Here is a 72,089-nt window from a genome sequence, read left to right as displayed (position 1 = left end):
ATTGAATGATATAAATATAAAAACAGACTTGAACATTTTTTCAGAAAATAATAGTATATTGATTACAGTTGTCTGATTCTTGAAATGCTTGATTCTCAGACAGATTAGATAGATTATATTAGTAGACTTGACTAATTACAATTTTTGATTTGCCTAAATATTTCCTTTAAATATGTCTGATGTGTAGAGAATCAGGCAAGTCCACTGTATGTGATGAATAAATTGCATGTTTCTCTGCAGATTGGACAAGCCCACATTAATATATTTAGGCCATTCAGCAAATTAAGGAAGCAGTGTGTTACTAGCACAGCATGACCAGGATAGAGGGTGATTTAAATAAGTAGTCCACTAATTTACCAATCTGGGTGTGGATCAGTGTACCTGAAAAAAGTATTTAGTGCAGAAGGTAGGGAAAGACCCCTACAAAAGCAGGTACCTTGTTTGACCCAAGTAGTATGACTAAAATCAAAATTCTTTATTAAGGATGTAAAACAAATGACAATTTATGGAAAAAACACCAAAGCAAATGAGTAATATCTCCACCCAACACTGTAAATATATGACAACGTTGTTGGTGGCTAAAAACCTAGACCCAGACATGGCTGTTATAAATAAAATGATCAGCAGAGAGTTCAAGGCTTGTTAAGCTACTACCCTGCTCAAAAGAAAGAACATTACTAATATAGCACTACCCCCACAGGAGCCGCTGAACTTTGGGTCCCCCTAAGCTTTGCACAACCAGGCAACATGCATTTTCTTGCATCCGAGGTTCCTCTTTCCAGCTCCTAGCCTGCCTGTAGGTAGACCCCCCCCCCCCAGGCTCCACACCAGCAACACTTCCTCATTCCATTTTCCATCTGTCTATCCTGGTGGGCAGGCTGTCTCATACTTATGGGCTGATCCAACCACCCTACCAGGCCTCCTGCCTGGGATTGTTCAGACTCCCATAAACATGCAGACCAGCCCCTCCTCACCCTCTGCCTACTGGCTTCCAGAAACGAATCCCAGTTCTCTAGAGAAGGGGGAGGTACCAGAGGACTGACCTGTAGAGCCCTCCAACTCTAACCTAAAGTAACCTTGCTGATTTACTCCCTTGCTGACTCACACCCAGACGTCCAGTAAGCCTCTAACTATACACAAAAAAAAAATATCTACACTGGAGGACATAGGCTAAGCAAGAAGCAATGTGGCTATGCATAGATTGGGGAGTAGAAAGGAGCAAATAACTAGGGATGACCACTCTCATTGCAATAAAGTGGCAGTGGTACACAGCACCAGTAAGCAAAATATGACTAAGCCACAAATAACTTTAGGGTTAGATGCAAACAATAATACAGTTAGTCTGAGCCGGAAAGCAAGACAAGAAGATTAGTGGTGGCAGTAAACTGAGCTAAAAAAATAACAAGAGGGCACAAGTTCAATTAGGGTATTTACAAAACCTTCAGAGAAAGGTAGATAGACAATTACAGTAGAAGAAGCCAAGCAAGCATAGGATTAGCTCAGCCTTGAGTCCACAGGAGTAGTGCAGATTGATCCCACAAGGTTACTAAAGTTCAACCTGAGTACAAGCAATTCTTTTCTTGTTGGTCCTGGCAAGAGCAGAAATAATGACAGCAGTATTGAGGGATATAATGATAAAGACTTTGCAAGCTGGATCACCCGTGGATTATAATGCAAGGTCATGGAGAAAATGCAGATCTATAGAGTGAACAGGTCAGCTAACCCCTGGTTATACACGTATCCTTCTATCCATGAGGGAGAAACCAGGATCGCCACATTGCAGGTCCATGGAGAAAGCACATGGTCAGTGTATCTGACAGCTTAGCCTATGCATGCTAAGCAGCACATCTCTGCACACACTTACAATATGCTATGGCTATAGCACTCCAACTCGCAATAGAATGACAGTCACAGTGTGGCACATGAGAAAAGGGGTTAACAACTTACGTTACCTCCAAACAAACTGTCAGGAATGGACTTGCCAGTAATGGTGGGACTCACCTACCTTGTGGGCTGCAGTACCAGGGCTGGCCAGCGGGTGCTCTCAGCAATCAGAAACTCAACCCTGCAGCCAGCCAAACACCTGAAGCTGATTATGCAGGTGTATTTAAGGGATGGCCAGACCTGCAGTCTGTGCCTTGGTGTGTGTTTTTCCTGGGCCCCTGTATCTTGTTACCTGCATTCCTGTTCCTGTTCCTGTCCCTGTCCCTGTCTGACTGATTCGTTGCCGACCCTGCCTGATCCGGACCTCTGCTGACTTCTCCTGTTTGATCCCTGGCTTGTGACTCCGACCATTCTCTGCCTGACCCCCTGTACCTACCTGCCCGTTAGTTGCTGTACCCGGCTCGTGACCTGACTACTCTCTGCCTGCTCCTGCTGTTCCTACCTGTCCGATTGTTATTGACCCGGCCTGCCTGACGACGCTTGCATTGTATGTATTGTTATCTGTGGGTGGTTTGGTTTGGTTTGTTTGCACTGTGTTATGTTTTAGTATTGCACTATTGTTAGTGTTAATAAATTATATTGTTTATAACATATCTGAAGCCTGCGTTTCCCTGCGTCAGTTCACATACCTCTGGTCATACCCTGGAGCCCTGACACAGATTCCAAGTTAGACTACTAGTGTTCTCTGCAGTTCGGTATGTAGGTCCGCACATGCATGGTAAGGTTCACCTGCAAAGGGGCTCAGTCAGCGGATCCAGCAGTCAGGCAGCATGTCCACAGCTCTATAGCGGAAAAGCTACAGTCAACGCATTTCACCCACTGTATGTGACCTCAGGCTTCCAAAACTTATTTGTGGCTTAGCCATATTTTGCTTACCGATGCTGTATATCACTGCCACTTTATTGAGAGAAGACACCACCAGTTATTTGCTCATTTCTACTCCCCAATCTATGCATAACTATAACATTGCTTCTTACCTAGTAATGTTCTTTTTTTGATCAGGGAAGTAACTTAATGATCCTTGAACTATCTTTGGAACTTTATTTATAACAGTCATGTCTGGTTCTAGGCTCCAGGTTTTTAACCACTGACAACATTGTCTTATTTTCATAGCATTGGGTGGAGGTATTACTAATTTGATTTGGTGTTTTTTCCATGAATTGTTATCTATTTAATGTCCTTAATAAAGATTTTTTAATTTGGTCATACTTCTTGAGTCACACAAGGTGCCTGCTTTTGCAGGGGTCTTTCCCTACCTTCTGCATTCTTTGCATTCCTTCACACATTTTCCTTGCATTACAATTTATTCACTCATTCCTAGTGGCTACCTGCTGGTTGTAAGACTAAATAATATAATGCTGGGACTTGCAATTCCATACCCGACCTGCCTTCTTTTGCTGTTTTGTTTTTGGCCTTGGATGCAGAGAAGGCTTTTGACAATGTTACCTGGACCTGGCTCAAAATGTTGATGATGCGGATGGTCTTCACTGGTACCTTTTAAAATTTTATATCGGCCATATACTTATTACCAGTGGCCCAGATCTATACTTCCAGTTTTCTTTCCACACCATTTCCTCTGCAGAATTGGACATGCTAAAGTTGTCTCCTCTGCCATTCAATACTTCCACTGAGCCCCATCCAGGTCATATTACGTCCCCTATTCTTTATACAGGTCTATATAAAGAATCACTTGATTTTAAATCAGCAATGTTTACAGATGATATTGTCTTACTCTTATCGGACTCTAAAATCCAGGTTCTGAAAATATTAAATCACATGAAATACTATGTAAAAAAATGTATATGCAAAAAAAAAATCCAGCCGGGAGGCAAGAAGGGTTATAGTTCAGGGAGTACCACCTGTCTGTCTAAAGCATGAGTGTCAAACTGGCAGCCCTCCAGCTGTTGCCAAACTAGTCCCATGAGGCATTGCAAGATTGACAGTTACAAGCATGACTCCCAAAGGCAGAGACATGATGGGACTTGTAGTTTCGCAACCACTAGAGGGCCGCCAGTTTGACACCCCTGGTCTAAAGTGACATTTAAGGCACATGCGCGGCCGGCTCCATTGATGGCCGCTCTTCACTAGAGCTCCGCCGCTCCTCCAGCCTTCACTCCTACAACACACCGACTCACGGGCTGAAAACCCACTCACCAGCCTGCACTCTCCTCCTGCTACCTCTGGTGCTATGACACGCCACCGGAAAACACACGGGCACTCTCAGAAGTTAACAATCTTCTTCCCGGCCTGCACATCCAGCAGCCAAGATGGCGCTGGCTGCATGACAGATGATCCCTCACTGAAGAGAGAGGAACAGCCTGCATACAATCCAGACCCCAGACTCAGAAGACCACTGTATGAAGGAGACCCGGGTGAGTCCTCTCCCACCCTGTCTCCATCCACTAGTAGCCCTGCAAAGTCAAAGCCCCGCATTGAAAACAATGACAACTCTGATGAATATTCTTCCTTTTCACCAATAATGCCTATCTCAGCACCTCAGTCCACTATTGAATCTCTTCCTGCCTCTGACCAACCGATTTCAGAACTTACTAAGAAAAATATGCTTCTTTATTTGAGACAATCTATGCACAATGATTTAACAACAGTCCTATCCCAAATTTCCAACATGGTTCAAGAGCATGATCAACGCATACGCAATATCGAAAACAAGATGAGCGAAATGTTCACAGTCCATAATGATATTGCAGACACACATGCAGATCATGAAACCGAATTGGAGCAATAGAAGTACAAATTAGCAGACTTAGAAGATCAGTCTAGGAGGAATAACATTAAATTTCGTGGCATACCTGAATCTATCGCCACAGGCGCAATAGTGCTCTACTTACAACGACTAATGAAACACCTCCTTCCTTCACTTACAGAGCTAGAATTGGCTATAGACTGTGATCACAGAATTCCTAAACCTACATTTCTACCAGCTTCTGTCTCCAGAGACATACTGGCACATATACACTTCTATCACGTGAAAGAAACACAACCGCACTTCCTTTGTCCCATGCTAACATCAAGCTATTAGCGAACCTATCAAAAACAACACTTTTCAACAGAAAAAAACTGATCTCCATAACAAAAGCATTACGGAACCATGGCATTGGATATCAGTGGGGATTCCCCACCAAACTCTTTATCAAACGGCAAGGAAGAATGTTCACAAGCAGAAGCCTTGAAGCAGGCCTAGAACTCCTGAAGGAATGGGACATACTACCAGCAGACAACCATCCTCCCAATCCTAATAGACCCCAACGCATGGAAGCGGAATGGTCCTGATGGGAGTTTCACTAACTCCATAAATAATCTCTGGTTCATGCCTATCTTTCTCCTACCTTAACATTGAAGGTTGGATCTTTGGCCTTTGCGAAGAAATCTGGAATTCCAGTGTCCTCGACAGCATGACAAACTCCCTGAGTCATGCTTGTTTGATTGTCCTCACTTAAAAGTAGCATCTAATGCTACCCATGTTGCTGTTTTTTCTACAGGCTCTTTTTACGTTCTTCCTCCCCCAGTTCTACCTATTTGCTCTACCAGTCTACACTACTCCAATACCAACCACGACTCCTGTGGCAATCATCCCAACAACATCTGATTCTGCATGACTTCACCGATCCTTCTGAGACTACATACATTTTCAAGCAAGAACAAATTAATCCTATCTATGGAAAAAACTGTCTAACCCTGCACTCTATAACCCAAACTAAACGTAACTATGGTGATTAAAATAGCATCACTCAATGTCAGTGACCTTAACTCCCCATACAGAAGGTCACTACTCACTACAAGCGGACATTCTTTTCATGCAAGAAACGCATTTTGCCATATCCAAAACTTCTCACTTTACAATTAAGCAATTTCCGTCATTATTCTTAGCATCGAACTCTAAGAAGAATAATGGAGTTCTTACAGCTATAAGGAGCACGCTTAACTTTCAGCTCATTTCTGAATCAGCGGATCCTCAAGGCCGTTTCCACATCCTTAAATGCAAGATCAATGATAATCTATACACCCTGATCAATGTATATTGTCCAAACTCTAACAAAATCCAATTCTACAAGAAACTCAACAAATTACTTTCCTCTCAAAAGCAAGGCCACTTAATCCTAGGAGGAGACTTCAACGCCGTAGGAAACATCCAACTTGACTCATCATCTGGCAAACACCCGTCTAACCAATCCCTGAACCACTTTCTTCACACCAGCGACCTTTACGACATCTGGAGATGTCAACACAGAGCAGAAAAAGACTACTCTTACTATTTTCTAGCACAAATTTCAAACTCCAGAATCGACCTATTCCTCACAGATAAGTGGACGCTACAACACATCATATCATCCACAATCGGAACAATAACCTGGTCAGACCACGCCCCAATCAGAATCGCCATAGACAACCAGAAACAGACACGACTCGCTCGAATATGGAGACTGAACTCAACAATACTAAAAGATCCTAAACATAGAGACACTATTCTAGAAGCACATAAGATATATTTTGATACAAACGACACAACCAACATCTCTACCACCACATTATGGTCCACCTACAAGGTATTTATGAGAGGAGTTCTTATTAAATTGAACTCCCACATTAATAGACAGAGGAGACATCAAATCAAACAGCTCCTTACTTCTATTAATCTCAAAGAAGAATTAAACAAAAAAAAAACCAAACCCCTAAAACTCTACATCCTGAACAGCAGTTAGGAACAAATTACGCTCCCCACTACTATATAAATATGAACTCAACCTTACCAAAATGAAAGCTAAATACTATTCATTAGGTAACAAAGCTGGATCACTATTAGCTAGAACAGTTCCACAATGCCTTAAAACTAAAATTACCTAGGTTCATCACCCAATCCCTAATGCTATTAATACAAATCCACTAGATATAGCGAATGCCTTTGCTGACTTCTACCAATCCCTATACAACCTCAAAGAGACCGCAAATACCATCCAACCGTCTCCCTCCTCCATAAAACAATTCTTACAATCAATAAAATTACCACAACTTGATCCGTCTCAACTCCAAACCCTCTCTGAACCAATCTCGACTATAGAGATCGAAACAACTATTAAAACTCACCCTCTGAACAAATCCCCTGGAGGAGACAGATACACAAACGAATACTGCAAACAATTTGCCCCTATACTATCTCCCAACCTAACCAATCTCTTTAACCATGCTGCATCCTCAGGTACCCTACCCACAGAAATGCTACAGTCCATTATAACGACCATTCCAAAACCCAGCAAAGACCCTCACTGTTCAAAACTACAGACCCATATCCCTCATCAATACTGATGTGAAATTATTTTCAAAATTTCTAGCACACAGACTACTCTCATTTCTTCCCAACTTGATCCACCCGGACCAAGTAGGTTTTATACCAGGCTACCAGGCTCCAGACGCAACCAGGAGAATAATCTCCCTTCTGCACCATCTTGAATTCACCAAACCACCTTCTCTGCTCCTATCTCTGGACGCAGAAAAATTGTTTGACCGCATTCATTGGGGCTTCATGCACTCTGTCCTAAACAAATTGGGAATCACAGGCTGGATACAATCAGCCATTTTGTGCTTATACTCATCTCCTTCAGGTAGTGTACTTACAGATGGGACACTATCCAAACCATTCAACATAACAAATGGCACTAGACAAGGCTGTCCCTTATCCCCCCTTGTCTTTCCTCTTCTCATTGAACCTTTAGCAACTAAACTTAGAACAGAACCCCTATTCTCTGGTATAACCCAGCATAACAATGAACATAAAATCAGCCTATTCGCAGACGACATCATACTAATGGTAACCACACAATCGCGCCCCATAATTCGTAAAACCCTCCAGTCATACACTGAAGTCTCCTACTATAAACTGCATGAGTTCAAATCTCTGATTTTAAATCTACACACACCCACCAAAATCCAGCACAAACTCTCAAAACAACTTCCATTTTTATGGAAACACCAATTGATCCCATATATAGGGATTAATCTAACACCTACGTTGGACCAATTATATGCCTTCAACCACAAAATGCTCCTCTAAACCCTTCCAAAAGACCTTCTATACCTCAAAACCTTGGGCCTATCTAAATTAGGCTGGGTCGCAGTCCTCAAAATGTTTACATTACACAAAGTGCTATACATCTTCAGAACCCTTCCCATACCAGTCCCCTCAAACTTCTAAAATACAGAAATGTTTTGCTCAATTTGTTTGGGACTCCAAAAGGCCCAGATGCTCCTCTAACCTACTAATACAGCTTACCACACCTCAGATCATACTACATAGCTACTTTGATAGATCAGATGTATTTCTGGTGGCACCCAACCCAGGAGGAAATATGGTCTATGATAGTCTAGTCTGCTGCACCCGCTGAAAATACAAAACCTCCTTTTTCTACAATTCACACACAGAACTTCTTACCCCATAAAACATCCATGCATTAAAGCCTCCTTAGAGGCTTGGCAAGATCTCCTGAAAAACGAACCTACAAACCCTAAACAACTCTCCCCTCCTATAAATACTCTACACTCACTAATGCCTTTACTAGATTTAACGCAATTGGAAAAATGCGGAATCCTAACCCTAACAGATCTCTTTACAAATGACACACTGACTTCCTTTTTTTATATTCTCCAAAACCAATTATCCATACCCATCACAGAAAGCTTTACACACAAGAGGATCACACACTGTATACAACACTATCACTTAACCCCAACGACTCCTTTCCCGCTCAGTGCTCATCAATTCTTTAACAACTCTAAATACCCAGGTAAAGGTATCTCCATTTTCTACACATACCTAACTAATATGAGGTTTAGTATACAATCATCCTCTATACTCAATTGGGAAAGACTCCTATCCAAATCTATTACCGAACAAACATGGCAAAGACGTATTCTCTCACTTACAAATCTTCACAATGCAATACACATTGGGAATCATATCTAAAAAATTCTCCACCAATGGTACTTAACCCCCACTAGACTAACATTATTGTACCCTACCCACTCCACACTTTGTTGGCGGCAATGTGGAGATCCAGGACCCTTGCTCCACATAATGTGGTCCTGCAAATCCATTAGATCCTTTCGGAACAGAGTTTTCCACCTTATCTCAGTAGTAGCTGGGAGACAAATTAATCCTAACCCTACTAAGTGTAGCACTACTACACTTAGAAGTGGAAAAATTCTCCCATGAGTTACGCACCATAATAATCCACATACTGTATGCAGCTAAAAACAATATCACCAAATTATGGAACTCTACAACTACACATCTCTTACTATGTTGATTAATGATTTAAACTTCCAATGCAAAATGGAAAAAAGATTCGCCCTCAACAATTCCTCCTACCCCAAATTTAAATATATATGGTCAATGTGGCTACGCAATCCAAATTGCACAGTCCAATGCTGATAGGTGATAGCCCATAATTACAAAATGCAGTTCATTAACATCCTGACTGGTATGTAGCCCACTCCTTCTAATGTTCAACCTGTTTAGATTACTAGACCTTAACTCATCTCCACTCTGTTTCCCCCTTCCCCCATTCCCCTTCTCCCTACTCCCCCAAGGTTCTACATCATACTTCATAGTAGATTATCAGTGTTAGGTTTGATATTCACATACAACTAAACAATGTACACATGATGTATTGTAATTCAACAACCTGTATTGTATTGATCATACTGTATGAATGTAAACCGAGTTGTCTTACTCATTGTTCCCTGCTTACAAATTAAATTAAAAATATTTAAATATAAAGTGACATTTAAGAGAGTATTCAATTCAAAGCAAAACATCTTCAGCTGTTTGCAAAACTGATGTCATATTATTATCCAGCTGTGCAGTATTAAAAGGGGGTGATATGTAAAGGTTTACAATGTGAAATGTGTGTAAGAGAATCATGTAACTTCCTAATGGATCTGTTTTTACCCAATTCACACGTACACTCGGGAATATTCTTTATGATAAAGAGACACCTGTAGAGTGATAGGCATAAGCAATATTAGATCAAGTGGGGATCATGATCCTGGATCCCCACACGTTTAATAAAATGGTGTATGGTTTATACCTAATGATATAATAAAAATCAGAAATATTTTAGTAGTATTGAAGCCATTTTTTTTTTCAAACCAACTTGTCATTAATTATTCTCTTAGTCCAGTAAAGTGAACAAGTTCCCTAATACACATTTTAAACACAGGTACTTTTTTGTCACTTTATCTCTTCCAGCTTCCTGTGCAATGCTTTCCTGCTTTCTTGAACTTTCTGTCAGTGAACACACCTAACATCATAACTATTGTCCATATTAGATTCTTCAGGATTAAATGCTCCATCATACTTAGTATGAGTGCAGATCAACACTCACTGATACAATTTGCTGATGTAAAGACACTGCCTGTGTTGACATGCACAGGCAGCCCACAAGACAATATAGGGAGGGCATACCTTAGCTCCTCCTTGTTGTTCCAGTGACAGTGCTGCCTCAAGAGTCTCTATCAAATATTTTCTTTAAAGGAGGAACAGAGGCATGTCTTTTTCAGGTTTGCTGTCCTGGCTGGTTGCCTGTGTAAGGTGGCACAGGCATAGCATCAACGTCATACCGCAGTTAGTTGCCGAGGTGGCACATGTAAGGGTGACTCTGGAGAGGCTCCATAGGAAGCAAAAGAATGAATGTACCCTAACATAGAAAGTGGGGCCTGTGCTGAGTATACCATCTGGGACAGGAGCAAAGCAAAATTCTAGAACACAAGAAACAGCATAGAATGTAAGTGCAGACATCAGTAAGCACAAGTTGTAAATTGTACAACATATCAAGTATAAGTGCAATGCTATACAATACCAAGTTATAATGCAACCATTCATTCATGTCATTCCATTCCACAGAAAATTGAAAAGGTAGGGAATTCCAAATAATCAACCGTGTGTTGTGGGATCCTGCTACCCTAAACTCTTATTTGGACATGGTTTCATAAAAGTATCAGAATTAATCAGGATATCTTTAAAAAGTAAGTGTAAAAATAAACATGGTCTTACAGGAAAGTTATGGGAAGTCAAGTGATGTTGTTTATGATGAGAAGAGACAGTTAGCCTGTAAGTCCAATGCCTAAAAAAAGGGGATGGATAACCTGTAAGTTTTGGTTCTAAAAAAAAAGGGAACGGTTACCTTTACGTCCAGGGACCTAAGCAGGAGTGCTTCGCACAGGAAAATGAAAAGTATAAAGAACATATCACATCTTATCAAAGCCCTCATCATTGCAGTCTTGGGGAGAGCATATAGAGCAACAGGTGCATACACACACACACACACTGGTATTGTGTATGCCCCAGAGAGATAAGAGGTGTTGGGAATCTCCAGTATTAGCAAAGAGGAAAATAAATGTTTGCAAAGGTTTGGGTGTTATTTCCCAGGCTGTATGAGTCAGCCTTTGCAAGCAATTAGGTAAAGCTTCCACGTAAAATTCAGTGAAAAGTTCAGTTACGGTCAGAGGATTATGAAGGTCTCTATATGAATCAGGATATCTTGTAAAAGGAAGTAAAACATACAAGCATACAAGTTATCACATAGGAAATTTGGGGGAAGTCTGATTGTAGGCAGGTGTAGGTTGACCTCCCTACACAGGTGGCGCTGTTGCAACCACCATGCAGGGAAAATGGAGCACAAAGGACACTCCTTTAGGCCTCCATATGTGTAATTGGGTGGGCTGCTGTCTGATAGGATGATGCTGCCCCGGATGACCCCTGCTGCCATCTTTAGTGAGGGCAGTGCTTATAAAAAGCTCTGGCTCCCGTAGCTTGCGCACATTTTGCATGTGGGTAGGTCAGGGACAGGAACCCACTGGACAGGGAGAGTGTACCTAGTGTAGTAGGAGGTTCCAGAGGAGGAAGGACAGCATAGGGACTGCTTGCTAGTGCTACTGTGAGGATCTGTTCTGCTACTAGTTCTTCTTTGCTTACTGCCTACAAGTCTCCTATGCCAGGTGCTGCCAGTCTCTGTGCATTGCTTCCTGCAATACTGTAATCTTCTGCGAGTGTTGCTGCCAGTTCTATGCTGCTGCATAGACTCTCTTGCTGTATGTTGGAACATTCTTTTTCAATAAATTTTTCTGTAACTTCAACCATGCCATTCCTTCCTATCACTTGGCCTCCCTACCACCTAAATGATGAAGTTGCCTATGACGAAAAGGGACAGTTAACCTATATGTCCAGTACTTAAACAAAAGAACAAATGAGTACATATATACAGGTGTTGATGAAAAGTATTGGGAATCCGTCATGGTTACAAGAGGGAATATACAACAAATATATGTACAGGATCAAGTGTTTTTGCCTAGACTGCATATATTAGTCGTAAAAAAGTGGGAAGAACTTTCATGCCAGAGCACACTCTATCACCTAGAAATTACCTTTGCCCTTATCAGTTACCCACAATTTCAGCTCAATAGAACAGAGTTTTTTTGGCATTCGGGAAATGTGCACAATGTTTCAGTGACATAGCCAAAGAAAACTGCGGATTGCAATAGTATTTTGTTATATTTAAATTCTTTAATAGATCTGGCTGCTTTGAGGATAATTTCTTTATCTCTAAAGTGTAATATGTGTGTGTGATGAGAGGCCTTGAAAGAGCTCCTGAAGGCAGCACTCATGGAAATCTTGTGTACACTTTCAATGCCGAAAAGATATGAAAACACATCAGCATCCATAACTTGTTTGAGCCAATTTTCTAAGAAGTCCTTAGGGTTTTTACCCTCGGATCCTTCGGGAAATTGAGAAGTTTTATATTGGTCTTCCATGTTTCCTAGTTTATTTTTATGAACAGTATTTCTTTCTAAGTAGCAATCACGGCTTCGCTAAGAGGTTGATTTGCTGCTCTATATCAGTTTCATGTGTTTTCTTTTTTGGTGCCATCTTGACGAGTTTGCTGCGCAAATTTAGCCCTAGGAAATTTTGCCCATAGCTGTGGGTGTAGCAGTGAGAGAAGATGTTCTGGCAGAAAATTTGTCAGGACTGCCAGGGCTCAGCAGGCTCACTGCAGGATAATGGAAAAACTGTGGTGCAGGTTGGCTCTCATAGTGTAGTAAGTAAAATCAATGTATTAAATAAAAGCACAATTAACACGCAATAGGAATTGCATTGCATATCCACCCTAAAAAGATTCCATTTATATAAAGTCCAGGGTTCCTGACAGGAACTCCACAAGGAAACTGCGCTCCTCCACCATAGCCATGACAAGAACATATTTTGAGGAGAACCTGGGTACGCAGAGGCTGAAACTGTCTGAAAACGGTCGGTTCGGCAGGAACTGGACAACTTTCAGCCTGTCTGTACAGCTCCACATCCAGCAGTAGCCAGTCTCACGACCGACTTCTGTCGAATGAGCATGCTGAAAAAACAGAATCCGGTCAGCACTGGCAGCTAATAGTTGCAAGTGTTGATCAGTGTGTTCTAGCCGAGGGGCGCAGTCCCCCTGTCGGAACATAATAGCTCAGTGGGGAGATCGCCATGCTCACATCAGATTTGCTAGTACAACGATCTGTAAGTTTTTTTTCACTCAGCCCACTGGGTTGAATGGAAAAAACACCCTGTATGTATCCGGCATTACTAGCATTACTTGAGCACCCAAATGAAATTAAAATCTGAGGGGAGCCAGAGTCTTCTCAAACCAGACCAGCAGTAACATACTAAACACTTTTTAAAAGGTACAATTATAATAAACATAAAAAATTGAGAAATAGTGCAGAATAATGTGGCCATTATTGCTACTGCTTACATCTGGAATTCCAGCTCTACCCTTATATGTTTTATTGATATTAAATATGTAATAGACACAGTATTAGAAAATAGCGTAGCACTGGCCCACAGCTGACAGGGAGAGGAGTAGCTGCAAATTCAGTAGCTGCTTTTACTTGTAATCACAGGAGACTTTCGATTAGAGCTGGCTTGATAGGTGGAAAAAGGAAACTACAGATCCCACAAGGCACTGGGGTAAAGAGGAGAAGTGGTTTCCTGTTCGCCTTTCATGGGCTGAAAAGAAAAAGCAAGGAGCAGTGGCGGACTGACCATTTGGAAAACTCAGGCACTGCCCGAGGGCCCGGGGTCAGTAGGGGGCCCCATGAGATGCCCCTGGTACCTTTTTCATAGGCTTTTTTGAGTTTGGGCAAGGACACAGGGGCCCCATGATCCCCTATTGCCCGGGGGCCCCATGAGTTGTCAGTCCACCCCTGGCATGGAGGCTTCTCTGAGAGGATGAATGCACATCCAGCTGCTAGAAGACTGTTCACCTCTGCATCTGAGAGAAAGAAGCACAGCTGCAGATGTTTTGGGATATCAGAGAGCACCACGAATGCTGATAGAGCCTGTTGCTTGGTCAAGGAGGAAGGAATCTGTGGACACAGACTGGTTGTGCTCCACCCAGTATACAGAGGGAGACCACCTCGTAACAGTCTGTAAGGGGCCGCTGCCCAAATCCAAACTACACTCTGACAGATACTAACACTGGCTATACACTATACAATTTTCTTACAGTTTTCTGTCCAATTTCTGCCCAATGTCTTTTAGATTTACCTTCAACTATGAAGTGCAAGGGCCTGCATAATTGGATACAATTGAAAATGTTGTTCATGTTTAACCTTATATGGTTTTGGGTAAATCTAAAGCAAAATTCTCAAGAAAATTGTACAATGTATGGCCAGTCTAAGGCTGACCATACACTATACAATTTTCTGTCCAATTTCTGCCCAATTTCCTTTAGATTTACCTTCAACTATGTAGTGCAAGGGCCAGCCTAATTGGATACAATTGAAATGTTGCTTAGGCTGGCCATACACTATACAATTTTCTTACAAATTTCTGTTCAATTTCTGCCCAATTTCCTTTAGATTTACCTTCAACTATGTAGTGCAAGGGCCAGCCTAATTGGATACAATTGAAAGTGTTGTTTAGGGTTGGCCTCCTATTTTATGGTTCTTGGTAAATCTAAAGCAAAATTCTCAAGAAAATTGTATAATGTATGGCCAGCCTTAGGTTTGACCTCATATTATATGGTTTTTGGTAAATCTAAAGCAAAAATCTCAAGAAAATTGTATAACGTATGGTCAGCCTTAATCAGAGTTGCCTGCAGGTATAACAGAGCCAGTGCCATTACCAGTACTTAAAGGGACCAGAGAAAGTGTCATCATCAGTGCTTAAGGGGACCAGAGCCAATTTGTATCATCAGGGTTTAAAGGGACCAGAGCCAGTGTCACCATCAGTAAAAAAGAAACAATATCTTGAGCTCTCCACGTAACAGCTGGGCCCCAACAAGCTAGCCAGCAGTACAGCTTATATTGCAGACTGAAGAACTGTTAGAGTGATATAGTTCTCCCTGGTTAGGTCTGCTCCAGTATAGCGTTTAATAAAGATGCTTTCTACAGTGTTTGACTGTTGTTGTTACAGTATATTTCTTTTTACTTATCACCTGTTTGCAGTATATTCCTTGCTATAGTTTATCTGTTTGTTGTGTTATTGTTCTTGTTTTATATCTCTTTGCAATTGGGGTACCGCATAATAAATATTCTCTACACAGCCAGGTATGTCAGGGCGTGCGGTGTTATTTGCATAGTTATAGGCATAGAAATAGGAGATCCAATACATCCAGCAGCTCCTTCAGGGGTAAGCACTACAATAGTATTATAATAATGTAGCTTTAGTGTCATTGAGTACATTTCCCAAACTGATTTCCTTCATTGCAAAATTCCACACCTGTCCCTGTATGGAATAGCAGTTGCTAGCTGTTCTACAATCAGAGATTTTAGGAAGATGAGGCAATATAAATATGTAATACATATTTACCTTAGACTTTAAATTATGCTTAGCATAGCAAGCAGCTCACAGCTATAGCTTGTTTCATGCAAATGTGAAAATAATTGGTAGTAGCTGTAAAGGTGCTAACATCTGCTCATGGATGGTGTTATTCCTCAGGTCTAGGTTAATCCTAGTTCACTGAGAGAATAAACCAATTTATGTCATGCTTATGTACTGTACTTTTGAGCTGCTAGTGTTCATGTATATAACAAATGAAAAGAAATACTTCATGTATAGCTGTTTGAAACAGAGCATTGCAATTAGGACTCATACACACTGGCATCAAAACATGGCTCTGGGTGAGCATTCCTAATGCTTGTCATAGTGTCATGTGCTCTTGTAGCCCTGGGGCAGAATGATTATACTATGCTGAACAGTTCAGCAGAGGGCTCTGCAAAATGCTAGCTTCATAACATATTTCAGCTTACCAAAATCAAGGACTGCAGTGCCTGCTTGCGTTTGATGTTCCAGTACAGTGCATTTTAATTATTTCTCATGGCACCTTCCTCCATCAGATAGTGTGAACAACGCACAAAAATATGAGAAAGATCACACGCACTGGATGTGCTTCTAAATCCAGTGTCTCTGTGTACAAGCTTTATTAGTATACATTTATTACATCAGTATACAGGTAGCATTCTCCAGTCTATAATTAGTGCTGCCTGTATTTAACTTTACAGGACCAGTTTTCACTTTTTGCACTGTATTTGTGCATTTTTTGTGTGGTACCACTATTCCCATTGAAAGAAGCATTTAAAAATATGGCGGTGGGGTTTAACATATTACAATAAAACACATATATATGGACCATGCCTATGGGATTTTAAAATGCGGCAAGCATGGAATATTTAGGGGTCTATTGATCTCTTGAGTCATTTCATATTCAAAATTTAATTAAGAATAGGGGAAAAAGAGATGCTTACTGCAACCGAAATGGGTTAAGTATGCCGTATTTCAGCAGAATATAACAACAAAAAAGGGACTGAAAACTGCTAACAAATGATGAATTGGAAAAATGGAGAACTGATGAAATCCTGTGGTGAACAATACCATCAAACATGCTTTTAGAAATGGGATGAAAAATATGGCACAGCATAAAATTACAAAAGTTCACTAAAAAAGATTTCATTGTAATACAACTGCATAATAAAACTAGCATAAACTAATACAATATTTGCTGGTAATGATTTAAAAATCTAAGAGAAGAATAAAGAGTTAATTATGGGCTAAAAATTTTATTTTCTTCAGTATATAGATCTATTGCACCTTCTGTTAGGATGAGATCACTGCATAATCATATCTGCATCAGTAAAGGGGATTTCTTGATCTGTGGGCAAACAAGTGAGTATGTGAACAAGGTACACTGTATTGTATTATAGTACACAGGCTACTTGACACTGTTCATAACATTTCTGAGTATTTGTTCATTTATTTCTTCAATACCTATTGTATTTATATGGTTTACTGTTCACATGCAGATATACCGTCTATTGGTGGTGTATCGGTTCTTTGTCCTTTTCTCTGTACTATTCATCCATTCTGAGTACTGCTAATTAGTACATTGAAGTTCTGTGATCCACATTTAGAGACCTTCTTAATGACTCATGTCATGTTACTCCTCCCCCCACCCACCCCTGTTCCAGCATCATTGAAAAAGGGGTGTGGTTTAATATACCTTTATTTAGGAAGATAGAGGTAACTCTGCTACCAGCCATTGCTTTGAGGAAGAGGGCAAGTTCCCCAAAATGAGTCAGCTTAGTCAGTCACCCATTTACCAGTTGGAGCTGGATAGCGGACATCTCTATACCGTGCCTTGAATGTTTTACATGCTTTCAGCCTATCGGGCTTGTGAGTATATTTTTATTTGCTTCACCTAATAAAGTGCTGAAGATAATGCACTAGGTGTTTGTATGTTTGTGTTTTTTTACATAGCTATACCTGAAAAAGGGGCCAACCTTAAGTGAACTAGAGGGCCTTAATATTCTGACTAAAGTTTCACTTTAAGGTTTGTTCTGAGCGTAACACTTATGTTTGGATGGAAACTTGGGTTTGAGGGTGTTCAGACAAACGCCTGAACTTTTACCCTTTCAACAGGAGCCAAATGTCATTGCAGTATTACTACCGCTGTCAATGGATGTTAAAGAGGTAGTAAATCGCACCCATTATAGAAAAAAAAGAGTCCCCTGCAAGGTAAACACAAAATGTGCTAGTATGCTAAGGCTACAGCCTCTAAAGAAGAGGATCTATCTGGGGTCTGGGGTGGTACTACACAGGAGATGCTGGCTAGCTCTGCAAAAGAGACTGTTGTTTTCTGTAGAGAACTCCTAAGGGAGTAGTGCTACACATATACTATATGGTAAAACCCTGAAGCCTTTACAAAAACTTTAACTTACATATTAGCAGTGGGTGGGGAACTGTGTCAAATGCTTCTGCAAAATTCAAGTGTACTATATCCACAGCCACTCCTTTGTTTAAGTTTTTGCTTACTTCCTCATAATACGAAAACTGATTTGTTTGACAACTTTAGTATTTTGTGAATTTATGCTGACTATTGCTTAAAATTGTGTTTTCTAGCAAGAAAACTCTTCTATGTGGTATTTTATTAAACTCTTAAATATCTTCTTGATTATAAAAGTTAAACTAACAAGTCTATAGGTTATTGCTAAAGACTTTGATTCCTTTTTAAAGCTGAAATTCAGGAATTCAGCAACTTTGCAAAGAAAGTGCAGGAACACTCTGAGTTAAGTATAATTAACCGCATGTTACCTTCTTTATCACTTATATTGCATTCTTATATTTGATTATTGCACTCCCAAAGGATTCACAGAACATTTGAGTTTGTGAGAGGGAAGAGAAGCACCCAAATCAGCTATGCTTGCCCCTCACTTCTGCTGCTCATTCACAGAAGCCTTTGTATTTTGTGAATGAGTTCATATAATACAAAGGCTTCTGTGAATGGACAGAAGAAGGGGAGGAGTGGGCATAGCAGTTCCACTGACTCTGCTTTTGAAAGAACTTAGACTCACAGTGAGCAGCATTGGAGCTCTGAAAGCTATCTTCCTGGAGCACAATAAATCTGTGAGATGTGAATAATAAAGATAAGTCTACAAGGCGGTAGGCACCTCATTAGACTTAATTCATGGTATACCTGCAGTTTTTACAAAGTATCTGAATTCCTGGAATTCAGCGTTAAATACAGGCACCATATTGGCCATACGCCAATCCAGCAGTACTACAATGCCAGTCATTAATGAGTCTCTAAAAATTAGAAACTATGGCACCTTTTTCAATGTGGTCTCGGCATCTGAGCCAAGGGAATCAGTGTCTGCCTATGTCAGGGCCTGTGCAGCAGAGCACTGCCACTAAGGCTTTGGATGAAGGGTATATATCTACATGTAACTGATTCCTCTATGCCCTCAAAATCCACATGATGCTCCTGATTAGAGATGAGCGAATTATTCAAAAATTCGATTCGGCTGATTCGCCGAATTTGCGGGAGAAATTCGATTCGATGCGAATTTATTCGCTGCGAATTTAACTAATTAAAAGGGTTTCTAGGCTTCAGAGAGCCTTTATATTAGTGCAGAACACTGTACCTTTAATTTAAATGCCCTTGGAGTCTGCTGGGGAAGAGAAATAATACTGTCAGTCAGTATGACATGCAGATGAGTGCCGTCGATCTTAGAATCACCGCACACTTCACTCATTTGGGCAGTCACGGGGCACGACAAAGAAGAAGAAGAAGAAGAAGAAGAAGAAGAATGAAAAGAAGAAGAAGAAGAATGAAAAGAAGAATGAAAAGAAGAAGAATGAAAAGAAGAAGAATGAAAAGAAGAATGAGAAGAATGAAAAGAAGAAGAAGAATGAAAAGAAGAATGAAAAGAAGAAGAAGAATGAAAAGGAGAAGAAGAAGAATGAAAAGAAGAATGAGAAGAATGAAAAGAAGAATGAAAAGAAGAAGAAGAATGAAAAGAAGAATGAGAAGAAGAATGAAAAGAAGAATGAGAAGAAGAATGAGAAGAATGAAAAGAAGAATGAGAAGAATGAAAAGAAGAATGAAAAGAAGAAGAATGAAAAGAAGAAGAAGAATGAAAAGAAGAATGAAAAGAAGAAGAATGAAAAGAAGAAGAATGAAAAGAAGAAGAAGAATGAAAAGAAGAATGAAAAGAAGAAGAATGAGAAGAAGAAGAATGAAAAGAAGAATGAACTATATTACTATATCAGTCTCTAATGGATGCTGGAGAGTTAAACCCCCTAGAGCACCTGCTGTGCCCATTATGAGGGGTTCCCACCATCCCTGTGCTGAGGTTCTGGGTATGCACACCTGCTGTGCCCATTATGAGGGGTTCCCACCATCCCTGTGCTGAGGTTCCAGGTCTGCACACCTGCTGCGCCCATTATGAGAAGTTCCCACCATCCCTGTGCTGAGTTCCTGGGTCTGTACACCTGCTCTGCCCATTAGGAGGAGTTCCCACCATCCCTGTGCTAAATTCCTGGGTCTGTACACCTGCTGTTCCCATTATGAGGGGTTTCTACCATCCCTGTGCTGAGGTCCCAGGTCTGCACACCTGCTGCGCCCATTACTAGGGGTTCCCACCATCCCTGTGCTGAGGTTCTGGGTATGCACACCTGTTGTGCCCATTATGAGGGGTTCCCACCATCCCTGTGCTGAGGTTCCAGGTCTGCACACCTGCTGCGCCCATTATGAGAAGTTCCCACCATCCCTGTGCTGAGTTCCTGGGTCTGTACACCTGCTCTGCCCATTAGGAGGAGTTCCCACCATCCCTGTGCTAAATTCCTGGGTCTGTACACCTGCTGTTCCCATTATGAGGGGTTTCTACCATCCCTGTGCTGAGGTCCCAGGTCTGCACACCTGCTGCGCCCATTACTAGGGGTTCCCACCATCCCTGTGCTGAGGTTCTGGGTATGCACACCTGTTGTGCCCATTATGAGGGGTTCCCACCATCCCTGTGCTGAGGTTCCAGGTCTGCACACCTGCTGCGCCCATTATGAGAAGTTCCCACCATCCCTGTGCTGAGTTCCTGGGTCTGTACACCTGCTCTGCCCATTAGGAGGAGTTCCCACCATCCCTGTGCTAAATTCCTGGGTCTGTACACCTGCTGTTCCCATTATGAGGGGTTTCTACCATCCCTGTGCTGAGGTCCCAGGTCTGCACACCTGCTGCGCCCATTACTAGGGGTTCCCACCATCCCTGTGCTGAGGTTCTGGGTATGCACACCTGCTGTGCCCATTATGAGGGGTTCCTACCATCCCTGTGCTGAGATTCCGGGTCTGCCCACCTGCTTTACCCATTATTAGGGGTTCCCACTGTCCCTGTGTTGAATTCCTGGGTCTGTATGTACACCTGCTGTGTCCATTGTGAGGGATTCCCACCATTCCTGCACTGAGTACCTGAGTCTGTACACCTGCCAAAAGAAAGTTTCAGGATTTTGAAGGAGCAAAATACAGTAATACTGGAACAAAAATGAGCTGCGTGGTGGAGTTGCCAGAAGAAGAAGAAGAAGAAGAAAAGAAGAAGAATGAAAAGAAGAATGAAAAGAAGAAGAAGAATGAAAAGAAGAAGAATGAAAAGAAGAATGAAAAGAAGAAGAGGAAGAATGAAAAGAAGAAGAAGAAGAAGGAAAAGAAGAAGAAGAAGAATGAAAAGAAGAATGAGAAGAATGAAAAGAAGAAGAAGAAGAATGAAAAGAAGAATGAAAAGAAGAAGAAGAATGAAAAGAAGAAGAAGAAGAATGAAAAGAAGAATGAAAAGAAGAATGAGAAGAATGAAACGAAGAAGAAGAATGAAAAGAAGAATGAGAAGAAGAATGAAAAGAAGAATGAGAAGAAGAATGAGAAGAATGAAAAGAAGAATGAGAAGAATGAAAAGAAGAATGAAAAGAAGAAGAAGAAGAATGAAAAGAAGAAGAAGAATGAAAAGAAGAATGAAAAGAAGAAGAAGAAGAAGAATGAAAAGAAGAAGAAGAAGAATGAAAAGAAGAATGAGAAGAATGAAAAGAAGAAGAAGAAGAAGAATGAAAAGAAGAATGAAAAGAAGAAGAATGAAAAGAAGAAGAAGAAGAATGAAAAGAAGAATGAGAAGAATGAAAAGAAGAAGAAGAAGAATGAAAAGAAGAATGAAAAGAAGAAGAAGAATGAAAAGAAGAAGAAGAAGAATGAAAAGAAGAATGAGAAGAATGAAAAGAAGAAGAAGAATGAAAAGAAGAATGAGAAGAAGAATGAGAAGAATGAGAAGAAGAATGAGAAGAATGAAAAGAAGAATGAAAAGAAGAAGAAGAAGAATGAAAAGAAGAAGAAGAATGAAAAGAAGAATGAAAAGAAGAAGAAGAAGGATGAAAAGAAGAAGAAGAAGAATGAAAAGAAGAAGAAGAAGAATGAAAATAAGAATGAAAAGAAGAATGAGAAGAATGAAAAGAAGAAGAAGAAGAATGAAAAGAAGAATGAAAAGAAGAAGAAGAAGAATGAAAAGAAGAAGAAGAAGAATGAAAAGAAGAAGAAGAATGAGAAGAAGAATGAGAAGAAGAATGAAAAGAAGAATGAGAAGAATGAAAAGAAGAATGAAAAGAAGAAGAAGAATGAAAAGAAGAATGAGAAGAAGAATGAAAAGAAGAATGAAAAGAAGAATGAGAAGAATGAAAAGAAGAATGAAAAGAAGAAGTATTCCAGTACAGCAAAAAGTGTATCTGCAGAGAGCTCCGCTATTTCTGACAGTTCTCTGACAGTTCCTTCACATTTACAGCGGTTGAAACATTGTATCTGTTTCCGAATAAAAACATCTGTATCCTAAATGGAAACAAATAGATACAATGTTTCAACCGCTGTAAATGTGAAGGAACTGTCAGAGAACTGTCAGAAATAGCGGAGCTCTCTGCAGGGACACTTTTTGCCGGCTGATCGGGAAAAATCCGATTCGCGCACCCGAAGTTGGCTAATATTCGGATTCGGCACGAATCAAATTTTTCCTGAAATTCGAAACGAATTCCACTTCGCCTGGTTCGATTCGCTCATCTCTACTCATGATCAATCTCTCCAGATGCAATGGGGACAAACTGGTGGAGTGGGTCTCTTGTCAGCATGCCTGAAATCCTTTCAAATTTGAATGCCACTTCTTTGGCCCAGTCTTTTTGTTTTGTCTTGGCCACATGCCACATGCTTGCAGAGGTACCACTATCTTGTCTGATTGTTGCAGCTGCCAGCTGCTCTTACCCCTTACGAGTCATCTCACAGGGTGATCAGCACCACATTTGGAGCACTGTGACCAGGAGATATTGCCCAAGATATGAGAACCAGAGGATAATGAATATTGCCCAAATATAGGATCAATTTAGAATAGTCCATGGGAGTTCTATGAGATGCCTCTACCCACATGACTGTCTTGGCCTCACCCTCCGACAATTTAGATTTTAATATGTTTTCAGGCAGGCTTTGGCCTGTGCAGAGACAAGAGAGGTATTCTCAGACACTGTGATGGGGCTTGACCTGGGCAATAGCCTCTCCTGATATCAGCACTCAAGAGAACACTCACAAGCAACTGATGTAATCTGTGGGTCTCTGCTGTCAGTTTGACAGCATTCTTGCTCTTTGTATGAAGAGCACTTACAGACACTTTTGTTTTTTGTTACATTTAGGAGGACTTGGCTGTCAAACTGACAGCCCAGCCTTACAGATTACACCAGGGAGCAGTTTTCCGAATGAAGCCTGTGGGGCTACCCTGTCAGTTTTGTAACCAGTTCCTTTCTTTGTATCATAGTTGCATTTTGGTTGTTTTTATAGCTCTGCAGTAAAAAAGTATAAAACACTTTTTAAAAACATCTATTAGTTAATAGAGTCATGGTACATTGTGCCAGAAACATAATTTTAGCGCTTTTATAAAAGGGACAAATCAAAATAAAATTTGCACAGTTAATGAGTTACAAACAACATAGGTTGCCAGATGGAGGAACATATTTTAATTATCATGTTATTGAAAACCTGGCTATGTTCCACCATGCTTATAATGACTAAATCACACTGGATTAACAAGCCCTAATCCCATTTGGCATACCATGGACAAAAAAGGTGGCAACCCTTGAAGTCATTTCTTCACCCTGCACTGGTCCTGCACATGTAGATGTGCAAGCTCAGTCCACTTTAGCTTGGTGAGCCACTTTAGCATCTTGGCGAAAGTACTCTGTCATGGTACTGGTTTCTGTTTCTTATATCTCTAGATTTACTGACTGTTTTGACATGCAGATTTTTTTACTGACAATAGCCTCTACAGTACCTGTTACTTTTTCATCATGTTTTCAGTTTGAGTTACCTAGTTTTTAGCAGGTTTATTTTACCACATTAATTACTTGTTTTCTTGTGTTTAGTCAATGATGCTAATGAGCCCACAACCCTGCCCGTAGCCATCTGACCTGGTGGTTGTGGGGAAGAGGCCCTTTTTCCCCTCATGCCGAGGGCATGTGGCCTGGTAAGCCGCAGGAGGGGGGTGGCTCGTTCCCCCCCCCTTTCCTGCTTTGCCCAGCCTGTGCTTGGATCAGGGTCTTGTAGGAATTTAGGGGTGGCCCCATGCTCCCCCCATTTGTTGGGGGGTTCCCCTTAAAAGTCCTACCAGGCCTAAAGGGCCTGGTAAGGCTTTTAGGGGGAACCCCACTCACTTTTTCCTCCCCATTTTAGGAGGTGGGGTTCCACTTAAAAGTCCTACCAAGCCTAAAGGAAATTAACTTTTTTATTTTTTTACTGTAGGGTCCCTCCTAACCTTCCTACTAGACCTATGGATTGAGGGGGGACCCCATGCTTTTTTTTTTCTATAAAAATGTAATTTAAAAAAAATGTAGTCCTGCTGCAGAAGGTTCTATACATTGTACAGATGTACAGGTAGCTTAAGGGGACCCCCATGCATGATATTTCAAGGTAATTTTATTTTTTACTGTATGCAATGAAAAATGATTGCTCCTTTAAAAACAGTATTTTAACTTTTTTTTTTCACTGATTCATGTCCCTAAGGGCGAGTCCTCATACCCCTTTTATGGTCAATAACTTCTAAATGGACACTTCTGAATTTACAAGTTTGAGTCAATAGGTTCGAATGTTCGACTGTGAACCAAACAAGGGGGTGTTCGGCCCATCACTAGTCCTCAGATTTCTCTCTTGCTAATGAAGAGAGGACATACCAAAGTAGACATTCATGACTGTCTTGTTTACAGTTAAAGGGAGATAAAAAACATCTTTGCATACAGTTATTTTGATATATACATATATATATATATATATATATATATACACACACTATATATATATATATATATACACAAGTTCATATGGATATTTCACATCTTCCATTTGCAGCCAGCAGATGGTAAATATGAGCCAGTGACCAGTAGACTCTAGGCTACTCTGCAGCTATTCACTAGGCTGACTTACAACTATTCTTTAAATAGCCTGAATAGCAGCATTACAATTACACACTTATGCCCCCTTACTCAACCCTAGCTAACAACTGGATTTCAAAGCTTCAGAATCATTCAGCAAGTGCTGTTCAGGGCTTTCTATGTAGAAAGCATCCCTTTATTCCATTATTACTTGTAAGAATTTTCACAAATAATAAAAACATGTTATAAAACTACAACCAATAAATATGTAATCAAAAAGAAACTGATTAAAAAAAATAAAGTTTACCTTTCTGAGTGATCTCTTTCCTTCAGTTTTAGTGGCATTTTTAATTTTTTTTTATTGCCATTCTTTAGGTCCCTAATAAGGTGCCTTCAAATCTTTTTTACATTATCATTTTTAATGCCAGATTTTCCTCAACTGCTTTCAGTAATACAATTCATGTTCACATAAATTGTTTTAATAACCTATTTTATTAAGTTCCTATACAATTTAATGCTAGATTATAACTACTAACAATAGCTGTTTTGTGGTCAGTATGTGGTGAACAGGATTAAACTGCTTTACAAATGCAGCCATTAAAAATAACATTTAGAGAAAAGGTTTGCTAGACTTTTAAGTAATGCAGCTTTTATGTGCTTGCTCTTTTACCATTATCATGACCCTTAATGATGAATATTATCCTTTACTGACCTGCAGTATCATTTGAATATGATATGCCTGCACTAAGCAGTTAAGTGGTCTCTCGCTGGTCATTCCATTAAAAACATCCAAGAGAGCACAAGAAAATCAGATCAGATGAAGGCAGAAAAACTGATGAATACATTTCATTTGTACTTATTTAAAGAGTTCATGTTGCCAAACTATCTGTTTCAATAAAAATCTTCCTATAACATTTTATGTGCATTTAACATTTTTAATGCATGTTATTTATAGGTGAAACCTCTCTTGTGTGGAAATAAAAGTCTTAAGACTGCCATCTTGGATGTAATGTCAGCAGGTCTACTAGGCTTAGAGCTGTCAAAGGAGATCTTCAGTCATAATTTGGAAATCCCTTCTGTCCTCCCCTCTTCTACTCCACTACCTGTATAGTAATTGTTTTCTTTCAGAAAAAGGGTCTGGTCCAATAATGCATTTTGATACATCTAGTCATACAGGTAGTTGCCTATTTTGACCAATCTTGACTAATCTGGATATTTGACAATCAACTGACATTTTTGGAGACAAAATAAACAGTCATCAATGGCTGCAAGAATGCACAGATATGTTGATTGTTTTACTGCATTTAAAGTTAAAGCCTTCATGTAAAAAAAAGTTCTGTTCTACAGGATCCCCCTCAACCCCTCCCTTATTCTTACCTGATTCGATCTAGAGATGTTCATGAGTGGCTCTCACCGTTGTCTCCCTCCTCACAAGGAAGATTGATAGCAGCGGGAGCCATTGGCTTCCATTGCTGTCAATCAAATGCTTTGACAAGGGAGCAGGGGGTGGGGCCAAGCTACCTGCTCTGTGTCAACAGATGCAGACAAGGCGACTCAGCTACCTGCAAGCCACTTTCCATGGGGGCTAAGGGTTCTCACTGCTGTCAGTCAAATGCTGTGACAAATGATCAGGGGGCAGGGCCTAGCTACCTGCTCTGTGTCAATAGAGGCAGACTGGGTGGCTCGGCCCCCTGCAAGCCACTTTCCATGGGGGCACTCACCAAAGAGGAGGAGCCTGGTAGTGCTGGCAGGGGATGCCAGAAGAAAAGGATTGGGGCTGCTCTGTGCAAAACCATTGTACAGAGCAGATTATATAGTTAGTCTGGCTGAAAAAAGACAAAAGTCCATCCAGTTCAACCATTAAAAAAAAAAAAGAAGTTATAATCCTACACCTGCAGTTGATCCAGAGAGAGGCAAAAAAAACACCGCAAAGCATGGTCCAATTTGCTCCTGCAGGGGAAAAAAATCCTTCTTGATCCCCTGAGAGGCAAGCAGAAATTCCTTGGATCAACTTTACCTATAAATGTTAGTATCCAGTTATATTCAAACAATCCAGGCCTTTTTAAAGCAATCCACTAAGCTGGCCAGAACCAACTCTTGAGGGAGTCTATTCCACATTTTCACAGCTCTTACTGTGAAGAAACCTTTCCATGTTTGGAGATTACATTTCTTTTCCTGCAGACATAAAGAGTGCCTCCTTGTCCTCTGTGATGACATCAGGATGAATAACTCTACACCAAGTTCACTACATGAACCACTAATGTATTTATACAAGTTGATCATATCCCCCCTTAATCTCCTCTTCTCAAGAGAGAATCAATTCAGTTCCTCTAATCTTTCTTCATAGCTGATCTTCTCCATACCTCTTATCAGTTTGGTTGCCCTTCTCTGTACTTTCTCCAGGTCCCCAGTGTTCTTTTTGTGAATTGGTGCCCAAAACTGAACTGTATGTTCCAGATAAGGTTTTACTAATGATCTGTACAGGGGTGACATCTCTTTCTCTGGGTCTATACCTCTTTTAATACAAGAAAGGATTTTGCTCACTTCAAAATTGCATGCCATTATTAAGCTTGTGATCTACCAGAACCCCCAGATCCTTCTCCACCATTGATTCCCCCAGTTGTACCCCCCCCAGTATGTATGATGCATGCATATTCTTAGCCCCCAAGTGCAGAACCTTACATTTATCAACATTAAACCTCATTTGCCGCATAGTTGCCCAATTAAACAGTGCATTGAGGTTGGCTTGTAAGTTGAAGACATCCTGTAAGGACGTTATTCCACTGCACAGCTTGGTGTCATCTGCAAAGACTGAAATGGTATTTTTAATCCCAGACCCTATATTGTTTATAAATATATTAAAAAGTAAGGGTCCCAACACTGAACCTTGGGGTACACCAGGTAAGTATAACATGTTTGTTATTTTTTTAAAAACAAAGGTTTAATGTCTCTTTAAAGTGGTTGTAAAGGCTAAAGGTTTTATACCTTCATGCATTCTATGCATGAAAGTAAAAAACCTTCTGTGTGCAGCAGTGCCCCCAGCCCCCTCAATACTTACCTGAGCCTCATCGCGATCCAGCGATGTGAATGACAGCCTTGGCTGTCTCCTGTCTCTGCCTCCTTACTGGCTGAGACAGCAAGCGGGAGCCATTGGCTCCCGCTGATGTCAATCACAACCAGTCAGCCAATGAAGAGAGAGAAGGGGTTGGGGCCAAGCAGTGGTTCCGTGTGTTAATGGACACACGGAGCAGCGGATGCCCCCATAGCAAGCTACTTGTTGTGGGGGCACCCAACAGGAGGGAGGGGCCAGGAGAACCAGCAGGGAAGCCGAGAAGAGGAGGATCCAGGCTGCTCTGTGTAAAACTACTGCACACAACAGATAAGTATAGACATGTTTGTTATTAAAAAAAAAAATCATGAGCACTGTTGTCACTGGGATTGAAAGTGAGGAAAAATTCTAAATTTTGAGTTGTAGCCAGAACAAGAATAAAATTAGAAACCTTCCAGTTGGGGCACTTGTCTAAAAAGAGATTGTCTCACTGTGAATTAACTCTTACTTCTTAATGAACTCTTACTTTAAAGGATAAGAAGTGGCATAGACATAGAAAAAAAACCCTGAAATTAATTTTACCCATGCTTTATTCAAAATGAAAAAAAAAGTTTTGACTTTAGGTATTTGTAAGCATACAGTACGTTCAACAGATGTAAAACATAGAAGAGAAGATATAAAACTTTGAAATATAAGCCCTCACAAAGATAAAGGCATTTTTCCATGCATATTCATCTTTGAAAATTTTTATTAGGATCTCATAACAAACAGACCCATGCTGTGAACTGAATATATAATAAATATGTAGCATTGATTGAGCATGAGATTTTGTGTACTGGGAATTAGTTAGACTATATATAACTGCGGCTAAATCTAGAGGAATGCTAAGAAGGAATAGAGGTGTTCTCATTAGCATATCCAAAATGCCTGAGATCTCCCAGCACTGGAGGATATCCCACAAGAGCAGAGGTTCACATTATGTGAAGCTACTGTGTGAGCAGTCACAATGTACTGCATATGTCTCCTAATAGGGTTAATATTCACTCATATTATGGCTAGAAAAAGAATTTCATTGACTTGCACTATGATGTATGAGAAAAAGTAGCTTACGGCTAATGCTAATACCGAGACCACAGCACATATAAGAATTCCAGTTTCAATCCCAGCAGAAGAATCTTTGCACCTAATTTAAGCCACCTTATCTCCTTATGCTTCAGGCTACTAAGTTAAATACCAGAAGTTCCAATGCATGTTCGCTCTGTCCAGCACCCAGCTCTGATAAGGAAGCCAGTAGATGTTGTATTTTTCCACCAGCTGCATCAAAACAGAATTCCATGTCCATATTAAAATACATGTTATTACATGCAGCATAAGTCATAAGTCAAATTTTCAATTGTGCCTTGCTGCAGAATTTATCTCTGGCATTTTTTGCTACACAAACAAATTTACACAGGATTTGCACTCTAGAAAGGTGATTGAAGATCACCACTTAATCAAGCTATGCAGTTACTGCTAAATCATTACATCTATTTTAAAGCTAGTGTAAATACTTGATTCTATCTTTATATTAGCTGTCTGAAATTTCCTACACAACAGACTTGTGGGGAAGCATGCAAACTCAAGTACGTTTCACAGAGATTTCAGCGATGTGGTCTTGTTGATATCTGGGGAAAACAGATGGGGCAGAGTGATGACTTCTTTTGTGTGATGATGCTTCCATAATGGAGAAGTAGGGCCAAAGCTTTTTTTTTTGCCCTACTTCTATGTATCACAGGAGTGCAGTTTGTTTTGAACTCCTGTGATTTGTTTTCAGGCGATCCAGACTCAGAAAAAGATTCCGACTTTACAGTCAGGATCCACTCAGATGCCTAGAGCAGAAATCAGATGGGAGACTGAGGCAGCCAATTCCATTCCCTTTGCTGAGGGGCAGAGCAGAGAGCCGGTGACTGACAGTCACTGGCTCTCTGCTCAGTGAAGACTGAGAATTGAGCAATCAGCGATCTTTGATTCTCAGGTTCTCAGGCCTTAGCAACAGCAGGGGACAGTTGCAGCATTGGGCTGATGCTGCATACACCTAGGTGAGTCTGAGTTTTTATTTTAAGAACCACATTTTACTCATTTTACTCTTTTAAACTGGCCATACACATTAGTTTTTTCCTACTGTCAACAGATCGGTCTGAACATAAAAAATCAAAAAGATTCCTCCAGCCACACAAACAAGGTGGATGGAGGAATCCCACCTGCTGGGACATCCTATTTTGACAGGACCTTGCGCTGTGAGAATATACTGATCAATAGCTACAGCTGCTGGCCAGTAAAAGTTTTCTAGCATGTTCCTTCGGCAGAAGTTGTTCAAGCAGTCCCTGAAACTGACACATGTTGATCAGTGTGTGACCAGCTTTACTTTCCAGTCAACAAGAAGGGGATGAGTCAGTGACAAAACTATACTGTTTAACTGTAATAGAGAAAGGTAAGGTCACCAACTTGCCTATGTTTTCTGGAAGGGGTGCCTGAATCTCAAACCTGACTGCACAGAATTACATATTTTTGGCAGGCAGGAGTTTTCACATATATGTATAATAGATATGCATTTTGTTTGCCTGGAGTTAAGCTTCATTCTGCTCAGATGTATGTCATTTACTTACAGTCTGATGTTCTACATGTAATGCTACAGATGAGTGCATCTCCTGTAACTCTCTGGGCCTGCTAAGGAAACATTTGTCTCAAGCAGCTTAATCTAGTAGAGAGACAGAACAAGCTTTTCCCCTAGGAGCTAAGCTCCATTCTGCTGAAATGAGCAGTAAAGGAACAGAACAGCAATTCAGAATTTGCATCCCTGTTTTTTTCCCTTTCGGCTGGGATGGTGGGTGGGTATAACATGATGCTATCACTAAAACGAAAACAATAAAAAATGTGATATGGGATATTTAAGAAAGGGAAGGCTATTCATGCTGGCTTAAGTACCCAGGGCTGCCATCCCTTTTGCTTTGCCCTGCACAGGAAAATCAGGGGTTTGCTTTAAAGGTATTGCAGGTTGTGTGAATGTATTCGTTGTTCTAACTTAGTTTTAGTGTAGTTATATTCCCTGTGCCATTTGTTTACATTAGCTTAATATGGAATCAATCAGCCATGACATTACAAACTGCAGCAGCAACATGTGAGTCCATAATGATGGCTGATTGAATCCTCTTATGACCATGTATTCATTTACTTAGCTTGTCCCTATTCACTAAAGGGACAAGCAGCTTCTTGTTTTGGGTCACACATCGTCCGGTGCATGCCTCACCATTTTCTTTGTGTTGCATCACAAATATGGGAGTGCTATTGTGATGAAACAGCGATCTGTCAATTCCTCTGCCTGCTTATGTCTATATCAGATCTAATTACTAGCTCTATCCTTCACTAGACTGAGAAGCACTAGGATTGTGGGATATGTAGTTTCTTCACAGGAAGTGCCAATTTTTAGATTGCAGATAAAGGTCTTGTATTAACCTGTGCAGTGCCATGTGGCATGCATCATGTTTGAACAGAAATTTGTGACAATGTGAAGATTTACTCTACTATAGGCTGTGCAAACATTGCAACAAATAACACCATGAAACTATTATATCAATTTACATTCTATGCATGAAAAACACATTGTGCAGATAAAAAGATTTATAATGCCTTTAGGATAGGGATATTAAAAGTTAAAGCATTTTCGGGGTTAGGTAACATGCCAGGGTTAGGGTGATGGTAAATGTTAGGTTTTTCTTTAGTGGTAAGAACACTTTACAACATAGGGACAATTCAGGGAACTTTGGGATTTGCCCTAGTTATCATGAGCCCCATGCTAAATAAAAACCACCATCACCAACAACAAAGTGGTTAGGGGCGTACTGAAGACTGCAGCTAAACATCAAAATTACAGTGGATTATCTTTATGGACATAAAGAGAAACAGTTGAGCTTGCAATGGTCATGCTGGGTGTGAGAAGGGATATTTCTGCCAGGATACCATAAAGGGGCAAATACCCAGCTGAAAATTGAAACTTGTCACACTCCTTGGAATTTTCCATGGAAATTTTTTTGCATTATTATTATTATACAGGATTTATACAGCGCCAACAGTTTGCGCAGCGCTTTACAACATAAGGAAGACAGTACAATTACAATACATTTCAGTACAGAAGAAATATGAGGGCCCTGCTCATGGAGCTTACAATCTAAAGAAAGGGGGAGGTGATACAAAAGGTGATAGCTGCGGGGGATGATATGGTGGAGGTGATTCAGGTACAGTTCTTAGGTGGTGGTGGGGTAGGCTTCCCTGAAGAAGTGAGTTTTCAAAGATCGTCTAAAGGCAGACAGGGTGGGGGCTGACCGTACATACTGTGGTAGGAAGTTCCAGAGGATCGGAGAGGCTCTGGAGAAGTCCTGGAGGCGGGCATGGTAGGAGGGAGCTAGAGAGGAAGATATCTTGGGAGGAGTGGAGTGGGCGATTTGGGCAGTATCTGTGGATGAGGTTGGCGATGTAGCTGGGGCGGTGTTGTGGATAGCTTTGTAAGCTTTGGTTAGTATTTTGAATTTTATACGTTGGGTTAGTGGAAGCCAATGAAGGGATTGGCAGAGAGGGGCAGCAGTCGCTGATCGGTTGGTAAGGTGTATGAGTCTAGCAGCAGCATTCAAAATAGACTGAAGGGGGGATAGCCTGTGTAACGGTAGACCAGTGAGGAGGGAGTTGCAGTAATCAAGGCGGGATATAACCAATGCGTGGATAAGTTGTTTTGTGGTGTCATTGGTCAGAAAGGGGTAGATTTTGGAAATGTTCTGGAGGTTGAGGCGACAGGATTTAGCCAGTGAGTGGATGTGGGGCCCAAATGAGAGGTCAGAGTCTATTATTACGCCTAGCACCCTGGCATGAAGGGAAGGACCAATGGTTGTGCTGTTGATCTTAATGGTAAAGTCATGAGTGGGGGATCGGGGAGAAGGAAATATTACAAGCTCGGTCTTGGAAAGATTGAGTTTAAGGTAGTGATGTGACATCCATGCTGATATGTTGCTTAGTAGATTTGTGATATGTGAGGAGATTGAGGGGGTGAGCTGAGGAGTGGAGAGATAGATCTGGGTGTCGTCAACATAGAGGTGGTATTGGAAGCCATGGGAGGTTATCAGTTGGAGCAGGGAGGAGGTTATTAGAAAGTATAACAAAATAATTGTGTGCTAGTAGATGTTTTTGGCAATAGTGAAACTATATTTTGCGTGCTTTCTCTGTATATTTTTTACCTTGGTTTTTAAAACACTTTGGCATTACACCCTCTCTATTAGTCAGCTGAAGCATTCTGATCTACAGTCTAATGTTCTCTGATCCTGGAACAGTTTGTGCGGATGTTGTGCTCATAGCATTTTGCTATTCCCAAAGCAGTTATGTACATAAACAAAGATATAAGGAGAAGCCTTTGCAATTTAAGAAGCATTAAACAATGTTTTTCTGTTGTTAAACTGCCGTAAATAAAATGCAGAAAAAGTTTGTCAAATAATATTAGGATTAAGCACTGTTTGAAATCTGGTTTGCAACATTTGTATGAAGCCTAGTGATACGCATTGATGTTTTATGTTATGTGCTATTCACTTAAAGAATATCTATGCTCAATTTGTTTTTAATTTTAAAACATATAAATAAGCGAGCGCCTTCCAAAACAACAGCAGCTGTACACCAAAGGCACCATATAAGACCTCCCAACAAACAGTATATAAATAAGGTGCAGCGCTAATATACAAGTAGATGAAAATACGTATTACATATGCAAACTCATATAAAAGTTCAGAGTGACATAGTGCATACAGGTATAAGCCACTACGTTGTGTCTGGTAGAACGTGAGGAAAGGATTATTAAATCCAAGAGAAAGTTCAATGTGAGGATGTGAATAAATTCTCAAACACTCTGATGCTTTCCAGGCAACACCGACTGTGTACACGGTGAAACAATGGGGGTACAAATTGCGCACTCACCAAATGCGCAACCTTTATGCGCTTTTCTCTAACATATAAGATCTCCAATCACTCATCCAGGGTCTGGTCAGATCTGGTCAGGTCCCCTTCTTTGTCCAACACCTTGCAATCAGCCTTCTCCTTTAATGATCACCACTCTCCAAGACACCTGGCTCCCACAGGAGCTCAGAAAAAAGCAAAGGAGGCCAATAGTGCAGTATGTCTTACGGGTACATTTATTCCCACACACAGACAGCAAATACAAGGTATGGAGAAAATAAAAATACTGACCCTATATGAAGTTACCGCCGGGCCCCTCGTGGTGCCGGCGGTGTATGCGTCAAACAGCTGAAGCCTGACCCAGACGCGTTTCGAGCGATAGCTCTTTGTCAAAGGGTTTTCGGCTATCAGCTGCTGACGCCACTCTGTCCTTTAAATAAGGGGAATAATGCACGCATCGTTAACATGCGCCATTTTCCCAGAGAAAGATGTCCTCAAAAACGGGCGCCATTTTGGCGTAGTCCCTGTAACCGCGCATGCGCGAGCATAACGTCGGAATGGGGCAAACATCTATACACGATCACCGAGGGGAAAGATGTTGCCATGGAAACATGATACACTGAGTGCCAACATGAAGATCATTCTGAGCCAGTGTATCCGTCAAGCAATATATTGCATTAGCTCCTATATTCAAAAGTAAAAGGTCAAATCAACCTATACAGCAGGAGGCGGACTTTATTAACCAGGTCCTCAAATCTAACCATAATTCATCGGGCTATATCTAAATAAATGGCAACATATACCCTAGGTGATCCTCTGTATCCAATATAGCAACAAAATTCCTATAATCATAAAACCTCATGTTAACATCAATACAACAATAACACATACTGAATCCTCATGGATACATCAAAACTATATAATCATCATAAAATCCCATGTTATGTGACTAACATCAAATCATAATATTATACAACGTGCATCCAATAGGGGTATTCTCCCATAGTGTTATATGCAAACGCAGTCATATGCAAAATTACATAATAAAAATATCAATATACCCTATGAGTTATAACAATCAATACTTTAAAATAATGTCTCTTAAATACATCTAGACATACATATAAAACATATGCGAGAACATCATACAAGTTTGGGAGTTAACCCAAAACTATAATGTATACCTAAAATTTATCTTAAAAAATCTAAAAATCTAAAATTATCCATGACCATAGACTTCGTCACAACCAGAAACTAGAAATAAAATAATAAATAATATGCCCTTTTTGGCATATACATAAACGCAGGAAAAGTTTAATATCAGATTAAATCTATGCATAAGGAAATATAGTGAATCTCTACCAATCATAATTCATTAGCTATTATCTATGAAGCAGTTCAAGTCTAACTCTATGTTGAGCCCCTTAGGACGCATAGAGTCCATTTGGAAAATCCACTTGGTTTCCATCTGTGACACTACTCTCTTCTTATTAGTGCCCCTCCAGTGCGGTTGGACTGCATCTATTCCCACAAACATCAAAGATGATGGGTCCCTATTATGATGTGTTCTATAGTGCATAGAAAGTGAATGGTCTTTAAAACCTTTCTTCACATTATTAACATGCTCTCTAAGTCTGTCTTTAAGTTTCCTAGTCGTGCGTCCAATATACTGTTTCTTGCAGGGACACTGCAAGAGATAAACAACTTTATCTACTATTGCAAGAAATAAAATTCTTAATCCTAAAGGTTTTTCCTGTAATGGTAGAGGTAAAATCCTCAATTTTATGTTTCCTTTTACCATTAAAAGTGCATATGAGGCACCTGTTGCATGGAAAAAAACCTTTTATATCCCCAAATAAAGATACGGACTGTGGAGGGTTAATAACATTTGGGGCAATAAGGTTTCTCAAAGTCTGTGCCTTTCTATATATTATTTCCGGTTTTTCCGGCAGAATTTTTGTTAGGACTGGATCTGCTTTAAGAATTTTCCAGTTTTGATTTATTATTTTAGAAATTATTTTATACTGTCTGGAAAACGTAGTTATGAAAGGGCAGACTTTTGGTGGCTTACGTATAGTATTACCAGCCAATAATGCCTCTCTATTCATATGTGCTACATTATGAATAATCTGAGTAAGGTGCGTTTCTTCATATCCCTTTTCCAAAAATCTATTCTTCAAAATCTCAGCCTGGGATAGGTAAGTGTCTACAGAGGTACAATTTCGCCTTATTCTAAGAAATTGTCCTTTCGGTATATTTGAGAGCCACAAAGGATGGTGGCAACTGTTAACGGGAATATACCCATTCCTATCCACTGATTTGAAAAAAGATGAAGTTACAATCTTATTATCTGAATTCATTAGTGTCAAATCCAGAAAATTAATTTTAGTCTTACTGTATTCAAATGTTAATCTGATATTCAAGGTATTGTTATTGAGTGTCCCAAAAAAATTTATTAAGGCCTGTTCGTCTCCTTTCCATATCAGGAGGATGTCGTCAATATATCGTTTGTAAAAATATAACTCTGGCCAATCTCTGGCATACACGACATCCTCCTCCCATCTGGCCATAAACAGATTGGCCAGACTCGGAGCGAATTTGGCCCCCATAGCGACACCCCTTGTTTGTAGATAAAAGGAACCATCGAACCAGAAATAATTTCTGGTCATGGCGAAGTCCAAAAGTGTCAAAATAAAATTCTGGTGTAAAACTGTTAAAACTGACTCATCAAGGTAAAATTTAACAGCCTGCATGCCCTCTGAATGGTCAATGCTGGTATAAAGAGACGTGACATCAGCGGTGACCAAAAATGTATTGTCATCTACAGAAAGATCTCATATCTTGCAGGACCTGCTTCGTATCCCTCAAATATGAGGGAGTTTTCCGTACCAGCGGCTGTAAAAAATAATCGATATATTCACCGACTTTTGAGCACAAAGACCCAACCCCACTGATAATAGGTCTACCCGGGGGATTTTCCGGATTTTTATGCACCTTTGGGAGAATATACATTATAGGTAATCTTGGAGCTGAAGGGCATAAAAACTCTCTTTCCTTCTTATTTATTATATTATCCTGGTAACCCCTGCTAATAATGTTTTTTAAAACTTTTTTATACATTGTCAGAGGATTTTTTGACAAAGGACAATATGTATCTATATCCTCAAGAATATTATAAACCTCTTTAATATAGTTATCCTTGCTCAAAATTACAACCCCACCTCCCCTATCGGCAGGCCTTATAACTAAATCTTTCTGGTTCAGTAAAGAATCCATAGCTTTACTTGACTCACGATTATTATAATTTTTATAATTTTTCACTTTAACTGCCGCCAAATCTTTCAATGTTGTTTCTTTGAAAGCATTTATATAATTCTGTGACTGAGGGGGAGGATTGAACAGAGATGCATTATGCAAATTGGAATACGTTGTTATATTTGAAATATTCCTTGATATGGGGTTTAGGGAAAAATGTTTCTTTAATGATATTGATCTAACAAATTTATGTAGATCAATATATGTGCGGAATTTATCCAGCCTATTATCTGGTGCATATTTTAATCCCTTATCAAGGAGATCTAATTCCTGTGGGGTCAAAACTTTACCACTCAGGTTGAAAATCCCTTTACCCTTCAGAATTTCCTCTTTTTTGGGTCTATTGACCCTCTTTCCTCCCCTTTTTCCTCTGCTCGGACGCTTCTTTTGCGTGAGTTCCCCTCTCCTAAAAAATGAACCGGGGCAATGTTCCGGTTCTCATTTTGATATGATACATTATTTGCCATAGGGGGGTGGTATGTATTATTCCTATGTGGTGAGGTATATTGCTGCCACCCACCATTATTCCTTGGTGTCCTGGGACCCTGTGCCATCCTACTGTCTTGTCCATACGGTCCCCCTTGGTTATTTTTAGGAAATTTATTATTATTATTATAAGGAGGTTTGTTAGGTTTTTTAAATTGATTATATCTGTATCCTTGATTGGGATACCATTCATAACCTCTGGACCCAATATTATCATCTGCTGCGTGTCTCAATGGTTCAAAACGATTAGAGACAGGTACATTGGATTTTTGATTAACTTGTGTTTTTACGGGTGGCTGGTATTGGTTATAAGTTACTTGTTGGTGTTGTTTAGGACCCTGCCATCCTTTTTGTTTCCTCTTAGGTTTAGGTATATATGGGGTGGTATCCATAGGTACCGAAGGACCCCCTACTAATTCCTCTGTGCTCGTTTGCCATTTAAAGATTTTGTTATCTGCATAATCCCTATGATCACGTGTATACTTCTTTCGTTTTTTGAGTTTCTGCTCTTTTTCTATATGATCAAGAAAAAGTTTAAGTTTATTAGACTCTGATTTATCTTCGTCCTTTTCCCTAAATGGAACCAATCTTTCTCTTATTTTATTAATTTCGATATCCAAAAAATTCAATTTTTTCTTCTTTCGTATAATTAGAAATTTAAGCATATCCAAACCTGCTAGGTTAAAGTACTGGGACCACTCAGATACATCATTCACGTCTCCCACTTCAGGGGAGATGTTCCATCTCAAGGAACGGGGAACCATCTGTTCCTTAATGTACCTATCTAAAAAGGATATGTCCCAAAGAGTTCTGACCTCCGCTGAGGTCAGATTACGAAGCTGTATAAACATCCCTTTTATATCATCAGCTTCTTCATTAATAGTGAATACATCATCAGGTATACAAGGTCTCAATGACCTTATTTCAAAAATGTCTGTCATTATGACCAGAAGAGACAAAGAGGGCTGCTCAGCTAAAATAGGTAAAAACACAAACTTAAAACATATAAATAAGCGAGCGCCTTCCAAAACAACAGCAGCTGTACACCAAAGGCACCATATAAGACCTATAATGTATATTCTCCCAAAGGTGCATAAAAATCCGGAAAATCCCCCGGGTAGACCTATTATCAGTGGGGTTGGGTCTTTGTGCTCAAAAGTCGGTGAATATATCGATTATTTTTTACAGCCGCTGGTACGGAAAACTCCCTCATATTTGAGGGATACGAAGCAAGTCCTGCAAGATATAAGAGATCTTTCTGTAGATGACAATACATTTTTGGTCACCGCTGATGTCACGTCTCTTTATACCAGCATTGACCATTCAGAGGGCATGCAGGCTGTTAAATTTTACCTTGATGAGTCAGTTTTAACAGTTTTACACCAGAATTTTATTTTGACACTTTTGGACTTCGCCATGACCAGAAATTATTTCTGGTTCGATGGTTCCTTTTATCTACAAACAAGGGGTGTCGCTATGGGGGCCAAATTCGCTCCGAGTCTGGCCAATCTGTTTATGGCCAGATGGGAGGAGGATGTCGTGTATGCCAGAGATTGGCCAGAGTTATATTTTTACAAACGATATATTGACGACATCCTCCTGATATGGAAAGGAGACGAACAGGCCTTAATAAATTTTTTTGGGACACTCAATAACAATACCTTGAATATCAGATTAACATTTGAATACAGTAAGACTAAAATTAATTTTCTGGATTTGACACTAATGAATTCAGATAATAAGATTGTAACTTCATCTTTTTTCAAATCAGTGGATAGGAATGGGTATATTCCCGTTAACAGTTGCCACCATCCTTTGTGGCTCTCAAATATACCGAAAGGACAATTTCTTAGAATAAGGCGAAATTGTACCTCTGTAGACACTTACCTATCCCAGGCTGAGATTTTGAAGAATAGATTTTTGGAAAAGGGATATGAAGAAACGCACCTTACTCAGATTATTCATAATGTAGCACATATGAATAGAGAGGCATTATTGGCTGGTAATACTATACGTAAGCCACCAAAAGTCTGCCCTTTCATAACTACGTTTTCCAGACAGTATAAAATAATTTCTAAAATAATAAATCAAAACTGGAAAATTCTTAAAGCAGATCCAGTCCTAACAAAAATTCTGCCGGAAAAACCGGAAATAATATATAGAAAGGCACAGACTTTGAGAAACCTTATTGCCCCAAATGTTATTAACCCTCCACAGTCCGTATCTTTATTTGGGGATATAAAAGGTTTTTTTCCATGCAACAGGTGCGTCATATGCACTTGTAATGGTAAAAGGAAACATAAAATTGAGGATTTTACCTCTACCATTACAGGAAAAACCTTTAGGATTAAGAATTTTATTTCTTGCAATAGTAGATACGTTGTTTATCTCTTGCAGTGTCCCTGCAAGAAACAGTATATTGGACGCACGACTAGGAAACTTAAAGACAGACTTAGAGAGCATGTTAATAATGTGAAGAAAGGTTTTAAAGACCATTCACTTTCTATGCACTATAGAACACATCATAATAGGGACCCATCATCTTTGATGTTTGTGGGAATAGATGCAGTCCAACGGCACTGGAGGGGCACTAATAAGAAGAGAGTAGTGTCACAGATGGAAACCAAGTGGATTTTCCAAATGGACTCTATGGCCCTGATTCACTAAGATGTGAGTGTACTAGCAGAGACTGACCATTCAGGCAGACTCCGGTCAATCAATCAGTCGTCTGACCAGCGTCTAGCAAGCTCATTGACGAGCGTCTACTGACTACTTTGCTATCACTAAATGTGGTATCCCGTCTGGCACATTTTTAGGTGCAATACCGGATATGTTCGCTAGATGGCGCACAAGCGCGGGCTTTATTAACATTGGCGTTCTTATGATAGCAAAATAGAATTCTTAGAATGTAATAAATAGTACACCTGTATTAGAATTTTCTATTTTCTTCTATTTCTTTTCTTGCTGTGTCTCCAAAATGATCAGGAAACTAATGCATTTACTAATGAATGTCATACATTCTGTACTCAAATGTTAAACATTTTCACACTTATATCTCAAATAATTTATATACTTCCAATTTCCCAATATAATTATATATCTTCATTCTCTTTAATCACGTAACTATTCTATGGTAAAGACAAGTGCAGCGCTATAAATGCATGTGATCAATAATGAACGCATGTAAAAACCAAAAAGTGCAAAGAATTGCAATAATGATGTAATATTGTAAATGGTGCTAAAATAAGTTCATAGAATCATTCCTGAATAATGGAATGTCCTTCGTGTGAGAGTACCAACTCAGAGAGTGCCTATGAATGGCACGTGTGGTCTCTCCGTGACGGACAGTAGTGCATGAACTCGTGAAAGGTAAACCACCCTTGGGACTGGTCTACACTCACCAGAACAAAAGTATTAATGTGCATGGGTTATACACATCACACATCTGGGGGTGCAGCGGTATGCTGGCAGCTATGGGTTAGTCATCCAGCTCCATCCATCCATCCATCCATCAGGGTGGGTGCCCAAATGGTCCTGGGGAGGAATTAGCTCAGCCACAGGAGCCAGAAAGGTGCTTAATAGTGTAGTGCACTGTCACAGGGGTGGATGACCTTTCACGAGTTCATGCACTACTGTTCGTGGTTATATTTATCTTGTGTAATACCATTTTACTAGTCTATATCAGTGACCAGCGCTCGCTCTATCATTTTTAAACAATGTAACTATTCTACATTATAGCTCAAACTGTGTCTCCCACAGTGGTTTAGTGGTTAGAGCTCAGAACTTACAGCACTTGGGTCATGGGTTCTAATCCCAGTCATGGCTACTGCCTAAAAAATGGAGATCAATTTTCTGGGTTGTGTCAGTGCCAGGAATATTGATCAAACAATTATGATTTTGCCTAATGACTAGAAAGTGGATGAATGTACTCTTCTGCCAATTAGGAAATGTGCAAGTTTCATGCCGTGTATATTTCATTGTAACATTTTTCTCTTTTAAATCTGTCTCCTTATACAACTTGACCCCCTCCCCCACCCCGTCATCACCTGTCCCATATGCAAATCTATGGATCACCGCCCCACTCTTTAACAATCTACTTACTGATCAAGTGAATGTGTCTCATTTTCTATCAGCTACAGCTCAGATCTCACATTATTATACGATTGCTGATTGTATCTCACCACTAGTCTGATTGAATTCACAATTCCTGGTCAGTCCCGTTCCCTGACCTCTAATAACCTTTAGGGCCAGTTCACACTACATGTGTTTCAGTTGCTTTTTCGGCATCACAAACGCACAGAAAGAAGGTTATGTGGTTGTCAATGTCATAGTTCACATCAGCACTTGCATTTTCAGTGCATTGCAGGTGCTGTAAACAAAGTTGACCACGCTGCATTGTTTCTGCACAGAACTGTACTGGAACACATTGAAACGTCCTTGAATGTACTAAAACGCACATGTCCCTAACTACATTGAATACAAAGAAAATAGAAAAAAATAAGTGGAAGGGATATAAAAATGCAATGTAAACATGTCCAAAACGCATCCAAAATGTACTGGAACACACTAAACATGCATGCCAAAAGGGCATGAAAAAAACCCATCAGGAACACATCTAGACTGTTTCTATAGTGTGAACCGGCCCTTAGGACTTGTTCACACCATTGGTGGTGCAGAAACGCATGCAAGAACACACATTTTCCAGCACAGCAAAGAAATGCAATGCCCTATGTAGATGTGCGCAGGTACCATGATGAAAACGTTGTTGCACCTACACACGTCTATTAAAAACAGCCCCATTCACAGCCACAAATACGCATGGCACCACACTACTGTGCGGTTAGGTGCGACACACAAAATAACATAAAAATAAGCCAACATGGCTAAAACATATCTTGAAAATATGGGGACTCTGATATCCGGCGACAGTCCGTTCACGAACGAGAAGCAATTCTGCACCCTAAAACCAACATAGAGGAAAGGGATGGTCAAATTGCTGTGCTGCTTCCAAACCACCTCTGGCATGCCAGGGTCATTATGCAGGTCCTCGATGCCAGTTCTTGCCTGCGGCCACAAAATATCCACTGGCCACAAGTGAAGGTGAGTGGAGGACGTGAAGGTGGATTTCTACCAGCTTCAACCGCAAGCAGTACCACTCCTGAAAAATGAGAGCAAATAATCATTGACACGTCATCATGACAGTCAATTCTCAGTGCAGGCTATCTAGAGTGTCTTTCCTTTTTAACCATTTCAAGAGTTCAAGGAAACATTCTTGGAGCATCTACTGTGTTTGGAAAGGCCAAAGGTCCCCCCCTCCCCCAGGCACACTAATGCTTATGCAGGCCATAGACGGGGAGAAAAACAGCCGATTTTTCTTTTAAAAAATGAAAAATTGGTTGTTCAAGTGGCCGATGTTACTAGCAATGGTAAAAAAAAAATCGGCCGATTTTCATCCCGTCTACAGCCGGCAAAAAGTGTCCCTGCAGAGAGCTCCGCTATTTCTTTGACAGTTCTTTGACATTTATAGCAGTTGCAACAATGTATCTATTTGTATCCATTTAGGATACAGATGTTTTTATTCGGAAACAAATAGATACAATGTTGCAACCGCTGTAAATGTCAAGGAACTGTCAAAGAAATAGCGGAGCTCTCTGCAGGGACACTTTTTGCCATACTGGAATTCCTCTCATTTTTCATCCTTCTTCTTCCTCTTCTTCTTCTTCTTCATCATCATCCTCTTCTTCTTCTTCATCATCATCCTCTTCTTCTTCATCGTCTTCTTCTTCTTCATCATCATCATCCTCTTCATCATCATCCTCTTCTTCATCATCTTCTTCTTCTTCATCATCATCATCCTCTTCTTCATCATTATCCTCTTCTTCTTCTTCATCGTCATCCTCTTCTTCTTCTTCATCATCATCCTCTTCATCATCATCCTCTTCTTCTTCATCATCATCGTCCTCTTCTTCTTCATCATCATCCTCTTCTTCTTCTTCTTCTTCTTCATCATCCTCTTCTTCTTCATCATCATCCTCTTCTTCTTCATCTTCTTCATCATCATCCTCTTCATCATCATCCTCTTCTTCATCATCTTCTTCTTCTTCTTCATCATCATCCTCTTCTTCTTCTTCTTCATCATCATCGTCATCCTCTTCTTCTTCATCCTCTTCTTCATCATCTTCATCCTCTTCTTCTTCATCATCATCCTCTTCTTCTTCTTCATCATCATCATCCTCTTCTTCTTCTTCTTCATCATCATCCTCATCTTCTTCATCATCATCATCCTCTTCTTCTTCTTCTTCATCCTCTTCTTCTTTTTCTTCTTTTTGTCTTCCTCTTGCAGGTCACTGCTCATGTGCAGATTTTTTATCAGTAAAAAAATCGGCCGATTTGCCCATCATTGCCGTGAAAATCGGCGGATTGGCAAATTCGGCCGTTTTTTTTCCCAACTTTACCGAAAAAAAAATCTGCCAAAATACCGAAAAACGGCCGAACAAATAGCCCACTAACGATCCGAAAATCGGCCGATTTTATTTTCGGCCGAAAAATCGGCCGATTTTCAACCCATCTATGGCCTGCATAAGATATGGTGTGGCCCTAGGGTCAATGTGTGTTTAGAATACTTCCAAAATGCACATACAAAAACACTCCATCCAAATGCATGTTCCATTTCTATAGCATGTTAAACAGAAGAATAACGCACTTCCATAATGTTAACATGTGCAAGTAAAAATAGACAAAATCCACATCCTTTTATTCTGGCTTCACATACATGCATTGTGGTCTAACACCGCACTCCTGGGCAAATCACATGCAATTTGTGTGCGTTGCAATTAGAGACAAACATTTTGCACACCTCAAATTGCACCGCATCCGGGCCAAAAATGCGCAGGACCCTTTTTCAGGGTATGCACATGGGTGTGAATAGGCATGCCATCCAATTTGGCGAATCGCAATACGCTTTGTGTACCAATATTGGTGTGTTGGTAACTTCACCTAGAAAGCCGCAGCAGGTGGCATGAAGGGGTTGCGGTTGTGATGCGGTGCAGCGCTTGCACAGAAAACACTGCAAATTTCACATCGCATCTGTGTGACACCAGAATGTGCCAATATGTGGCTTGACAAAGCACAGTGGTCAGTGCAGATTATTTTCAATCCATGTTTTTTTACACTTTTCATTCACTGGTTTAATTCAGGTGATCGTTAATCACAATTATCTCCGGAGATCACATGCAGCCCCTCAACCATCTACACATATCTCTGGAAATCTATACAGATCTCCTTGAAAAAATGTCTCCTCTCTTCTTCGGAAAACAATTGTCCTCCACCTCATAAACAGGGGGACAGAGAAGACTTCTCCTTGATAACTAAAATCAGATGAATTCTGTGCTTAATAAACATACACCAATACTGCAAATGCATTGTACTGTCCAAGGCATTGCACACTAACGCATTGCACACTAGAAATGTCAAATGCGTTAGTGTGTACAGTGCATGAGTGTAAAATGCTTTAGTGCACACTGCAGTGTACAACGCATTGCACACTGTAATACTCTGTACAAAGTAATACCGTGTACACCCACACATTGTAGACTGTAATGCACTGTACACTGTCATGCAGGATAGAGCAACGCATTGCACACTGTGATACCGTGTACACCCACACATTGTAGACTGTAATGCACTGTACTCTGTCATGCAGGATGGAGCAACGCATTGCACACTGTGATACCGTGTACACCCACACATTGTAGACTGTAATGCACTGTACACTGTCATGCAGGCTGGAGCTATGCATTGCACACTGTGATACGCTGTCCACTGTCATGCAGAATCCAGCAACGTATTGCACACTGTAATACCATGTACACCAACACATTGTAGAATGTAATGCATTATACGCAGTATACATGTCCAGATATTCAAAGATTAGCCATGAAGGCCTAGCTGGTTACCTATTGGGCGACCGCAGATAGCCGAATAATGCTACACTGCATCCAGGCAGCTCTGGGAGGGTGTCATATGACATCCTGGCAGAACGCGCTCTCCGTGATTGCTGTGTCCCAAGGACACAGCTGATCACGTGATGTGGTAAAGGCCAATCACAGCGGCTTTTTATCATGTGATCAGCCATGTCCAATGACACGCTGATCACCGGGAAATGCATTTACCGGGTCTTGGCTGCACTTTCATCACGCTGTCAGAATGTGTGGAAAGTACTGCCGAGAACCAGCAGTTATCAAAGCAGGGGTCGGCCCCGATGATCAGTGCCACCCAACAGTTCCACCCACCTGTGGCCAGCAGTGCCACCCACCAGTGCTGCCTCATCAACGCACATCAGTGTTGCTAAATTACCAGTTTACCAAATGTTATAATATAAACAGACTTTTATTCATTATGAGCTATTTTGTGGTTTATCGAGCAAAAAGTAAAACTCACAGCAGCAAGTCAATACCACCCAAAGAAAGCTCTATTTGTCTGAAAAAACTGATATAAATTTAAGATGGGTACAATGTGGCATGACCGCACAATTGTCATTCAAAGGGTAACAGTGCAGAAAGATGAAAATTGGCCAGGACGGGAAGGGGGTATGAGTACCCAGTAGGCAAGTGGTTAATATCATTGACCCATCAATACCCAGGAGCTAATGTACAGATAAGTAGCATGTGCACCAAGTGAGATTCTGCTAGGCCCCACCCACAAAATTACAATTACCTGTCCCTCACATGTTATAAACATATTTGCAATGGCCACAGTTACTTTACATATAAGGATCATCTCCTCAGTTGAGAACTGTGCTCTCGCCATGTCCAAATGCCAATAAAGTTATCAAAATTTTCAACCAACACAAAACCTCCAACCACTTGTCATCCACTTACACTCCCCACAACCACTTCCGGGTGCGCGCGCACCAGATGACGGACTTCCAGGATAGCCGTTCATGCGCCATGGGGGACACCTGTTTGGTGCTTATTTGTTTGCAATCGCGCATTTCTATGCACGGCTATGATAGCTTTCACAAATGTGTGTTTCTTATTGATTTGTTTTTTTTAACCTTGGCTAATATTTGTTGCCAAAGGCCAAAAATCAACAAAGTGTGGACTATTTTATTACTGTAAATCGAATTGTAGAAAACCTGTAGCTGGCTGCACAGTGAATGTGACATTCATTAGTACATAACAATATTGTGGTGCAAGTGGGTTTTTTTTTTTGGTTTTGAAAAAGCCAGTTTGCACACACTTGCATATTCACGCTCTTACAAGCTACATTTGAGCAGATTATATAAGTATACAAAGTAACTATTAAGGTTCATATATTGAACATAAAATAAACACAAAAACATCGGTCAAACATTTATTGATCAAATATATCTTCATTTATTTGGTCAGCAGGAACAAGTAGGTACAGTCAATATCTTGGTGAGTCACAAAAATAGGATTGATGTGGCAAAAATAAAACACTCCTGCTCATAAGAGCTTACAATCTAAAGATACTTCTAGTGAACTGTGCGTGCTCAGGTTATAGCAGGAAACAAAGGGGAAGATGAATCAAGTAACATTTTCGTGCACATAGGATTTACTTACACAATCACTTAGTATGAAGATCCATTCACAAAAAAAGTCTACAGATCAAAATATCAAGAAAACAAAGCATGTGAAAAAAAACCCCTCCCACCTCTACAAATCCCCTCCCACCTCTACAAATCCCCTACACATACATTTGTCAGCAGGTTTGTCAGAAAAATGCACTGGAGTCTAAATAAGCAAGCAAAATTAAAACAAGAGCAGATTTTAAACAAAACGATTGACATGTGTGAGGCTTTCAATGCAAAGAGAAAAAACACAATCATTGTGCAATAACACACAAACACTTTACAAGGCCAAAAATATGCAAACATTTCCAGCCCACTTCCAAACACAGCCTGAGTGGTGTCTGGGGCAATTCAGCACAAAATCTCTTCTTCCCCCAAACCACACCATGCAAGGACTTAGTCACAAACCACCCGGCCTAGTAACAGGCCAAATCACTCCCTACTGCACATCTTTATATAAGCTAGGTTGTATTTGGAGCACGCCAAACAAGGCCCCACACCCAATTAAGCCACACCCACCACTGACCTTAGTTTGGTCAGTAAAAGTGTTTTCACCTGATGAATCCGCTTCCTACCTGCATTAACCCTTGGTATACAGGCCCCACAAATCAGAAAGATATATACAGTGAAATGTATGTGTGCAGCATACAACAGAACATTGAGCAGGGATGTGAAAGGGAACCCCAATTGGAACCGTTATTGCTACTATGGTCACAATTCCCTCCAGATTCTCGCATGAGTTAAGACAGTCACATGACCACATCTTGTATGCAATACTGAAAATGACAAATCGATTTGACTAGTATGGTGAATTTCCCATCAATTGGCAAAACACTCCAGAAATCAAACATCACCAAACATTACACTCTGGGCAAAGCTGATTTACAAATCCTGCGACTTACAGTAAAGTTGACCATTTTAATGCAATTTTCAAGACATCTGACACAGATCTCTATGCAAATTGCCACTAAAGTAGTACATGTACTACTATAGAAATCAGTGTTTGAAACGCACCCATATGGTCGCTCTAATAGCAGACAATAGGGTGCGACTTTGCAGACGATTTACAACTTGCATGTTGTGCAAATCACATGCCAAGTCCCACTCAATGTGCACGCTATTGGAGCGTTCATATTGTTGTGGTTCAAACTTGGTCGGAGCCGCAAGTAATAATAGAGTAATGAATACACAACTTTTCATGCAATTTGCTGAGAGATCGGTGTCGATTGTCTTGCAAATTGCACTTGAAATCACCATGTACCCTAACTTTGAAATCATGCAACTTCTATGCAAGTCACATGATGTGACTGTGGTGTCAATAACACCACTTAGAAATCTGCTTTAATGTGACCGGGTAGCCCCCAGTAACATTGTTTGCGATTGCCATGCAATTGGCATGACAGGCAACTTGCAAATCGTAGACCAAGTCGCACCCTATTGGCCACTGTAGGCTCTGTTCACATCCAATTGGATTGTGAACTCGTGCAACTTCACTGTAAGTTGGGCAATTGCCGCATCGGATTAGATGTGACAGTGGTGTTAGCCCCCAGTAACATTGTGTGCAATTTGCCATGCAAAGGGCAAGTTGCTGGCCATGCCAATCGCATGACAAGTCGCATCCAGGGTGTGCAATTTCAGGTGCGATTTGTGAATTGACATGGTACCTGATATTGGATATAATGAATGTGAATGTGAGTGTATTAACATACGCCATTTGTTGCAGTGAGAGTTCAAAGGTATTTGAAGATTTTGGCCCTTTATTAGCAATTTAACATCTAGACTCAAATAGAAATCGCAATGCTACACACAATTGAAAACACAACTAGTTAGTAATTCTCTAGAAAACACAGTAAAATTGGCAACTTAAACAGTAATTTTCATTTGCATATAGTGTGAACGAAGCAGGAAAATCAACAAAGGAAATAAATCTTTGAAGGCGTGCGGTACCTGCCTGCTGGGATATGGGTCTGCTTTGTATTTGGTGGAAAAATCCATACCAGTATTTGTGACAAGTTTGATGTGTGTATTCACCAACCAAGTCTTTTCTCTCTCGCTCACTCTTCTTTGTCTCACTGGCTCGCTCTTCTCTCTCGCTCACTCTTCTGTATGTCTCTCTTTATCACTCTTCAGTATGTTTTTCTCGCTCACTCTTCTTCATCTCACTGGCTCGCTCTTCTCTCTCTCTGTCACCTCTTTGTTTGCCAAATCCTTCACAAAAGTGGGTTGAGTGTAAACCATCATTATCAAATCTATTAGTGCTCCAGGCCCTTATCTTACCCCATTGTATGACATTCACATAAGGTGCAGCTTTGAAGGTGTTTCAACAGACAAGGCCTCATTCTAATTCACATTTTAGGGATCATTTAGACAGAAAGCAAAGATGTTGCCAGAACATCTATTTGAAGACAGCCACACACAGAGATCATGCTACTTCCTTGCCGTGGTTGGGATTTAAACCGACAACCCTAGAGTTGTGAGGCAGTAGTGCTAACCACTAATCCACGGAGCTACATTGCTAATCCAGCCTGTATTTCTGTGCTGTGAATCAATCTTAGGTCCCTGGGCAAGGTCAGTGTAACTAAATATAAATTGGCCGATTTTGCAGATCGGCCGATTTTAGCTGCAATGATCGGCAAATTGGCTGATCTTTTAACAGATAAAAAATCTGCACATGAGCCATAACCTGCAAGAAAAAGAATAAAAAAAAAGAATAAGAAAAAGAAAAATGCAGGCCATAGATGGGGCGAAAACTGACCGTTTAAAAAAAAAAAAAAATCGGTTGTTCGATGGGCCGACGTTACCACCAATGGTAAAAAAAATTGTTCGATTTTCTCCCCATCTACGGCCTGCAAATATAATAGCAAAGTAATTACTTCTGTCCCTGCAGAGAGCTGCGCTATTATATTTGACATTAAAAAGTATAAAGGTTGCAACTTGCAACATTGTATCTATTTGTATCCGAATAAAAACATCTATATCCGGAATGGATACAAATAGATATAATGTTGCAACCTTTATACTTTTTAATGTCAAATATAATAGCGGAGCTCTCTGCAGGGACAGAAGGAATGTTTCAGCTGTCATCGGGGTTTCCCACTGACAGCTGAATTTCAAATTATTTCCGTGAATTAAATAAATAATAAAAAAACAGCGTGGGTCCCCCCTCTCATCCTTACCAAGCCCTTCAGGTCTGGTATGGATATTAAGGGGGAACTCCACACTGAAATAAAAAAAAAAACAGCGTGGGTCCCCCTCAATATCCATACCAGACCCTTATCCGAGCATGCAGCCCGGCAGGTCAGGAAAGGGGGGGGGGGCGAGCGAGCGCCCCCCCCCCTCCTGAACCATACCAGGCCACATGCCCTCAACATGGGGGGGTGCTTTGGGGCAGGGGGGGCTCCCCCCCCCAAAGCACCTTGTCCCCATGTTGATGAGGACAAGGGCCTCTTCCCCACAACCCTGGCCGGTGGTTGTGGGGGTCTGCGGGCAGGGGGGCTTATCAGAATCTGGAAGCCCCCTTTAACAAGGGGGCCCCCAGATCCCGGCCCCCCCCCCTACGTGAACGAGTCTGCGGTACATGGTCCAGCAGACTTATTCACAAAAAAACTAAGTGTGGTGTAAAAAAACACAGTACAGGGTCTTTGACAAGTCCTTTATTAAAACAATGTCCCCCGAAGTAGATCCAACGTCAATCACGGCGGCGGCGGCAGGGACCCGAAAAAAGAAAAAAAAAAAAGGTTCCGCTCCAGTCCGAGGCTTCCAGCCTAGTGAAGAAGAGGCTAGCTGACAGTTCTTATATAGGTATGGGGCGGGGCCAGCCGGGCACATCATCCCCGCCCCTTACCTATTTGAGAAATGTCACCCTGTCTCTCCACTGAGGCTAACTAGCTGAATGCAGGAGACAGTCTGACATTTCTTATATAGGTATGGGGCGGGGCCAGCCGGGAACAGCAAGCTGACCTGACCTGCCGGGCCCCCCTTGTTAAAGTGGTCTTGTTAAAGGGGGCTTCCAGATTCTGTTCTGATAAGCCCCCTGCCCGCAGACCCCCACAACCACCGGCCAGGGTTGTGGGGAAGAGGCCCTTGTCCTCATCAACATGGGGACAAGGTGCTTTGGGGGGGGAGCCCCCCCTGCCTCAAAGCACCCCCCCATGTTGAGGGCATGTGGCCTGGTATGGTTCAGGAGGGGGGGGGCGCTCGCTCGCCCCCCCCTTTCCTGACCTGCCGGGCTGCATGCTCGGATAAGGGTCTGGTATGGATATTGAAGGGGACCCACGCTGTTTTTTTTTTTTTAAATTTCAGCGTGGAGTTCCCCCTTAATATCCATACCAGACCTGAAGGGCTTGGTAAGGATGAGAGGGGGGACCCACGCTGTTTTTTTTTTTTTAAATTTCAGCGTGGAGTTCCCCCTTAATATCCATACCAGACCTGAAGGGCTTGGTATGGATGAGAGGGGGGACCCACGCTGTTTTTTTTTTTTTTTTATTGTGGACCTTTATTTTTACATTCAGCTGTCAAAATAAATATTATCTAGACCTTTGAAATAAGTAAAATCATTACAGAAATAATTATAAAGGATAAGAAACAAAAATAGAATCACTAGAACTAAGGAAATCTAATTAGATTACATGAAGATATGCCGAGTGCTGTTTATTAAACACAATAGACGCGAGCGAGTGCCGGCTGTCAGAGGAATCCACAGTAATGCAGGCCATAGATGGGTCGAAAATCGGCCGATTTTTCGGCCGAAAATAAAATCGGCCGATTTTCGGATCGTTAGTGGGCGATTTGGTCGGCCGATTTTCGGTATTTTGGCCGTTTTTTTTTTTCGGTAAAGTTGGAAAAAAATCGGCCGATTTTGCCGATCGGCCGATTTTCGCGGCAATTAGTGGGCGAATCGGCCGATTTTTTACCGATAAAAAAACTGCGCATGAGCAGTGACCTGCAAAAGGAAGACAAAAAGAAGAAAAAGAAGAAGAGGAAGAGGATGAAGAAGAGGATGAAGAAGAGGAAGAAGAAGAGGATGAAGAAGAAGAGGATGAGGATGAAGAAGAAGAGGATGAGGATGAAGAAGAAGAGGATGAGGATGAAGAAGAAGAAGAAGAAGAAGAAGAAGAGGATGAGGATGAAGAAGAAGAAGAAGAAGAAGAGGATGAAGAAGAAGAAGAGGATGAGGATGATGATGATGAAGAAGAGGATGAGGATGAAGAAGAGGATGAGGATGATGAAGAAGAAGAAGAAGAAGAAGAAGAGGAGGATGAGGATGATGATGATGAAGAAGAAGAGGATGAGGATGATGAAGAGGAAGAAGAAGAAGAAGAGGATGAGGATGAGCAAGAAGAAGATGAGGATGAAGAAGAAGAAGAAGAGGATGAGGATGAAGAAGAAGAGGATGAAGAAGAAGAGGATGAGGATGATGAAGAAGAAGAGGATGAGGATGAAGAAGAAGAAGAGGATGATGATGAAGAAGAAGAGGATGATGATGATGAAGAAGAAGAGGATGAGGATGAAGAAGAGGATGAGGATGAAAAAGAAGAAGAGGATGAAGAAGAAGAGGATGAGGATGAAGAAGAAGAAGATGAGGATGAAGAAGAGGATGAGGATGAAGAAGAGGATGAGGATGAAGAAGAAGAAGAAGAAGAGGATGAGGATGAAGAAGAAGAAGAAGTAGGATGAAAATAAGAATAATTCCAGTCCAGCAAAAAGTGTCTCTGCAGAGAGCTCCGCTATTTCTGACAGTTCTCTGACAGTTCCTTGACATTTACAGCGGTTGAAACATTGTATCTATTTGTTTCCGAATAAAAACATCTGTATCCTAAATGGAAATAAATAGATACAATGTTTCAACCGCTGTAAATGTCAAGGAACTGTCAGAAATAGCAGAGCTCTCTTCAGGGACACTTTTTGCTGGCTGTAGAAGGGATGAAAATCGGCCGATTTTTTTTACCATTGATGGCAACGTCGGCCGCTTGAACGACCGAATTTTCGTTTTTTAAAAGAAAAATCTGCCGTTTTTCTCCCCATCTATGGCCTGCATAAGATTCACTATTAGTCAGTGGCTAAAAAGCAAACGCCCATGGCAGAAGTCTAAAATGTGTTCTGCACATGCTCAGTTGTATCTGCCAAAGACACTGCACGGGCTTCTAGATTTTTACTGTGTCGATTTCCTTGAAAAAAACGATTTTTAACACATTCTTAATTTTTTTGGAAATAGCAGATATTGTTTAAAGTGAAGTCCTGATATTTGGCAAAGCAAATTTCTAAGTGAACATGTCTCTGCAGTGATTTTTCATGGTTTTAGATGTGCTTCTTAGCAAGTCTGCTTTGTGAGTCTGATTCCGGGCGTGTGTCTTTTTGTGAATTAGATTGGGCATCTGCTTATGGGCTCTGCTCAATAGTGAATTAGGTTGCAGGGTCAAAAATGATGGACGCCCATGAAAATTGGGCTTCAGCCCATAAATATGCGCCCACGCCCAATAGTGAATCAGGGCCTATGCGTCCTAAGGGGCTCAACATAGAGTTAGACTTGAACTGCTTCATAGATAATAGCTAATGAATTATGATTGGTAGAGATTCACTATATTTCTGTATGCATAGATTTAATCTGATATTAAACTTTTCCTGCGTTTATGTATATGTCAAAAAGGGCATTTATTATTTTATTTCTAGTTTCTGGTTGTGACGAAGTCTATGGTCATGGATAATTTTAGATTTTTAGATTTTTTAAGATAAATTTTAGGTATACATTATAGTTTTGGGTTAATTCCCAAACTTGTATGATGTTCTCGCATATGTTTTATATGTATGTCTAGATGTATTTAAGAGACATTATTTTAAAGTATTGATTGTTATAACTCATAGGGTATATTGATATTTTTATTATGTAATTTTGCATATGACTGCGTTTGCATATAACACTATGGGAGAATACCCCTATTGGATGCACGTTGTATAATATTATGATTTGATGTTAGTCACATAACATGGGATTTTATGATGATTATATAGATTTGATGTATCCATGAGGATTCAGTATGTGTTATTGTTGTATTGATGTTAACATGAGGTTTTATGATTATAGGAATTTTGTTGCTATATTGGATACAGAGGATCACCTAGGGTATATGTTGCCATTTATTTAGATATAGCCCGATGAATTATGGTTAGATTTGAGGACCTGGTTAATAAAGTCCGCCTCCTGCTGTATAGGTTGATTTGACCTTTTACTTTTGAATATAGGAGCTAATGCAATATATTGCTTGACGGATACACTGGCTCAGAATGATCTTCATGTTGGCACTCAGTGTATCATGTTTCCATGGCAACATCTTTCCCCTCGGTGATCGTGTATAGATGTTTGCCCCGTTCCGACGTTATGCTCGCGCATGCGCGGTTACAGGGACTACGCCAAAATGGCGCCCGTTTTTGAGGACATCTTTCTCTGGGAAAATGGCGCATGTTAACGATGCGTGCATTATTCCCCTTATTTAAAGGACAGAGTGGCGTCAGCAGCTGATAGCCGAAAACCCTTTGACAAAGAGCTATCGCTCGAAACGCGTCTGGGTCAGGCTTCAGCTGTTAGACGCATACACCGCCGGCACCACGAGGGGCCCGGCGGTAACTTCATATAGGGTCAGTATTTTTATTTTCTCCATACCTTGTATTTGCTGTCTGTGTGTGGGAATAAATGTACCCGTAAGACATACTGCACTATTGGCCTCCTTTGCTTTTTTCTGAGCTCCTGTGGGAGCCAGGTGTCTTGGAGAGTGGTGATCATTAAAGGAGAAGGCTGATTGCAAGGTGTTGGACAAAGAAGGGGACCTGACCAGATCTGACCAGACCCTGGATGAGTGATTGGAGATCTTATATGTTAGAGAAAAGCGCATAAAGGTTGCGCATTTGGTGAGTGCGCAATTTGTACCCCCATTGTTTCACTGTGTACACAGTCGGTGTTGCCTGGAAAGCATCAGAGTGTTTGAGAATTTATTCACATCCTCACATTGAACTTTCTCTTGGATTTAATAATCCTTTCCTCACGTTCTACCAGACACAACGTAGTGGCTTATACCTGTATGCACTATGTCACTTTGAACTTTTATATGAGTTTGCATATGTAATACGTATTTTCATCTACTTGTATATTAGCGCTGCACCTTTTTTATATACTGTTTTTAATTTTAGTTTTGGAAAGAATGGAGAAATGTTAAAACCCCTGTCCGGTTTTACAGGTATCTGGGGCTCCAGAAGCTTGTCCCTCACTTTCTGTTCTGGGGACAAACTTTTTTTAATTATTTATTTAAAGAACAGAGTATTGTACCACACATTCGTTATACCTTTCATACAATACATGCTGATACTAAGGATTATATGGACAGTTCGAAATCCTGAACAATGAGATACTAAACAATCCAACAGTAGGCATGTGATGTGACTGCGCTATGAGGGGTATTATTATGAGTACAGAATTAAGTTTTACAGCTCTGTATGTATTGGGGAACAACAGTGGTCCCCAGTTAATTTTCATGTCTGGTTTGTTATGGGAGTAGATAAAGAAGAAGAAAGAAACAAATAAATGAGCATTGCGGGGTTTCTAATATATATTCAGGTGACCTGGGCAGAGGTCAGGTGATCTCTGCCAGGGTCAAGTGACTTTTTAAACATTTCTAGAACCCTTTGCTGGGCTATAAAAAGGGGGTTCCTTCCCAGCAGAGCTCAGACACCTCAGAAGGCAGAGCTGTGGTGCTCCCCTCTCTCCTGTTCCTTTACATCACGGCCATTATTGTGTGGTGGTGTCACCTTTGCTAATCAAAGGGGGACAGTTGTTTTAGTCGAACTTATTCAGTTATGTGGTCTTGTTGTTTATTTTAACTCATGGGAAAATATTAGGTTCTTGAAGATGTATTATACCGCCATAGTCGTGGTGACTATGTTGTTTCAGTATGTTTATTTATCCATAAGGGAGAGAAGACTAAGGAAGGTTGGGCGAAAGACTCAAGATGCAAAAATATGTCGCAATAACACTGATGTGGCATGATATTGCCTCCTTGTGTTCTGAGAAGAACCTGAATTGTTGCCATAAAACCATGTGTTTTAAATTGTTGTCCCTGATGTCTAAGGGTAATAGTGAGATCTTCCATTCTCATAGTCTCTTCAACTATTGTTGCCCACTGAACTATCATGGGGAGTTTACCATTCTTTCACTTGACCAGTATACAAGCCCTGGCTGTATTTATTGAATAATTAGTAGTGAATGTTTGTTTTTGAATGTTTGAGAGGGCTAAGGTGTAGGACTAATACTGCAGGGTTATCTTCCAGTTTGACCAAAGTTAAATCAAGTATTATTTTACACACATCTCTCCAAACGGACTGCAATTTTCAGCAAGACAAGAAAATGTTAGTTAGGGTGCCTTCATGACTACCACACCTCCAATACAGTGAAGAAACCATGGGGAATATTTTCTGGAACCTCACAGGGACTTTGTCTGACCTGGTTAGTATTTTATACACAGATTCCTGGATTCGATTTAAAATTGTGTGCACAATGAAAGATCTGCTGATCTGTAAATGACTGATTCAGATCCTGCTCCCATTTTTGTAAGTAGAAGGACAAAAATCCACAGGTTAGGTTATTGGGATAGCACAGGCTAGCAATAATGCATGCCTTAGGCCAGCCATACAGAGACTGGACACATTTTTATTCATAAATAACTGTGTATGTGTAGCGCTGCCCCAATATTAACAAGCAGTGTCAAAACATGTATGTCACATATACAGTGCACTATAATCAAACTATAAGTCATAAAAACCTCTCATCCACAAAAATTAAATAAAATAAGTAAAGTCAGTGATCAATGAAATCAATAATTAATTAGCAGAGTGCAGTCCATATCAAAAGTCCATATCACACTTTTTGTTCTTGTGTGTGTACCCACAAAGCCCAGTGCTATAAAACGTAATGTTCCTTTAAGAGTGCATACACCTGCTGTGCCCAAGGTGGACTCTCACCTTTAAAATAGACCAGAACAGTCTAATGGCGCTTTACTTACCAAGATCAGTGATTCAGATGCAGCTTCTCAACTCTCCAATCATCAAATCGTTCACCAGCAAATGATATAGATACTCAAAACCACAAATATCTGACGATAGTGTAGTAAGTTCAGCATGAACATTTATTTTAAAAAACTGAATACACTCACGTTTCACCAGCGGAGATTGGGCAAATTCATATAAACACTTTAGCAAGCCAGGCTAAGATCCCTTCATCAGCATCCAACATCAATTATCGTCACCCACCGACTCCTAACTTAAGCCCACATGGCTTCATCAGAGGATCTTGGACAAATAAGATTTGGTGCAAAATTGTTGATGGAATCCATACTGGCAGGGTTTAGAAAAGATATAAGAGATGAGGGAGAATGTTCATCTTTAAAAAAAACACTGGGGTGCCTTGATGTGGCCACTGCAGCTTACATATATATTTGCAAGTGTGTGCAACTAAACCCCTTGTTTTTAACATGAACTGTTATACAGGGTCAATTGGGTTTTGTTGCAGGCTTGCTGGTAAGTCAGCTGGGAATTTTTGTCTGTTTTTGATGTGCGTTGCCCTTCCATGTGCTCCTTGCTGTAAAGGTTAGTTATAGTTTGGGGTGGTTGCCATTTGTTTGTAAATTAGCTTATTAGGTGCCCATCTAAAAAGGAAATTAGATGTAAAATTATATTAAAGGCAATTAGAAAAAAAAAATAACAAACATGTTATACTTACCTGCTCTATGCAGTGATTTTGCACAGAGCAACCCTGATCCTCCTCTTCTCGGGTCCCCTGCCAGTGCTCCTGGCACCTCCCTCCTGCCGAGTGCCCCCAGAACAAGCAGCTTGCTATGGGGGCACCAAAGCAGGTTCACTCCCGAGTCACTGCTTTGCATGTCCATTCACACACAGAAGAGCATCTCAGCCAGTCCCTTCTGTCCCCTCGATGGCTCACTGGTTGTGATTGACAGCAGTGGGAGCCAATGACAGGAGACTCCCCAGAGAGCCGAGGCTCTCGTGTACATTGCTGGATCGCGATGGGGCTCAGGTAAGTATTAGGTGGGTTGGAGGCTACACAGAAGGTTTTTACCTTCATGCATAGAATGCATGAAGGTAAAAAACCTTGAGCCTTTACAACTATTTTAATATTGTTCAAATATTAAAGCAGAACTAAACCTAGAATTTAAACAATGGGAGCAGGTACAGTATTATTGCAGAAGAGACATGCTGTCTAGTCTGCAATAACAAACACTTATTTTCATGTTCCCAAGCTTTTATTAAATATACACTAAACTGTGTGTGCACAGCTCGGCATGCATTCTTGAAACACTCTGTCTGTGCTGGAGTAACTGATTCAAGTGTACATGTGCAGGATCATGTCATCACCCACCAGATAATCAAGAAGCCAAAAACTCAGCACCTGGAAGTAGCTGAGAGAGAAGATTACAGTGGTTGTCAAGGAATATAACTGTTGCATCACTTGAAGGTGCAGGTGAGTATTTTGCAAAGTTTAAAGTGGTTCTAAAGGCCCAAGGTTTTTCACCTTCATGCATTCTATGCAAGAAGGTAAAAACCTTGTGTGCCCCCACAGCCCCCCCAATCCTTTCCTGAGCCCCCTCCAATCCAGCGATGTTCTCAACAGCTTCTGCTGTTTGGGGACTCTTCCTCCTCATTGGCTGAAACAGCAATGGGAACCCATTGGCTCCCGCTGCTGTCAATCGCAGTTGGTGAGCCAATGAGGAGAGAGAGGGGGCGGGGCCGAGCCACATCTCTATGTGTTTTATGGACACATAGAGCAGCAGAGGTACCCCCAAGGCTTTCCCTGGGGGCACTGCTGAAGGAGCCAGGAGTGCCGGCGGGGACCCAAAAAAAAGAGGACAGCTACGCTGTAGGCACAGAGCAGCTAACTATAGACATGTTTGTTATTTTGAAAAAAAAGCAAGCTCTAATGTCACTTTAGTTCGGCTTTAAAAAAAATGCTTACTTTAGTCTGTGCTGCTTTTTCCCATCACTTTCTGTTGCAGTGACAAACTTTTTTATTAGTAATCTCCCCAGCGGCACCTCCAATGACAGTAAAATCTGACAGAAATTCTAATCCTTCCCAACTCTATCCAAAACTAAAAAAAAACAAGTTTTGTCTATAGAAACACTTTAATTCTTTAAAAATGACATCTGTTATGCCCTTTATATTCATTTGTTAAAGGGTTCATCAAATACAGCGGTGAATCTAGACTTTTAAGAGACATCATGCTGATAACATTACTAATGCATAGAGAAATGCGTATCCACTTTGATTACATTGACTAAGGTCATTGCAGTAATGTGCCATCAATGAAACATCTGTTGTAAAGCCATAACACATTCAAATTCAAATTGAATATATTATGTCCTGCATAACAAGAGAAATATTCTAATGCCTGTAGGAATAATATGCTATGTGCCGCTAAATTTATATTTGGTGAAAAGTTGCTCAAATGTTGGGTGCTTTGGTTTCTTATGTAACTTTATTGGTTTATTATGTAACAGACTTACCACTGCTTGGCTGTGGCTGATGAAAATATAGAAATTTCAGTTTGAAGGAAAATTCCACTTGCAATAAAAATGACATAACAAATTTCTACACAAACCATTTGTAATTAAATGCTATTAAAGCCACCTGTCTATTTTGCTTTTATCTAAATCCAATTATGATTTTATAAAACCATCAACAAATTAAAGGATAGGTTCACTTTTAGTAACATGTTACATGTTAGACCTATATATAGGCCTGTTTCACATGGGCCCCAGCTTTTATAAGTAAGTTAAAGTTTGCAAATGTTAAACACAGATCCTAATGGGAGTGTTCATTTTTGATAGATCCTAATGGAAGTGTTGATTGCCACTTTAAAAAGCTGCTATCAGGCTCCAGCACTTTTTGAAGCTTGTTGAAAGCCTGCTGAAGCCTGCTAAAGTGGCAATCAACACTCCCATTAGGATCTGTGTTCAACATTTACAAACTGGAGGTGAATGGTACTTTAAAAGCTTCAACAAAGCTTTCTGAAAGCACTGCAAATACATTGTCAAAGCTTGCTATTCTCACAGTTCTTATTCAAGATGAAGCCTGTGTGAAAGAGGCTTTAGGGTGTAACATGAATCATGTTACTTGGCAACATCCCTCTCCCTCATGGGGGTTCTTCTTCCTGCAGCCACTGTCACATTTTGTTGATATCTTTTTTATTCATTATAAATAGTTTACAAATAGCCAAAACACAGATTTGTACAAACTGTTACATTTTGAAACTGATGCAGCTGTTTGAGGATCTGCCCACACAGCCATGTCATTCATTCACAGAGATCTGTGAATGAATAAACTACAAGTCCCGTCTACCACCATGGCAGAGACTTGTAGTATCAATGAACTGCAAGTGCACTGGTCAGAGCACTTGTAGTTCATTCACCACCTACAGCTCAGGAGCTTCTGCCCTTAAAGAGGTATGGGCTCAAGGCAGTGTTTGAAGAGGCCTGACATTGCACCCATGATCGATGGGCCTGCTATGCTCTGCGAGTTCCTGTCAAAAAATGATTAATGCACTTTTTTTTTGAAAAGATGGGCATTTATTTAGGAAATGTGAACTTAGCCTTTAAAATGTTGTTTCTTTGAAACTCTGTCAGCAACATTTGGACAGATCAAGCGAATAAAGGCAGACCCTTCCTATTCATCTAACAATTTACAATGAAGTTGCTAAAATTGCTACAGTGTTTTCTTGGCCTAACAAGGATTTTTAATTTATTTTGTTCTATTCTACTCTATTCTATTCTGTTCAAACCAGTTCCAGTCTGTAATATCTCTTCCTTTCCAGGCCATTGTTCAGTTTTCAGTACTTTGATAATTTTACTGACAAATAATAATTTGTGGAACTCTGTACCTAAAAACAGAAAAATAAAAATTAAAAATGTTAAAATTAAAACTATTCCTGTAATTTCTGTTAAAATAAGAGTACCTGGCCCCCAAATGAGCCCTTTTTGGATAAATAAACTGCAAGGTGATCACATTCTTTACCACCCTTGTTTGGGAAATGAAGAAATGTGCTAGTGTTAAAGGGGTTTAAGTCTCATGCTCACAGGCAGAGAAAATACAGCTGCTAGAGGCATCTGGTGGTTTGTATTTAATGCCTCTATATGCAATTCTTTCTTAGCCTATGTGGCCATGCACATCAGACATATAAATCAGTATTTTAAGAGCAGTGTTTAGTGGCAAAAAAAAGCACCAAAGCTGCATTCAAAGAAGAGCTTATGAGCATAATTTATGTGTGTACTTGTGAAAATGCATGCTTATGAGCATAAATGTATTTCAATGGCCAGAATAAATTAATATTCTTGCCATTAGAATGCATTTACTCTCAGTGCCATATGTGCATAAACGAACGTAAACACACAACAGAGGAATTTTCTGCCAAGTTCGGACAGAAAACAATGTAGCCTATTTGGGGCATAAATTCATGTACCCATGTGCATTTTGGCCTAAAACATGGAGCTTGGTAATGGTGCACTAGGTACATTGTTGTATAGGTCATACACAGAAGGAGAAGGAGATGAAGGAGCTAATATACAAGATAAAGTGGAAGGATACAAATTAAGGGGTTAATGTACAAATGTGCAGGATAAAAGAGCTGAAGTTGTGGTAATATACATGTCACTAGAGAGACAGGCTGGAAGTTACAAGTGTAAGGCAGGCCATAGAGTATGACATTTTCTTTCCTTCCACCGCATGTGGAAGGAAAGAAAATCGCTTGATTTCCCCATCCACACAGTCAGTGTCGAATGAGGAATCCCTCCCGCAATGCTATTGTGTTCTGCCTGTGGGAATCTTTTAAGGCCGGCAGAACAAAATGATTACTGCTAGCGGCTGTAGCCTCTGGCAGTAATCAATGGATCAACTTGGGGGCATGAAAGAATTTTAAAAAATCCCTGTATCAAAAAAAACTGAAAAATGGATCTGCAGCTCCTGATCCAATTATTCGTAACCCATTCACAATTACTATGGTCATTGTCCTTCTGTTGTTGAAAGAGGAAGGGATGGCATCAACACTGTAAAGAATAGCATGTGGTTGCTGTGATGACCAGTCACAGTGATTACAAGGTACCCAGCCCTTTGGATCAACTTCACACAATGTCTCTGTGTATTTAGCCGTCTAATGATGATATAGTACACAGCAAGTACACTCAGCCCTTCCCAGCCAGTAAATGAACGAAATGAAAAGATTTTTGCTGAAATGAATGGTCCGGTGAAAGGATTCAATGAAAGTACTGTACCTACAACTGGACAAAAAATTATGGTCATTTTGTTCACCAAAGAATGTAACTAGGATGATCACAGAATGTTTTCACATGCTCAGAACCTAATAATAGGGAGCAAGCCAGATCACCCCATTGAAGTAGACCTAGAGGCACCAAAATTACAGCAGCAGGAAGGAAGGGGGGCTGCTAAGGCCGAACATCTAATATTATGTCTTGCAACTACATTTCCACAGTAGAAACTCTGTGACGACTGCACCCCAAGTACCCAACTGCCTGGTTACAGTTGTCATCCCTACACCACTGTACCGTATGTTCTATTTTTCTGCCACAATGCTGCTAAATATACACCCTCATAGACAGCAACCTCCGTTTTCATGGGCTTTTATACTGATAGCACATTGGGGAAAATTGATTATACCAAGTTGGAAAAAAAGCATTAAAATATTATGGAAGGATTGCTTTCTAAAAGATGTCTTTTTCACAAAACCTGCCCTTGAGTTCGGAAAAGGTTGACGTTAAAAATGCTATCTCCTAGTTTTGTTTGAATAAAAACAGGAGCAAATTTAATGGTAGAATACTGGGTATAATGAGCTATATTAGAAAGGAAGTAGGTATCTGCTGTACATACAAAATTGTGTTACATGTTAACATGCTGTTTCACAGTCCAGATGGAGGGGAGTATCATACTCAGCAATTCATTAACTGTTCCACGATGTTGTTTATGAATTAATCTGCTTCTTTAATTTAATTTGCACGAGGCCTGCTATGTGCCCTCTCAAGCTTAGGTTAGGGAAACAGTAGCAATAAAATATTAAAGCATATTGGGGTTTATTTATTAAAGGAAAATACTGTATGCTGTTCACTTTGCAAGGGTAAATGCACTTTGCAAGGGGATTTTTCCAGAGCTTAGTGAATGAGGTGAAGCTCTGCTGACTTCCATCATCCAATTATTTTCAAGCAAAAATGCTATTTTGTTATTTTCTGTGAATGTAATTGCGTATTCATTGCAAAGTGAAAGTTCACCGCATTTACCAAGTTGTGAGGCTAGTTCTCTTTCAAAGTGCAACTTCCCTTGCATATTGAACAATGGTTTGCTTTTAATAAGTCAATGCCATAGGTCGACAGATATTTTCTAGAAGTAGATATTAGTAATCCAAGTCATTCCAAATAGAACCTATCCACTCATAATCCACTATAGGAACACCCTTCCACCCACCTTTAGGTAAAAGCATGGGTGGAAAAGAGGCCATAGAAGTCTGTAAAGAGGAAAAAAACCTGATAACTGTATCAATACACCGAGCAGACCATTTCATTCAGTCAAATTAATCCAAGTTTGGACTGACAGATCATCAGTATAGGTTATTAATTGCATTTCTATTGATCGTTAACTTAATGATCACTGTAATAAATTAACTTTTTTATATATGCAATATAATATATATAGTTATATTATATTGCATATATTGCGGAGCAATATAGTTTGGAACATATGTGCTCATTTTACAACACACACTTTTAATGTGTCATTCTAGAAATATATTCCAGTATTTATACCTAATGATAGATAGGTAAATAGATAGGATTTCATACATTACAATATCTGTTATACAGCATTATTTATGTACGGTATCTATTTTTCTATTTGGATATATTTTTTTCTTTTTTTCAATTTTACATTTGCATTTTTTTGTTTCGTATTACTATTAAGTTCAATTACAATTTGGTCATTAATGTTTCTTTTTCAATTGGTGATTTTTACTTCATCAATACTTTTACATTCTTTCTTATCCATTGCTTTGAAAAAGAGGTAGCTCAACCAAAAGCCACTGGGGTAAATTTACTAAAGCCATAGAGGATGTTCACACTTATAAGTGTATTTCTACTGTGCATGGTGAATGTTATAAAATAAAATTAACATGGGTTCACTTCATTTCAGATACTAATTGCGTGCAATGAAAATGAAGAAAACAGAATTGTGCTAGCATATTGTTGGTTGCTTCAATGGAACATGGCTTTGTTCAGTTAGCATTTGCTTGGCCTCTTCTCCTCTACTAAATCAGCCCCAGTGTGCATTATAAGCCTGGTGTGTTTTCAGGGTCGGGTCAGCCACTGGTCATGAACTGCAAACTAAGGCACATCTATCACAGGGAATTGTTTGCAATTTCTGATTGTTTTATTATTAATGAAATTACTTCCTGTTGTTTGCTATTCGTATGCCCGTGTGTTGATTTTTATTATTCAATGAAAGAGTTCCCATTCTTTTCAAACAGCAAGGCAGTTACTAGTAACACTTGTGCATCCTGAGAGCTGGACCTGCCTCAACTTTGCATTAATCCATTCTCTATTATTGCTTAGTTACATTGGGACTTTTGGACAATAGTGCTTCATAGTATAATCTTTAATTTTTGGCTGATGTTTCATCAAGAAAGGATTTAGTGATTTCCTTCCTGTGGCTGTTAACCGTCACTAAAATGTACCACACACAGCTTACTTACCTCAGGAACAAGCGCTGCTCACTCTGCTCCCACCCTGCTTTATAAACTGCACATAAAGCTTTTATGGATTTATCCTCAATGTTCACTTGAGATGGGATAATCCACATTTCACTACTCAGTGCTAATCTCTTCTTTGTTTGTGTGTCTGTGTTTTTTATGAAGAAAAAGAAAATTATTAGAAAAAAGAAAACCTTTACTCTGAGTTATTTTCTAAATATATAACCTAATTATCATTGCTTTTCAAGCAGTATATAATCATCAGACACTGCAGTCTTGAGGGGATATATTGAATCAGCCGAGGACAATTAATTAAACTTCAAATGCAATAATTGTAAAGTTCAAGTGCAGTGCAATTGCTACTGTGTGTTCTAGATTCAGTGGTTATGAAGCTATTGTAAACGATACAATGAACAAACCTTACGATTTTCTCATGCATTTGGATTCCTCCATAAATCGGACATTCCTAAAAATGCCTACACCAATAAACAGCCATTTCTGTTGTAATAGTATTAGTATTCTATTCAATATAATGTGTATGATACTATCATCTATTGTACAAGCATAGCACATACAGTGTCTATCTATACTGTCACTTGGGGAATGTTTAGCTCTAGTGGCAGAAGTGTTTTCCAAGTGAGTTAACATCAGTCTGTACTTTAAGTAAGCGCCAGGCAGCCCACTTTTATTAAAAAGGCAAAAATAAATCAAAATCCCAACATAAGGCACATTGCCCACACAGAGGTTCTTCTCCTGAAAAAGACAAATACCGACAGAAACAAAAATGCCAAGCCACCTGATTACGCTTTGACAGCACAGCTGCTGCTAGTACACTGGCTCGATTGGTTTGCAGTACCTCAATGCATGGCCCTACTCCTGGCCTTACACAGGGTTCTCCTGTCCCCTTGGGTTTGCGCACTCTCTCAGAGACCTCCAGCCTTTCTGTACCCGCTAACCTCCTCAGTTTTCTTGGTCTCCCAGGCCCACGTAACAGCCTAAGCTTTCTCTGTCTTTTGGCAAGTCCCCCACACAAGGAATGCAGTCTCTGAAAGACACCACCAAGCCTCCTGACATATATGCCTTTCTAGTTTTTTAGTTAGAAGCTGGATAACAGCCTGGGATGAGTCAGCCTGAAAGTGAGGTTACCTCAGGACAGGCTAGGGAAGTTCTGAAGGTCAGAGTTTCTAGAGCCCTCCCACCTCTCCAGAAACCTAAGAGCTTTCTGGAGAGGGAATGGAGGAGGGGAGGTAGCTTAGATCTACATACCTAATGGACCTTGATCAATCCCCTGGAAGGAGCCTGGCCATGGTGACCAAGGCAACCCCTTGTAAGTATTGCAGAGCCTGGGAGGAGGGGGTCAGTGTCGGATGGAAGATGAAGTGAAGGCTGGTGTTTGGAGCCTGGGAGGGGGCTCGGGAGAGGGGCCTACCTGCAGGCAGGAGCTGGAAAGGAAGATCTTTCAGCCTCACTGTCCCCTGAGAGAGGACCACCTGTGCAGCAGGGAAGGAGTCAGCCCAGTGTAAGACCTGAAGACACCTGCCAACCCATCAAGCTCACAGGAGAGGAATGAGTGAGTAATCCTACACCTCCTGGGCCAGATAAAGGGAGAGGGAAGTCAGATGGAAAACCCAAATTGCTCCTCATCTGGGAATGATTTATTAAAGGTGCAGTTTCTGGGCCCCCTTGCCCAGGGATTTCCTCAGGCAGCTGGGTGAAGAGGAGGATTCATCTGGGGTCTGAGGTCATACGCCAGGAGGGTTGGAGAGCTCTCTAAGAAGAGTCTGTTTGTCTATGGATCTGTACATAGTAGCTAAGGAGTTTGTCCTCATTTTTACAGTTCCTTGGGCATTCCATACACCCCTCAACCCTATCAAAGTTCAACACCCCTTAATAAAACTACAAAAACAAACTCAAGGACTGTTTACTGTTTCCAGTGTGCAAGTGTGGAAGAAACTTTGTGTTGCCTAACTCTCCAGGACTATAGGGGGACCCAAAAAACTCAGCATCTCCTAGGGGGTAGTATTACATATATATGGGTTGAATGAATGGCAATGCCTTTATGTCTATTACTCATGACTGGATGGGCGTATTTTAATAAATTAAACAAATAAATTATTTTTAGAATCAGACTATGCTATTTAATAACCTTAAAATGGAACTAAACGTTGAGTAAAAAAAAAAGAGACATGCAGCATTATTATGTCACTTCTGTAATAAAACACACCTGTCTGCCTGTTCTCAGACTTCTAATAAATGTTCTTTCCTGGTATGGTGCCGAGTCACTTCATCCCTTTTTCCTTCCTGGCAATCAAGAGGCAGAAAATCCAACACCTGGAGATGACCAAGAAGAAGATGTCAACAGATGAAGAGGGATCTAATTGTCGCATCTCTGGAATGGAGGCAAGTATTCTGTGAACTGTATTTCCACTTTCATCTACATAGTCAGCAGATAAATGTATATAAATAACAAGTCATTGGCCAGTGGTCTATGATGTCATCACATCCGCCAGTGCACTGCGATGATGCCTCTTTTATGCTCTTAATTCCTGTGGTACTTGTGAGTATAATATGCATGTAATAAATTTGTTGTCTTAGTGATATTACTTTACGTTCTTTTGTATTTTCTTCTCATTACCTCTGATGTGAGTTACAATTCCGGGACAACCATTGGAGGAACCTGTGGGCTGTGAAGGTGGCAGTGTACCCTGGAGTGACCTTGAATGGATGTCCTATGTGTTATAGATCTCTTATCATTTGGAGATCCCTTTGATCCGGTAAGGGAGATGGCACTTCTGATTTCAAGATGGTTTGGGTGTTTTTCACATGTAGATCTACTTGGCACTGACTGAAAACATATCTCAAGACATTATATTAGTCTTCAGGGCCTCATATTCATCTGTCGGAAGTGGACTTTTTTAAGTTTATACACACACAGCACATTTTTTTGTTGTTCATTGTTTTGAAATTTCATCACAGCTTGGTGTTTTTAAATGCACAGATTTATGGTTAGTTTATGGTTAGTTTAACAGGTTAAAAATGTATATGTGCTAAATGTACCACATCTACAATTTGTGATCTGTTGTTTTCAGTGTTTGTATTCAGGCAGATTGTGGATTGCGACTTTCTCATTTATTTTATTCCATTTATTATGGTCAGTTTATTTTCAATCTATTAGCTTAAACACATATTTTTCACTAAGTGCAAGGGTTTATGCATAAGATTATGATTAGTTTAAAATACATATTTTTACTTATATTTAGATTTTTTTTTTATTCAAGCACTTTTATCAATGATCCTTTATTTGTTTTGTGGTTTTGGACATACTTTTGGTATATTATTTCTACTTTTTCCTCTGTTGGAAATATAGAATGCACCATTACCCTATAGCACTAAGCACATAGGAATTTTGTCTTAAATACTATTGCCAAAGATAATATTTTTGTTAAGCTGACACAGTGTCTACTTTCCAAAAAAGGGTCATTTCAGCGGTTCTCATACTGTCCTGGCATTTTTATTTGATATGTTTTACAAGAAAAAGTAGGAGAAAATGTACTTGGTCAATTGTTATTAAATACCACCAAAAGACAGCTACATCTCTCTAAAAATATATATAGCATATATTTGGGTACAGTGTTGCATTACCAGATTGTAAATCAGACTAGGACAGCACTGAAAACTGATAAAATGGCCTGGCAATGTAGGGGTATACACAAGATTTTATTGAAGTAGTTAATAAGCTTTCTGCAAAGCTCATCAGATGGTGTCACAGGTCAGCCACTCCCTTGTAAAATATATTTAGATATCCCTTCTTTGCTGTCTTAGCATCTCCTGGCTCAGGGACACACACTGCTCACACCAAGAACGTTATTGCCATAAATAGCTTACATATGACAGTAAATTTTGATTAGGACAACACTTCCTACGTTCAGGAATTTAATCAGAAAACATTGCTTAAAAGGCACTGACAAGGATTATGTGCTGGCTTCCTATTCTTAGAAGATAGTAAAACATCCATCCACCTAATACAAATTGGGGAGATACAGGAGAACTTACACAAAAGTGGAGGCATTACCTTTTATTTACCCTATATGCTGTATACTGTTTACTTAACGTAGTTATAATTATCCTTTGCCAGCCAGCAGAACCGGGTCTTTGACCTCCATGCCTGCCTCAGGACACACACCAGCTTGCTAATTGGACATTATACCAGCAAAAGCACAGTGATGAGTTATCTTCCTGCACTTTTCTACTGTCAGCATGTTCACTGTCAGCATTTGCTTACTGAAAAACAGCCTCAGTGGCTCCTTGTGCTGGCCCTGTATCTCATACTCTGTGTGCTCTTTTGCAGGCAATTACAGGAGGATTATATTAGGCACTTACTGTATGGTCATGGTAGATACTTCACGGCTATGCATAATAATGTGCCAAAGCCAGCTGAGTATTTAACATTTGTGCTGTCTTGGGTATGTTTGAATCCTGATATTATATCATCTGACACTAGTGAACGCATACTTTCTGGTTTAAAGATAACACTTTTAAACCAACATAACAAAACAGATAGTAAATTACCTGCACAAATTGGGGCATGAACTACTAGCCAACTCAAACATCATAAGAGTTAGGGGTGTCCATGTGGCAAGCAAAGCTGCCAGATGAGCTTAAGTTTTATTGCCCCTGATCGCCCACCTAAAGAAGCACATGGAGCTTCTTTGGGTTGCTGAGTGAAGGAGAGCCATTCCTTTTAGTTGAACCGCAGACTTCCCATTAGCATTGAGGTTTAGGATCATAACTATCATGGGTTCAAGGCAAAACATGTGTGTTATTATTATTATACAGGATTTATACAGTGCCAACAGTTTGCTCAGCGCTTTGCAATATAACGGGAGACAATACAGCAACAATACAGTTCAATACAAGAGGGTTAGGGGGGCCCTGCTTCTTGGAGCTTACAATCTAAGAGATTGTGTTTTCTGGTTCACGGTCCTGGCAAGTTAATTCGCCAGACCAATTTTTTGTAGCTACAATGCACTGCCTTATCTTTGAACTTAGGTCAACAAGCTTAAAGGGCCAATAATGGGGGCTTTGTTATATGCCTCCTCACTTTATATTATTTCATTTCACGTTTCTATTTTTTTTATTTTTTGCTAGGTTTAGGTTTAGTTGAGGTTAGTTTAGGCTGCATTCACACTTCAGCAAAGTGATTTTCAGACATTTTCAGGCTTTTTTTAGCATTTTTTACTCATATACAATCTTATATTTCAAGCATTTAGCATGTGTATTCAAGCTTCAGACAATGTTTGTTTTAGCCAATGGAAAGCATTAGGGGGTGGAGGCTGGTTCTTACAGGCTAAAAATGCTTGAAAAAAAACAAAAAATGCTCAATTCAAACCTTTTCAGGCATTCACATTCAAGTCTATAGGATCAAAAATGTCACATTCTACCTCAAATTAGCTTTTGGACTGTCAAGCATCAAACTACAGGTGCCCCAGCACTCATATGTGAACAGCCAGTTTTGAAATACATGGGGTTTTAGATTTTGAGCAATTTGAAGCTTCAAGCTACAAAAAGCTCAGGTGTGTATGGGGCCGTAGTGTTTCAATGTTTATGGCCTTTTTTTTATTTTGGGGTGCACAGTATACACTTCTTGCTGATAAGGGCAAAGCTGCCTTTTGTTTGCAGCATATCATCACATAATGTATGCTGCAAAGTAGTGTGCACCAAAGCACCACTTACAGTATGTATCGCCCTTATTGCCAAAACTGCAATTAAATTTAGACAATCCTTTTACGAAAAAAAATATCAGTTGGGCCTAAAGTAAGAGGCAGAGGTTCTGCATGTAGAGTCATAGATAGTGAGGTCCTGCAGATGCTGCAGGACAAAGTGGTAGTTAGGCCAAACTACCTAGAGGTAGGGTATTTTTTTATTACCTTTTCTCCCTCAGAGTAACTGTAGTATACATCCTCAACATGTGTAGGGGTAGTGGAGTGGTTGTCAAGGCTCTCCTCTTCTTCCTCCTCCCATGTGCAGAGCAGCCAACTGCCTGAAACTACTACTAATGTGCTCTCTTCTTCCTCTTCAGCGGAATTATTTGTTCACACAATAACTGACTTGTTGCAGTTTGATGATCTTTCTCATGTGCAAACATTTCTTCTTTTGGTTATTGAGGATGAGGAAGATGCCATGACCCTAAAGAGACCACAACAGACAGGGAGCAGCAAAAGGCAGTGATGTTTTAACAGGTGGAACCTACTGCAGTATGGGCTTCAGCGATGGGAAAGGGTGGATAATAAGGTGGTAGACCATCCATGGGTACCACAAGAGATAAAAATCTCTGGGGAGAAGCAGAACAGCAGCAAGGGAGAATTATTTCTAGGAGCAGCTTGCAGAAGACTGGAGAGAGCAGTCATCCTAATTCATTTGGCAGCATGGCTCCACAGATACAGACCACTATCCCCCAGGCCATCCACAGATCTCTGCAATGTGGGCCTTTTTGTAACAGCTACTGACAGAACTGTTGCAGCTTCTGCCTACAGTATATTAGCTTTGGTAACAGTACCAGCCATATAAAATGTGCCCAAATCACACACATTTCCAGTGTTTTAATGCCAGCTTGGCAAAACTGCTGATTTTGCAGCTGCTCTAATTTAAGTTTATGGAGTGAGCCCCATTCCACAAATTTGTGACCTGCACT

The sequence above is a fragment of the Staurois parvus genome, unplaced genomic scaffold, assembly GCF_062004578.1.
Source record: "Staurois parvus isolate SC_StPar_1 unplaced genomic scaffold, SC_StPar_1.0 ptg000131l, whole genome shotgun sequence".
Lineage (NCBI taxonomy): Eukaryota > Metazoa > Chordata > Amphibia > Anura > Ranidae > Staurois > Staurois parvus.
The sequence above is the reverse complement of the archived record's forward strand: the minus strand, read 5'-3'. Positions refer to the sequence as shown.